This window comes from Natrix helvetica (assembly GCF_964273705.1).
Source record: "Natrix helvetica genome assembly, chromosome: 5".
NCBI lineage: Eukaryota > Metazoa > Chordata > Lepidosauria > Squamata > Natricidae > Natrix > Natrix helvetica.
In genome coordinates, this window is record NC_138551.1 from 55643433 (window position 1) to 55715521 (window position 72089).

At 39.9% G+C, this 72089-nt stretch overlaps 1 protein-coding gene across 5 annotated transcripts; it reads right to left on the bottom strand.

Annotated features, from left to right (window-relative positions):
- Nucleotides 1–5662: 5662 nt before the first annotated feature.
- On the bottom strand, nucleotides 5663–50896 carry XPNPEP1 (X-prolyl aminopeptidase 1). Of its 5 annotated transcripts, none has more exons than XM_081956461.1 (22): nucleotides 50602–50896; nucleotides 44262–44361; nucleotides 39963–40153; nucleotides 39280–39400; nucleotides 38292–38355; nucleotides 35595–35699; nucleotides 34826–34918; nucleotides 34163–34306; nucleotides 33750–33845; nucleotides 32861–32942; nucleotides 31922–32132; nucleotides 30518–30607; nucleotides 30240–30290; nucleotides 29208–29266; nucleotides 27278–27355; nucleotides 24545–24616; nucleotides 14569–14629; nucleotides 12876–12945; nucleotides 11059–11232; nucleotides 10403–10479; nucleotides 9360–9458; nucleotides 5663–7296 (listed from the first exon to the last, which is right to left on the bottom strand). In XM_081956461.1, exons 4-22 carry the CDS (start codon nucleotides 39394–39396, stop codon nucleotides 7168–7170), a joined length of 1872 nt encoding a protein of 623 aa, XP_081812587.1. In that variant the 5' UTR covers nucleotides 39397–39400; nucleotides 39963–40153; nucleotides 44262–44361; nucleotides 50602–50896; the 3' UTR covers nucleotides 5663–7167. The 5 variants fall into 5 exon arrangements, with proteins under 5 accessions (XP_081812587.1, XP_081812588.1, XP_081812584.1 ...); XM_081956462.1 differs by lacking the exon at nucleotides 50602–50896 and adding an exon at nucleotides 50319–50594; XM_081956458.1 differs by lacking the exon at nucleotides 39963–40153 and having other exon boundaries at nucleotides 50602–50895.
- Between the last annotated feature and the right edge of the window lie 21193 nt (nucleotides 50897–72089).

The window sequence follows — 72089 nt, forward strand, 5'->3', positions numbered from 1 at the left end:
TAATAGAATAGCTCAGAGCTGAACGAGATATTTTGAATTGGCCCATTTTATGAATTGAGTTGGCATAATGTAGCTCATTTCAGCCAATACTATTTCAGTTTTTTTTTCCTTTACCTGCTTCACGTGCATGGAGAGAGTCACTTGGGTGAATCCTGTTTAGTGCCCTAATTGCTTCTCTGTCTCAGAGGCTAACAAGGCACCCAAAACATAACTGCAATCAGATAGCAGCAAAAAATCAAAAGCAATCTCTGGAAACCCTCTGGATCCATTAGTAACCCAACATTATTAGCTCTTTGGACCAATTATGAGTTGTTAACCGTTTTGTCACAAGAAAGTGATATGTTTATTAAAATGTATGTACCAATTGAGATATCCCCAGAACTAGATATTTCATCTATTCTAAGGTAAAATACACGATCTAGTAGCGTAAGCCAGCAATATAACTCACACAAATGTTGAGCTGGTACTAGATTGTGATTGTCATGGTGACCATGAAATCTTGGACTGCCTCCAATCCTAGAGACTGGAAGATAAAATCACTCAGTACCAACACTCTGGGTGAATTTATCCCTATGAAAATGTTCAAGTAAGGGATCATGATCAGTTATGATCATGACTGATACATGACAAAACTTGTCTGGACAAATTTCCATAAAATATATTTGCCCCTTCTCAACTACCTAGATTTCAATGACACCTGGCAAATCTGCCCTCCAACTTTGTGGTTCAGTTTATTTCCAGGAGGAAAAGAATTGTAGACATAGCTATAGTGATTCCTTACTGTGTGTATACCATTGGAATAAAACTCATTGGCGAATGAATATGTTCACTGGACTGTTACAGTACTCCATATACAATGGGTTATTATTGTTATTGTTAATATAACTGCCTAGGGTGATGCTTCACACACAATCCCTGATCCACTATAACTATTTAAGAATGTTGGCTGCTGAAATTCCTGTATACAATTATCTCTATTTTTCAGGATGAACTGCCAAAGATTTTAATGGGATATTGTTTTAAATGCACCAGTTACCACTCAATGTGCGATGTTAAGATTTAAACAGGCACTCTGACTAGACCATTACAGAAAGTACTAAATCAGTAATTCATCCTTCACAATTGGGTTTCATGAAAGTGTTTCAAGCCTCAGGCACCATTAAACTTTTAATGGCGATATTAGCGTTATATGCTGACACACATAACACAGCTGTTTTGGCATCATTAGATGCAGAAAAATCATTAGAAGCAGATGGTATGAATCAAGTTTCTGGTGAAAATGATAAAGAACCTATAGAATTTTATTTCTTGGATTGAAATTTATTATTACAATCCCTCTGTTTGTGTAATTTGGAAAGGGACTATTTCTCCTGGAATTAAAATGCAGCATGGAACACACAAGCAGGTATCTGATTTCTTTTATTATTTCATTTCATTTCTTTTATTATTTCATTTCATTCATTCTGGAACTCTGATAATATCCTAGGAATACATGGACATTGTTGCTATTGTTAGTATGTAACAATAGTATATTACCTTGTTTCTATGTAATATACTTCTATAATATAATTACATTATTTAAATAATTCTCAGAACAGATTCTCTAAATTCATTGAGACTGTACAGCTTCAAAGGGTATATACTTGGTATAGCGTTTACTGAAATAAGTCTTAATATTATGTCCATTGGAAAAACCATATCTAAGGATGCAGATAATTATCAGGATATTTGGTGTCCAAAATATATGATTCCAATTCCTAAAAAACATTCTGCTCATTAAGCTATGCGCCAAAATTAAAGGAACATTAAGAGATGGATGAAAATAACCCTAAGTTTGTGGTGAAAAATAAACAATTAGTGATGCAAATGAATATTGCATCAAAATTAATAGGTATTTTGACCCCAAAATTAATTACAGTACCATTTAGTTTTTTAAAATACATTGATAGGCTGTCTTTTTTTAATGGAAATGATACATGATTTCGCTTTCAAACCTATGGCTTTCAGAAGACAACGTTAGGTTTAATTTTCCTGATTGTAAAGAATATCATGTGTTAATTTCAGTGATGTATTAAAATGAAAAGACATAACTTACCATTATGAGTTCAACTGAAGAGTTATTATTTGGTATCCTTAAAGTACTGGCAAGTTTTTTGTTCCAAATATAGTAGGAATTTACTACTATAATTTACTATAGCAACCTTTATTTTTCTGGCACTGAACACAAGTTGACATATCTAAAGCACATTAAAAGGAAAATTAGTCTTTGAATTTAACACACATGAACAATTGATGCTAAGGAATAATCTTGATATTTTTTAAAAAAGTTGGAAAACTTGGGGTGAGGACTGAAATATAGGACTAGTAATCTTAGTCAAGTTTTAAATCATGACACCTTTAAAATATTTGAACCATTATTAATGGGTATAACTTAATAAAGCTAAATTTTAAATTGGAATTTGTATTATTATTATTAAGAGCCTTTGGCACTGATCTCTATGATATTGGCAGAATTGGGCATATTTGTGAAGCCTTTAATAAGACTGACAGTTTATTCCTATCAAAACATTTTAAAACTCCTTTTCTAATGTTCTGCTTTATTTTTCATTTTCTTTTTCTTTTTTCCCCCTTTTTTCAGTTAGTTTTTTAGGTTTGGCCTTATGTGCTTTGAATTGTAATATTTTTGTAAAATTCAACAAAACCTAAAAATGAGAGAGAGAGCAAGAATGAAGATTGTATTGCAAAACAAATACATAAAATAATAATGAAGGGTCAAGCAGAAGACAAATACTGAGAAAATTATGGTTGGTTGGAGTTGAAGATATCCTAAAATGAGAAAAAAGAAAAAGCTGAAAGTTTCAATATGGTAACAAAGGCAATGTGTCAAGTATTTATTAGAAACAAAGATAGTTTGTGAGCATAAAAGATTACAAAGAAGTATTATGAATGTTTTATTAGCTATATTTAGTTATGTTCCTTTTTTCTTTTTTATCTCTTAACTTTAATTTTTATCGCTTAAAATTTATTTCTCTTCTTTTTTTCTTTGTATAATATTGCTTACGCCAAAAGAGAATAGTATGATTTCTATATACATACAGAACACTCTTCATTCAAGAGAAATTCAGAATTTGTCAGGTCTTTTCAGAGTTTTGAAAGTCCCCCTAAAAGAAACAATCAGGCAAATGGATTTTCATCTCAACTTGTTATCAATTTATGCATTGTTATCTTAGCATGGATCAGATGTAATAATGTTAATTTGGAACAAAAGAAGAAAACAAAAGTGCTTTTTCAATCTTAGCAACTTGAAGGAGGCTTATTTTAATTCTTGTATTAAATTTGTTTCTAAGTCATTAAAATAGCAAGTTAATTAAAATGTCAAACAGTTCAATTCCTTTGAAATTTTCTAATGCATTTCCCTCTTACAGCTATTGTAATTTCAATTATAACCTGAAATCTCCCAAACATGTTGTACTTATTTAAAACTCTTTTCTGCTTATCAAAATGAGTGGCTGTTTCTGGTCTCTGAGATACAGTACATGTAAGGTATTGCCACTGCGGAATAACCAATTCTTCTGACATGGGGGTCACCTTATTTTTTACATTAAAAGAATGATTTACAGATCCAGTAAGGTGGGGATAACTTTTACCTCCAACCAAACCCTGGCTTGAAACGCCCTGCATTTTGTTCACTTGTTTCCTTCAAGGGAGATGTTTCCAATAAAAATTATTGTTATGAGTCCAATTATATTTTTCATGCAATATGATTGAACTCCTCTTATCAAGATATATTTACTCAGATAACATTCATTGCTTTCATACTCTAAAACCAACTTCAGATTCTATCATTCTTTTGTCTTGAAAAGAGATACTTAATAAATCTATGTAGTCCCTTTCAAAACCACTATAATTCCTTTCTGCTTAAAATCATTCATATGTATTTAATGATCCTCTGGGAACATTAAGATCACCCAGAACAGGGCTGGGACAAGATAAAGCAGAACCAACAGGTAGATTAGTCCGACTTCTGGTTTTGTTTAATTGTGACTCAAGCATTTGCCTTCATACTCTTCGTCTGTAGCCTTGCTTTAAGACAATGCTTGCTTTGTTCAGGTATATTGTCATATTGCCTGGTGAAAGAAGGGTTGACTCAGTGGCATGAGACCAAACATGTAGGCTTACAGCAGGTGAAGATATGATGTTGTCATCAGCAGGCCCATGAAAACCTGCAAAGAGGGACTTTGCTTCAAGGATTTCTGCAAAGTATCCCTTTGAAGCTGTCCCACTGGAACAATATGCCCTCTTGGGTTGTGTTTTTCACAGCCTTGACTGATACCTCTAATAAGCAGTTTTTGCACATGTGCTGTGCATACACAGATGCCATTTTTTTCAAGTGGAAATAGCAGAAGCAATGGAAGAAGCTTGTGTGTATATTCAGACTATGTGCAAAAAAGACTATTTGTCCATCGCTAATGCTATCAGGCTGTCAGATGATGTAAAACAAGTCAACAACACATTCACGTTCATGCATTCCCTCCATGCTTACTAGTCGCATTGCTTCAGTGATGCAAGATGCTTTTTTAAAGAAACTACTGCCAACTACACAAAATGCTTGGTGATTAGTGCATCAAGCTGTGAAGATCTCTCTGAGCTTCATTAGACATGTGCTTTTTACAGCTTACCTTTTTTAGTGGAACAGTGAAGAAAATGTGGAAGAATTTTCCCAACAACATGAATTATTTTGAGAAAAGTAGGAAAGCAGCACAAGAAATAAATGAAATCACCTTTTAATGGTGCTTTTCTACTGTTAATGTGTGCCAGATTTTTCACCATCCTTTTTTGCAACAGCATATGTTTTTGATATATTAAGATAAAGAGATACAGGGATACAAACTCTTTTGTGAATTTTAAAATTTATATTGCTCTTTGTTGGCTTACCTCATTTTTTATTATTTGTTTGTTAAATTAGTTTGCCACTCATCTCACTGCACAGCAATTCATGCTTTGCTTTGAATGCATCGCGATTGGAATCAGATCAGGGAAGGTCATTTTGGCCATTGAAGCCAAACCACTGCTCAGTAAAGGAATCTAAATTATTCCTTCCTCAGTAAAGGAATCCTTGACTAAGGATTGGTTAGTGAAGGGAACTTAGTAAAGATCTAGTGAAGGGGAATTTGTCATTTCTAAGAATTAGTACCACTACATGTTAGGAAATTTTTCCTATGGGTTAAAATGGAGTCTAGTAACCTACATAGAAATACTTGAAAAATATTATGCAGAAGAAAATCAAGTCATGTTCTCCATTATTCATATTCTACATCCTTGATGGATAGAGAACATTTCTTTTTCTTCTGTATAATATTTTTCAAGTATTTCTAGAATATTATGGTGTCCTATTCGAAGCGAACCCTTTCGATAGAATTTGGTTTAAAAACTTTTAATGCCCTAATCGTCCTTTTCTAAACCTGCCCCAGTTTTTCTGAATCATTTTCAAAAGTGTGATGCCTAAAACTGGCCCAATTATTTTGAGGTGGGGTATAGGAGTGCAGATTGAAGTAAAGCAACTATTTTTCTTACAATAGTCCCTTAGATGTCTCTTAAAATTCAAATACTTCATGTTAGTATTCTATAAGTCATCCTATAAGTCACCACATTAACAAACTCGTACTATTTAGAATTTGTTTTTAATTAATTGATACACTTGAATGTTAACACAGTCCTCCACAGAAAAGTGTGCTTTAAAACATGCACAAATTGTACTAGTGACCCTTCCCCGATCTAGGACACATAAAAAGTGATAACTTTTATCATTTCCAGTATACCCAATAGAAATAGACAATCTGAGGTTTCTCTCTGGAACTATTTCTGCAGATCCAGGATGCTCTTAGTGCACAGAATTGCATATATAGTAGCCCAAAATAACATGTACTAGGTTTTGCCCAGCACCTTTCTCATGCTTTGAAATACCTCAAGAAAAGTATCATCTACTTTAATCAAAGGGATTCAATATTCTATGGACTCCAGGTGAGCACAAAAATGTTGGACTAAACTTTTCAATAAAGAGTCAACACCTGTAAATCCTTGGAGCATTTTGCAGACTAAAAAATAACACCCATAAAGAATTCGTTCAAACATTCAAAAGATCCTTACATTGGCTTTATACTATGTTTACTTATTACACACACTTAGAACCCAAATACATAGTCATGAGAAAATTCTGTTGTGTTATATTGCATGCTTCAGCAAGGTGGATATTGTTATCTGTGTTCAAAAAGAGTATTAGAATTTTTAATGTACTAAGAAAAAAAGGGGGGGTTGGAAATATCACCCTATTCCCAATTGGCATTAATCAATTGCAGATTGCTCCATTTATTATTTGTATCTGCTGAAAATAAATTGGTGAGTTAGTTTAGATGGCATGAGGCTATCAAGACATATTCTGCTGAGGCTACAGTCCTAAGAGTCTTGCACTTTTAAAAAAACCTGAATGCAATGGGCTTAGTTCAGAGAAGACAGGCATAGGGATACAGCCTGCATGCACTGGATGGTTTATGATCTGTGATCAATGCTCCAGAAATGCAGTGTATTGTTTGGCACTTCCTGTACTGAAGGATAAATATGCAGTGACTAGTTGCCTTTCTGAAGTGTGAGATACAGCAAAGCCAGATGCTAAAATATCTCAGGAACAGTTATGAGAAATTCTATTTTTCAAGAAACCTAAAGCAGGCACTAATTTTAGCAGATACGTGTACCTCTGATGCAATACCATTCCTCCTTAACATTTGAGAAAATTGCCACCAAAATTGCCATTCACATTATGGCAAGTTTTCTTACTTTCATTGTTTATACAAGCAGATTGATCAATCTGATCCAGAGATTAGTTTCACCGCCATGTGTTCTTTCCCACTAAAACCATTGTTTTAAGACACAGATTTCACAGCTCTGAATTTAATTTTGTTCATTATCAAAAAGAAAAGAAAAACAGAGAGAACATCACAGGGGAATAAAAATTTTCACCCTCTATCTTTCCCATTATTCCTCTTCTATTTGTCTTGATTATTATTCTTTTAAAAAATTCATGCCTTTCCCCAAATCATTATCGTAAAGCCAAAGCAGTCCTGAACATGTATTTTTTTAAAAGGAATTACATCCAAAAATAGAAATACGCCATTAGTGTGTTTGAGAGATTGGCTCTGTTTCTCTAAGGAGCCACTGAAGGGCTTCATGCCTTCCTTGTCGTTCAAGTTCTGGTCCGATCACTTCTCTGCATTTTCTGTGGTAGACATTCAGCCAGTCACACTAAAAGGAGAGAAAAAGAAAGGAACTGTCTAAAGGAAAGATTAAAAAATGGCAAGCAAGGTAAAGGGAAGGGACTTCTGCTTCATCAAAGATTTGGGTGAAAAACCAACTCTCCACAGCCCTTCTAAACAATGGTAGAGGGGGACCATACAGATCTAGGAGGCAACCTGGTATCAGAGGACAGGAACAACTGGATAGGGAATTGTGGGGGTAGGATATAATGTTAAGAAATTTGACAGAAATGTGAGACTTCATTGCATGACTCATGATTTTGCAATCTATTTGTCCAAAGATGTATGTATGCATTTGTTAGATTTCTTTTATCTGCTCCTGTGATGTCCCTCTTGGATGCCTCCTCTGACTCTTCCTTAGAGGCTGGCTTGAGGGAGCATGAACTCATTCCTGGCACGTAAGGAACAAGGTTAATTAATGACTCTGCACTGCCGGCCGACAGAGATTTACAGTGGGCTTTAGCTGGGGACAGTTTGCAGGTCAGTAAAGAGGAGTAGGAGGAACTGCCTTCTGTTGTTGATCCGAGAGCACACAGGACAGAGAAAAGACAAGACGAAAGGAGATCTGCCAGATTGGGAGAAAGCCCCGCCCCTCTTGATGGGTTGCCCCAGAAAACTATCACGGCAGGCAGAGAGAGGCGTTGCTGGGAACCTATTTGGTTGTGTATTTGTCATGCTTCCAGCTTGACTTGGTGCCTTGGACACTCTGAACTTCTCTTGCCAAGTGAGGTCTCATGTATGTACTTTAGATTTGGCCTAGTGGGTTAAAGTTTGTTTGGTGGACTTACTTGTTGGAACAACTTTCCATTGTTTATAGACTATTGGCCATTTCCTGCTGAATTAATCTTGGTGTACTTGTGGCTGGATTTATTTGGGACAGTTCTGGGGCCAGGTGAGGGAAACTGCTGGGGAATATTAATAAACTCTCCAATCATCTGCACAATTTGTTGTTGTTTTGTTCACTGGGTGCCCAATGCTCCCAGTAGTAGTAGTAATAATAGGCTTTTAGGGAGATGGATCAAGATATATTTCATTATTAAAGGTTTTTATACTTCTGGAAGAAGCTTATAATCTCTATCTTTAAAGAATGTCCTGATTACATGCTTAGAAAATCCAGGTCATTATAATAAGATATAAATGGAGCAATAACAATGTTAACTCTATCAAGGAATTGCATTCTTTTCTACTGTGTTACAGTTCATAGCTTTCACCTTGCTAAAGTCTCAGGGCTAGTGGCAAACTTTCTGTGGCTGTTTTCCATAAATAAATCTACTCACATTGCATAAGCCCTCCCCAAATATGGCTCTGCAGTTCCTTATTAACATTTCCAACTTTTTCCTGGCCTTTAGTAGGTACCGGTATTAACAGCATCTTTGCAGTTGTCTAGCACCGCCTTGGTAGTTCAACAAGTGTGCATATTGCATGATAGTTAAATTATGTTTGGTAAGTTTTATAACTTGAATCGGAGTTTGGATAAAGTATCTGGAAGCCACTACTATACAATAAAGGATAGTAACTAAAAGTACCTCGTATAACTTGTATATAAATTTAATAAATAATTTTAATCTTTGTTTTAAATTTGTTTTAAATTTGTATATCTTGTGTTTGTTTTGGGTGCTTGAAAAGTGTAGAAAGGCAGGGAAAATATATCATGTGATACCAGTAACGTAAGATGATTGAAAGAGTTTGTATGTATGCGTGCGCAACTACGCATGTTTAAAACCACCTTAAATTCACTGAGAACAGATAATGGAGTATTTATCTAATCATCTTTGAGTTGGCCAGTTTAAGGTCAGGGCTGTCTTCTTGTACAATAAATGTGATACATTATATTTTGAAATCTTGGTGAATTAGGAGATTCTCCTATCCAAACATCTTGAACTCCTTCTCCAAATACCTCTGGTGTTATTTATTTTATCATCGTTTTATAACAGAACTGACTGAGATAAGTTGGCTGTAAATAAGAAATAAATATTGTCATTTTGATTTGATTTCAAAGTTCAGAATAAAAGCTTCCAAATAAACCATAATGCATTTTAGTACCCATCTTACCTCTTTTTGAGTCAGTAGGTGAACATGTATCATTTTTGTTTGGATTGGGACAAGGGTCAATGGTTCAAACGTCAAACTTCCTCTGTTGCTGAAGTTATACTGTGAAAAAGAAAATGCTACTTAGTCATAGTCCTCTTCACATCAAGAGGAACAGATATATGTATGCATAATTGCCAGACAGTCTCTGTTCTAAAGAAATAAACCTTAAAACAAACTTTAACAAAGTTCCCTACTTGTTAAAAAATTGCCAACCAAGGAATCTAGCATGGAAGTATGTAGGCACAGTGAAATGAATATTTCTGTTCTGATCCAATGTAAAATGTATGGGTTTTGTCAGCAATTAGGTAAGATGAATAGTCAAACTCTGTGAATTGGTGAGCATACTGGGTCATGTTAGGGTGCTCTCACAAAATGGTGATCATGCCAGTTTCAAAACCAGTTTTGATATTGTTTTTTATGACCTGCTTCAGCCTCAGTTCAGCTTACTTTGCATGTTCTTTTAATGCATGGGACTATAGATGGCTACCATTTTTTATCTCCTAAGCCAACCTATGGCAATTGCTCATTAATTTTCTCAAATAAAAAGATTCAAACCTAATAGGCATCAAAGGAGATGTTCAAATGCAATTGGTTTCCGAAGCCTCCATGCTGTGCCTTCCAGAGGGAAGAACACATGTAAGTAGGATACATTTAAAAATCAGGTTGTGTTCTGAGCCATATGCTGGGAACTATATACTGTTAAATTAAAGCAGTGCCCCCCTCCTCCCCTCCAACCTTTAAGGCACTAGGGACCGGTTCTCTGGAGAGAGCTTTTTCCGGGGACCAGACAGGACGTGGTTTTTGTCTGCATCCCATGAATGGGGCTTCGCTTGTTTGTGCAGCCTGGTTTCTGGCATTCCACAGACTGGTGTTGTTCGAGGGACCAGGGGTTGGGGACTCCTGCATTAAAGAGCTTGCTTATTTTGGATTAAACTTGTAAATATATTATCAGGGAGGCATTGCACATAAAAATCATATCCTGGAGATGCTGAAGTATCCATCACCTTTGTTTTAGCCGGAACAACAATGACAACATTTTCAATCCGGATCCCAAAAGAGCCATCTTCATAATAACCAGGTTCTAGGGAGACACAATTAAGGGGAAAAAAACATTTAGAATAAAATTCTCACAAATAAAAGCAAAACTCTCACGAATAAGAAATGCTCAAGAATTTATTAGCCGACAGCTCCTCAAATTTCATATAGTTAATTTTTTTAAAAATTGTGCTATGTCTAGTGAATACAGCATCACGTCAGGCCTCGGTGGATACAAGATGGGTAGATAAATCAACGGTAACTCTCTGTCATCTAATCTAAGAAAACATTTTTGAGATGACCCTTGTTAGAAACTGAATAATTGACGTTATAGAACTATTTTAGAGATTATTGAGATACAGCATGTAGAAAAAAGTCTGAATACTTGAAGACACTTTAAAAATACAAGATAGTCTGATAATTGCATTATTTAGGCTTATTTTTTGAGGAAATATCACTGCATTCTTGTCTTTCCCTATAAAATATGTGGAACAAAACAGTATGTAAGGGTTAAACATTCTTATACAAATATTCCAAGACTAAAAACAAAACAAAAAAAAGCAAAATAATTTGCCCAAAGAGATCTATACGTGTTTTCATATAACGATCAACAGGGATATGTTACCATCAGAAACAATCATTCCAGCTTCCAGAGGTTCATCTGCAAATGTTTTGTAGCTAATGCCACATGGACCTTCATGGACATTGAGGAAGGCACCAACTCCATGACCTGTACCATGCAAGTAATCTAAGCCATGATCCCACAATGCAGAGCGAGCAAAGGAATCCAGGAGATGACCTATATACCAAAACAGAAGTTAGCAAGATAGAAATATAACAACTCCAAACTATCCTTTTTTCTAGTAATATTTTAACTCTAATCAAGATCGTAATAGCAAATGGTTTGGGGAACATTTTGTTTCTCCTCTGGGACCTGCTTATTTGGCCATTATGTCTACTGATTTTTCCATAAATTAATTCTCTAAAGCAATGATGGCAAACCTTTATCGCGTCGGGTGGCAAAAACACATACACATGCACTATTGCGCGCACTTGGGTGCCCGCTCCCATAAGTTGATGCCCCCCTGTGCCATGCCCCCTGTGCATGCATGTGTACACGACTTTCTTGGAGCCTGGGAAGGACGAAAATGCCCTCCCTGCCACCCAGACGTACTCCGGAGGCCAGAAACGGACCATTTTCCGACTTCTGGTGAGCCCGGTAGGTTCATTTTTTGCCCTCCCCAGGCTCCAGAGACTTTCTAGGAACCTGGGGAGGGCAAATAATGGCCCAACAAGCAAACCGGAAGAATTCCGAGTTGCCTGTTGGACCGTTTTTTGCCCTCCGGAGGCTTCAGGAGGCTTCCTGAAACCTCCAGAAGGTGAAAAACAGCCCAATGCTCAAACTGGAAGTTCATTCCTGAACTTCCGGTTTGCGTGTTGGGTGGTTTTTCGCCTCCGGAGGCTTTAGGGAAGCCCCCGGAGGGCAAAAAACAGCTGAAAATCAAGGCCGAAAATCAGGTGACCAGCATGTGCATGTGCACTGGAGCTGACAGGGCAATGCTTTGTGTGCCCTCAGAAATGGCTCTGCATGCCACCTGTGGCATGTGTGCCATAGGTTCGCCATCACGACTCTAAAGTAATTAGTGATGATCTAATGATTTTTTCCTAGATTAATTATCTGAACAGAAAATAAATTCGTGATACTCTGAATTTAGTACCACAGATTTTTAAAAATGGCTATACCATGTCACAAATTATTTTTAGTTTAAAGAATTGAATTAGGAAAACTTGCCAGAATAGCATGATCCAGAGAAGAAACTAAATATTGTGGAATCTTGGAAGTTCCAATCCCACAATAAGGATTGCACATTGGTACAAAATAATGAAGAAAAAAGTTTACTTCATTAAAATTTCAACTATAACATACTGAAAGTACAACATACAACATACACTTCAGCTAAAAGCTTCTGTAACAATCTGGTGAGGTGTTATTGTTTGTAAAGCCTAGTTCATATTTTAATACAGTCAATCAATTCTGACATAGAGTAAATATTGGCTAATACAAAGAGTGAGTGCACCATGCAACACAACAGGAGACTCAATGTCACCAAGTGAATCATTGAGAGCTGAGCTACTCAAAGCCACTCAGGATGTACACTAAACTCTACTAACACAGTCTACACCAGAGGTCTTCAAACTTGGCAACTTTACATTTTGATGACGTCAACTCTCAGAATTCTTCATCCAGCTCTGCTGGCTGGAGAATTCTGCGAGCTGAAGTCCACAAGTCTTTAAGTTGCCAAGTTTGGGGACCCCTGGTTTCAATCTCTTGGACTCAATGTCCTAAATATGTCCTTCCAATTCCGATTATTGAAAATGACATCACCACAGCTGCTCTGATCACTTTAATAGAAGATAGTGGAAAACATTTTTAACCCCAACCTTTGGTTCCATTGGGAAATATGGCTGCGCTGACTGCTATGTGGCCCTTTAGGACATAGGTAAAACACTCCTGCAAAGGAAGAAAACACAGTAAACAAAGCAAATAAAAACAAATGTCTAGTCATTTGTGGCCTGGACCATTTGTATAAATTTCTGGACTGATATCTGTCAACATATTTGACATATGGATAACAAGGAGGAGTATAATCCACAAATCTCTTTAAAACTAATAGAGATAGAGGTTGTAGGCTAGAAGATCCAGCTTTCATACAATCAGTCTTTACAAGACGTGCCATAAATGTTCTCCTTGGATCTGCTATATATTGGAATTAAGAATTTCTGTCATTGACCAGAAGAAAATTATTAAGCTATGCTAATACACTGCACATGCTTCTCAATTTTAGAGATGTGAGGAATAATGCATTGGTTTGCGAAGTAGGTGACTAATGCCAAAGTACCTTCAAGTAATTTGAGGATGCAGAGAGAATGAATGAGGTACTAATTGCAAAGAATGAATGGATTGGGAGGAAAGGCAGTCATGACTAAGGCAGTCATGATTAGTTGGAGTTGATGAGTTCTTCAAAAAAGAGAAATGAGAAGTTTAAGAAGCTATATGGATAAGGAGAAAGCAAGTAGCTAAAAAGATAGAGATATAATAAATTAAGTGTGTATAATCTACTTTTAGATGTATTTCTTCTTGTTACCTTCCTTCAATTTTCTTTACTGACTACGCACTCTTTTTCTTGATTTGTACAATATTGCTTACACCAAAGAATAGCATTTTATGTATTAACTTAAAAATAAATTTAAAAATAGGATAGCTTTATTTAATTAGAAAAATGAAGCCCTATCTAACTTGCTGCATGTCTTCAAAGTAGGTGCAAAAATAATTGGCTTAAAAATATTGAAAAGGACAAAAAAAAACTGGAAACAAGTTGATGCATGTTGATGATTTTGTTTTTGGATCATTATTTTTTTCCCAACACCGGACTCTAGTTACATGGTTGAAAAAATATGATTTTTTCTTCATTTTCTTTCTTTTTTCTTCATCTTCAGTCATTTGTCCAAATATTTGAATTAACTTCAGAAGAAATCATGGACCAATTACACTGACAAGATCAATAAGATGAAACTGATCAAAAAAAAGGTAAATTGCAACTACCTAGGATAAAAACTATGTACAGCTTATATTCAGTGATGCTACAGAAGGTAGAATAATAAACACACCAGCTGGGGATCTGTAACTCTACCAATCAACTATATATACAGACAAAGGTGGGACAGTGCAGAAATGCTGGAACAGGATGCACTTGTACATATGATTTGGAAAAACTTACAGTACACTTTGAAGATACATGATATACAAACTAGAGGACTTGGGAGTGCACAAAATGCCAACTCTTTATATGGAGTTACTTGTTTGCTGTTTCCCTAGTTTAATGGTTTCCACTCTCAGATATCTTTCAAAGAATCACTCCTTCCTTATGGAAGCTGCCGTCCATGAGGGTGAATGGCCCTAAAGTTGGATATATTACCTATAACATTTAAGGGACAATTCATATCATCAGATTTGATTTTCAGATAGTTCCATACATTAAATGAATGCAATCTAGCAAACGATGTAACCTAGAATGTTTACTGATTAAAGGCTGCTGGAGAAAGGCAATTAGAGGAGAAAAATATTTTTGTATACCTTCTCATACATCGATGGGGTACCAAAATGCATAGTCCTTGTCACATCTGTAGTTCCATCCCTTCAAAAAAAGAGCAAAAAGAACTTCTAAAAAAGATGTTTCCAATATTATAAAATGAAAACCCAGGTTCAAACTCTAATAACTAATAGCCCAGTGAAGGAAGAATGTATTTTGTGGATGTTTTCAAACAGTTTTGTAGAATGAATAGATTCCAGAAGAATAGCCCCTGCTTGCCCTAATCACTTATAAGAGGCCTTTTCATTACTGAGAAGTGAATGGATGACAGCAGGCTCAGGCTCAACCCCTCCAAGACAGAGTGGCTGTGGTTCCCGGCTTCCCGATTCAATCAGCATATTCCATCGCTGACCATCGGGGATGAGCAATTAGCCCCGGTGGAAGGGGCGCGCAACTTGGGCGTCCTCCTTGACGATCGGCTGACCTTAGAAGATCACGTGGCGACCGTGGCAAGGGGGGCGTTCCTCCAGGTTCGCCTCGTGCGCCAGTTGCGGCCCCTTTTGGACCGGGAGGCCTTGCGCACAGTCACTCACGCGCTGGTGACGTCCCGCCTGGACTACTGTAACGCTCTCTACATGGGGCTCCCCTTGAGGTGCGCCCGGAGACTGCAGTTGGTCCAGAATGCAGCCGCGCGGGTTATTATGGGGAGATCGAGATTCTCCCATATAACACCTATCCTGCGCGAGCTGCACTGGCTTCCTGTGGCCTACCGGGTGCGCTTCAAGGTACTGATTACCATCTTCAAAGCGCTCCATGGCACAGGGCCTAGTTACCTGCGGGATCGCGTCCTGCCCCATACATCCCTGCGACCCACTCGCTCACACAGGGAGGGGCTACTCCGGGTGCCGTCCTCTAGAGAGTGCCTGGGGACGGTGCCCAGGAGTAGGGCCTTCTCTGTGGTGGGCCCTACCCTTTGGAATGACCTCCCCCCAGACATCCGGACAACAACCGATCTTCGCTCCTTCCGTATGAAGCTGAAGACCTACCTGTTTTGTCAAGCCGGCCTGGCATAACGTTACTATCTTGCCACCCCAGGTCATTTTACAATGGGAAATTTTGTTTTTAATATTTTTGGGGTTTTAAACTTTGTAAGTATGCTTATTTATGGACTTATTTTTACCTCCTCTGCACGATTTTATGGTGCTATCTTGATTATTGCTCTGTACGTCGCCCCGAGTCCCTGTGGGGAGAGGGGGCGACTAATAAGTTCAATAAAATAAATAATAAATAAATAAATAAGTACTTCTATACAATGAAATTATCTCACAGAGACACTGAAAAACCATTGACTCTCCTTCAGCATTTTAGAGTTTGAATAAGATTATTCATAAAGGAACTCTGTGCATCAGCCTTCCTCTGGAAACTAAAATGTAGAATTTGTCTACCAAATGGCAGAATGAACAAATAATCAATAGATACTGTCATGCTGATATCATGCTTCTTTTTTTCTACTTTGCATTACTGTTATTAACTTAATTTATTTTTTCATATGGCTATGTTCCTACCTTTAATGAAGCACAATTTGTTTTAATTGGGCTTTGTTACCTGTCATGCAACCCGGATCAGACAACATGCTAAACTGTATAACAGGCATTACAAACAACAATGAATGGGTTTTTGAAACATACAAAGCCAAAAGAAACAAATAGCATTATGGCTTGGCATAATATGCAAATCTAGTCAATATCCTTGAATCATTTCGATTTATAACTTGGAATCTGCCTGGCAGACCTTCAAGGCAGCATAAAATATAAACACAGAAGGTGGAATAGCAAGATAGAAAAAAAATAACTGCAGCAGTATTGATTTTCAGCACATATTAACAGATGATCTTCAAAGTCCTAAACTACAATGTTTCTTCAGGATTCTGAGATGCCCTACAGGTTTACAAATATTTCAGCTACATGATGATACAAATTAATTTTAAACACATTTTAAAAGCGTAATACTACAAACTTCCAAAAATGTGGTTTCTTCCATTCATGTCTGTTGTGGCCCAGCAGGAGCCGTTGGAGTTGCCACCAGACTCCGACAGCGAGGTGTCCTCTGAGTCGGCTCAAGAGGAGGTGGGGGACCCTGGAAAGGGTTCCGACGCTGAGCAGGGCACAGAGAGGCTGGTTGGCCACCAGGGGGCGCCTGAGGCATGGAGCAGTGGTGAAAGCCAAAGGAAGGGGGCTCCTGATGTCATGCCTTGGAGCAGTGGGGAGGAGTCACAGGACAGTGAGTCAGACATTAGCAGTGAGCTATTAGATGCTCGTTACCGACGTGCTACCCGGTGTAAGGAGCAATTGAGCAATTACAGGAGATAATGGCTCTCAGCTGCTGATCATTAGACTCCTCTCCAGACTATAAAGGGACTGCTTGTGGACACACCCTTTGCAGGAATCAACTGATCATTGGAGTTGGAGAAGCTCAGATCTGTGTTGTACTTTGGCAGGCTGGATTACTGTCAATCTGTTCCCTGGACCTTGGCTGCTAAAGCGATTATCTGGAGCTTGGTAGCTGGATTGCTGCCAAGGGGTGTCGCTGTAGCTGGATTGCTGCCCAGAGTGCTATCTTGACCTTGGCAGGCTGGATTGCTGCCAAGGTGGAACCTGTATGTCAATAAACATCTTTGAAGAGACTTTGTGTCGGAGTGTCTTGGTATACAAGAGGAGGGGGTCAGAACAGATTGATTCCTGCCCCAAACAAAACTCCATTAAGTTGCAATGGAGCACCTACAGGCTGAGACGGCCCAGTTGGCTCAACTGATTGCTTTGCTGGCTGGTCAGGTCTCTCAGCTTCAGGGGCTTGCAAACCCCCCCCCCCAGCCAAGGAGGAAATGTCCAGTGGCTACACCAGACAAGTTTGATGGCAAACAAGCTATGTTTGCAGCGTTCTTGGGCCAATGCCAGCTGTTTATCAGCTTGAGAGCGGAGGACTTTCCCACCGACCGGACGAAGGTGGGATTTATCATCAGCTTGCTCTCAGGCACAGCAGCGATGTGGGCCACTCCATTGCTCTCTCAACCGAGCCCCCTGCTGGACGATTTTCAGGGTTTTTGTAACCATCTCCGGCTGATGTTTGAAGATCCCATTAAGGGGGAAACAGCCACCAGACTCCTGAAAGAGTTGCACCAAGGGTGTGGTTCTTTGCAGGATTATGTCAGCGAATTCCGGCTGCTTAGTCAGGACTCTGCTTGGAATGAGCCAGCCCTTATGGAAACTTTCCAGGACGGCCTATCAGATGGCCTGCAGGACGAGCTTGTGAGGGTGGACAGGCCTCCAACGTTCGACGCGTTGGTTCATTTGTGCCTCCGGATAGACGCCCGGCTGCAGAGGCGGAGGCCTCGCCGCGTGTCCCAGGAGACCAAAAGGATGCTGGTCCCTCACGAGACTGCAGTTACACGGGAGGAGCCCATGGAGTTGGGTGCCGCCAAACCCCGCTTGTTGTGCACTGAGATGGACAGACGGCGTGCAGGGGGGTTGTGTTTCTACTGTGGGGATTTTGGACACTTGGCTTTGGTTTGCCCCAAAAAGGGTAGGGGGGCTGTGCGGACTGCGGCCTCCCCTCAGCAACGTGTCGGGAAATGGGCGAGGCCCACTCTGAGGGAGACTTCGGGTCGGGCACAGGCCGGAACAGAGGCGGAGGGGCCTCCACGACATCTGATTCTTGCAGCGCACATTCTCTTGTCGGGTAGTCCGCAGGGAATTCCAGCCCATGCCTTGGTCGATTCCGGGGCTACCACGAACTTTATGGATGCAGCGTTTGTCACGAAATATCACATCCCTCTGTGCCCGGTGGACCCTCCGATGCGAGTGGAGACCATTGACGGTCGGGTGCTTCTGTCTGGGCCCATCAAGAACGCCACGCAGCCTTTGTGCCTGATCCTCGGGAAGCATGAGGAGGCCATCCAATTTTACGTGGCTTCGGGTCTGCATTTCCCCGTGGTGTTGGGCCTGGCTTGGCTGCGGGCGCACGATCCCCAGATCCACTGGTCGCAGAACCGCATCTCGTTCCTGTCCTTGCAATGCGTGGACCACACCCGTCATGTTTGCGCGGCTCAGGTGCCCAGTTCGGCCGAGGTGACAGTGCCGCCGGATTTAGTGGAGTTCGCGGACGTGTTTAGCGAACAGGAGGCGGACCAACTGCCACCGCACCGGCCTTACGACTGTCCCATTGACCTGGTACCTGATGCGAAACTCCCGACGGGCCGCCTATACTCCATGTCTGAACCGGAGTTGGCCGCATTGCGGGACTTCATTGACAAGAACCTTGCCCGGGGTTTTATCCGGCCTTCGTCTTCGCCCTTGTCTGCCCCGGTTTTGTTCGTCAAAAAGAAGACCAGGGATCTAAGACTTTGTTGCGATTACCGGCGCTTGAACGCCATCACGATCCGTAATCGCTACCCGTTGCCTCTGATTCCCGAGTTGTTGGAGCGGCTCCGGGAGGCCGCGGTGTTTACAAAACTGGACTTACGTGGAGCTTACAATCTGGTCCGACTCAGGGCGGGGGACGAATGGAAGACAGCCTTTGGTACCTGATATGGACATTTCGAGTATACGGTCATGCCGTTCGGGTTGACCAATGCCTCAGCTGTCTTCCAACATTTTATGAACGATATCTTTCGGGACCTTTTGGATCAGTTTGTTGTCATCTACCTAGACGACATCTTGATCTACTCTACGTCTCGGAAGGATCATCAACAGCACTTGCGTCAGGTCTTGCAGCACCTTCGAAAGCATCGCTTATTTGCCAAGCTGGAGAAGTGTCAGTTCTGGCAGACCACCATCGAGTTCCTGGGGCACCGTATATCCCCTGAAGGAATTGCGATGGAGCCAGGCAAGGTGGAGGCATTACGAAGTTGGCAATCTCCTCGACGGATGAAAGACGTTCAGAGACTCCTCGGGTTTGCCAACTACTACCGGTCCTTCATCCCCGGCTTTGCTTTCTTGACCGCGCCCCTCACTCGGCTCCTGCAAAAGAAAGTGCCGTTTCACTGGGGGTCCACGGAACAACATGCGTTCGTGGCCTTGAAGCGCGCTTTTACAAAGGAGCCGATCTTGAAACACCCTGATCCCCATTGCCCCTTTGTAGTCGAGGCGGATGCGTCCGACATCGCGGTGGGGGCGGTGTTATTGCAGGCTCACGCCCCTGATGGCATCCTTTTCCCTTGCGCCTATTACTCTCGGAAACTCAATCCTTCCGAGCGCAATTATACCATCTGGGAGAAGGAGTTGCTGGCTATCAAGGCGGCGTTCGAAGCCTGGCGACATCACCTGGAGGGGGCCAGGCATCAGGTCGAAGTCCGGACAGACCATCGGAATCTGGAGTTTTTGACAACAGCGCGGAAGCTCAATCAACGCCAGATCCGGTGGTCTCTGTTTTTTGCCCGGTTCCACTTCAAGGTCACGTATATCCCCAGTGCCTTGAACCAGAGGGCGGATGCCCTGTCTAGAAAGCCGGAGTACTCAGACCCTGCTGATTCACTGCCCCCCCGGACGGTCCTACCCGTCGAGTCCTTCGCTGCAATCCAGGAACCCGTGGATTTACGGTCGTTGATACGGAATGCGCAGCGAAACGACGAGTGGGTGGAACAACGGCGGGCAGAGGTAGGGCCGACATCCCTGTGGACCTTTGACGAGGACCTTTTGAGGTATCGGGATCGGCTCTACGTGCCTGCAGGACCGCTCCGTGGATTGGTTCTCTCCCAGTGTCATGACACTCCGGCAGCGGGACACTTTGGCCTGTTCAAAACTTTGCACCTGGTTTCCCGTACGTTTTGGTGGCCTCGCCTGCGACACAACGTGCAGACGTACGTCACGTCGTGTGTGCAATGTCGACAGGCCAAATCAGCGACGGGAGCTCCTCCAGGCTTGCTACAGCCATTGCCGACCCCGGACAGACCCTGGGGAGCTGTGTCCATGGACTTCTTGATGGAACTGCCTCCGTCGTCCGGTTTCACTACGGTCCTAGTGGTGGTGGACATGCTCACCAAGATGGCACATTTCATCCCCTGCCGGAGATTGCCGACAGCCCGCGCCACCGCCCGCATGTTCATCCAGCACGTGTTCCGGCTGCACGGCCTACCTGACTGGGTCGTCTCTGATCGTGGTACACAATTCACGGCCCAGTTCTGGAAAGGGCTGATGGCCGCTCTTGACGTTCAAGTTTGTCTGTCCTCGGCGCACCATCCCGAAACCGATGGAGGGACGGAGAAGGTGATTGGGATTCTGGAACAATATCTGCGCTGCTTCGTGAACCAGCAGCAGAACAATTGGGCGGAGTACCTCGCCGTGGTGGAGTTTGCGTTCAACAACTCGCAGCACTCCTCCACACGGACGACGCCTTTCATGGCGAACGTCGGGTACCACTCTCGTTTTTTCCCTCTCACCCCCGTGGACTCTCCGGTCCCTGCAGCGCAGGATTTCCTCTCTGAGCTTCAGGCGGTTCACCAGATGGTGCGCCGCTACTTGAATCAGGCGAAGGAGGATTACAAGCGGGTGGCGGACAGGTCTCGCCGTGCGGTGCCGGAATTAGCCGTGGGTGATCGCGTGTGGTTGTCCACGCGGCATCTTCCGTCCCACCGGCCTACGAGGAAGTTGGACCACCGGTATCTGGGGCCGTTCCCTGTGGAGGCCGTTATCAATCCGGTGGCCTATCGCCTGACCCTCCCGCGCTCGATGCAAGTACACCCGGTGTTCCATCGCTCGCTCCTGATCCCTGAGCGGTCGGATTGTCCTCTCCGACGTCCCTCTTCGCCCCTGCCGTCGTCGCCTGAGGTGCACGCATGGCCATCGCACAGAGTGACCCGGATCCGTGACTCGAGATGGCTCAAGGGTCGGTTCCAGTATTTGGTCGACTGGGCGGATGAGGACTCGGACGGGGGGACCTGGACCGATGCGACGGCTGTGCATGCTCCAGCTTTGGTGCAGGCCTATCATGGACGATTTCCCTCCCGACCGCATCCCGAGCGTCAGGCCCGGGGGAAGGGCCCTGCGGTGAGGGATAGTGTTGTGGCCCAGCAGGAGCCGTTGGAGTTGCCTCCAGACTCCGACAGCGAGGTGTCCTCTGAGTCGGCTCAAGAGGAGGTGGGGACCCTGGAAAGGGTTCCGACGCTGAGCAGAGCGCAGAGAGGCTGGTTGGCCACCAGGGGGCGCCTGAGGCATGGAGCAGTGGTGAAAGCCAAAGGAAGGGGGCTCCTGATGTCATGCCTTGGAGCAGTGGGGAGGAGTCACAGGACAGTGAGTCAGACATCAGCAGTGAGCTATTAGATGCTCGTTACCGACGTGCTACCCGGTGTAAGGAGCAATTGAGCAATTACAGGAGATAATGGCTCTCAGCTGCTGATCATTAGACTCCTCTCCAGACTATAAAGGGACTGCTTGTGGACACACCCTTTGCAGGAATCAACTGATCATTGGAGTTGGAGAAGCTCAGATCTGTGTCGTACTTTGGCAGGCTGGATTGCTGCTAAAGGTTTTACCTGGATTACTGTCAATCTGTTCCCTGGACCTTGGCTGCTAAAGTGATTATCTGGAGCTTGGTAGCTGGATTGCTGCCAAGGGGTGTCGCTGTAGCTGGATTGCTGCCCAGAGTGCTATCTTGACCTTGGCAGGCTGGATTGCTGCCAAGGTGGAACCTGTATGTCAATAAACATCTTTGAAGAGACTTTGTGTCGGAGTGTCTTGGTATACAAGAGGAGGGGGTCAGAACACATGTCTATGATTCCTCAGAAGCTTTTACTAATCTCATATGTTCTGTATGCCCTGAACAGCAGTTCTAAGATTGGCACTCTGCAGACTCAATGTGGATTCTGAGGACTGTTAGCAACCTATTTGGGAAGTAAGATGCTGGAAAGGCTGTTTTATAGGTTATACACAGTTCAGCAGAAAATATGTGGACTTAAATTATTTCAGTCCATTTACCACTTAATTAACATTGATGGACTACAGAGTGAAGTAAGATTTTTTTTCCCAAGTTGGTTATATTCAGAGTTCCAGGCACTCTGCCCCGCTCAGGTCATGACTTGATCTGAAAAGTCCTTCCATTAACTTTGCAACCACAGCTAGTTCAGTTCTGCTGTCTTTAAAGCTTGGAAAATATTATGGATGGATAACTCATTATTCTCAAGTGGCTGCTTCTCTTTGTAAATCTGAAGGAACCAATAATTAGGCTGCCTGAGAAGAGAAAGATACCATTGTATGTCTTATCAAAGAACATTCACACAGTTCCCATTCAAAGGCCTGCTAAGAATGTTGGCAAGCAAAAGTGCCAAAATTCTGAAGAAACAATTTTCTCCTGAAGATCAGGTTAGGCCTGCAACATTCTTCAATATTGACTAAAACAGTTTAAATCTCTATTAAATCTTTCCAAAATACTCCGAATCACAATAGAGCTGGACGGGACCTTGGAGGTCTTCTAGTCCAAGCCCCTGCTCAAGCAGGAGCATTTCAGGAAAGTGACTGTCTTCTTAAAAACCTTCAGCAATGAAGCATCCACAACATCTGAAGGCAAGCTAAGAGAGTATGCTACAATTCAAGTCATCCCCAGCCACATCCTCTCATTCTGCTATGAGCTCAGTTAAGCAGCCCTGGGAATGTTGTTCTCTTACCATCTCAGTTTCTCATATGCAATAACAAAAAGATTACTTTTTTGCAGGATTAAAGCTAGAAGACTGGTGTTAAATACACTGAATGCCAAAATGCTACAAATGTTAAGCATTCTTACTGAGCCATAGGGCACAGTGCTTAGAATGCAGGATTGCAGGCTAATTTTGTCAACTGCCAGCAGTTCAATCCTGAAAATTTACTCAAGGTTGACTCATTCTTCCATCCTTCTGAGGTCAGTAAAATATGGACCTAGATTGTTGGAGCAATATGTTGACAGTAAACTGCTTAAAGAGGGATGTGGGCTTTTTAAAAAATATATTTTTATTTTTTACCATATGGCACATGTTATCCAGGGATCACCGTGGTGGCTGGCTGCCTCTGTGAAAGGATTTTTTTGGGCGATGTTATTTTTACCCCCAGGATGCCTGAGTGTGCGTAGGCAATCAGGAGAGGCTCCTTTCTTGTCCCTACATGGTGTATTCATTCACGAGAACGGAGCCACCAATTTCAGTGGTACACAGGCCCAGCGTATTACTGTGTGACCCACCGCAGCCCCCGGAGAGGGCTGTAAAACACAGTGAAGCGGTATTTAAGTAGGTGCTATTGCTATTCTAGCCTTTAATAAATCTTTAACAAATGTATATTTCTCCATCAAACTAACACCATTACAACTTCGATGTGTTATCCTAGGAACTAGGGTCCTCTGAATGGCAACATCTAGAGAGGAAACAAATCCTTTTTCAAACTTGAACCATCATAAGGAAAGCAAAGGTAAAATAAAAACAAAATTCAATTTAATAAGGCTGCCACAGGCTTCAATAAAAAATTATCTTCTCTCCGAAGTTTGATTAAGTCTTTCATTAATCGCCTTACTCTATCTCTTAAGCATCCCTTAAGCTACACTTAAGCAAATAATGTTATTCTGATATTTTGCCCGCTGCAATGTTTTATTATTCTTTATTTGCAGGAAACATATGTTCAGAGAAAAATAGTCTCTGATATTGCATCAATTTAGCAATATTCTAGTATGGCAAACATCAACATTTGCATTCTGACAAAAACTATAATAAAATATTAATTGCCCAGCCATTGGAGTTCAAGCGCAGCATCCATACAAAGAAGTCATAATGGAATAGAAGGTGAAATAAATGAATTGCTAGTTTCAAAAAAAAACCTTTCCCAACCTTGTCAGAATAACAATAATTGTACTTATTATTATTTTTTCACTATGGTTCTTTAGAACAAATCTGAGACGATTTAAAGAGTTTATTCCTATGTAATGTAGATAAGAAAAGGGAGTTATTGTCCCAGGTTTATTGGTTTGAAATAGAAATAGAAGCATAAGCTGCAGGAATAATAACCCACTTACTTGTATTGAGCACCAGAATCCAAGAGATAGATCTCATTCAATGACAAAGTTCTATTTGTTTCAGGAGAAGGCCTATTCAATAATAATAATACAAATTTAATGTGTCAACATCCTGTTTCAGGAATGCAGTTTATGAAGCTATTGCTTACATTATACAGTTAGATGATTAACTTTGCCATGCATGAATAATGTTTAACAATAACACATTCGGTTCGTCTGTTACATATAATAGTCTAGGTATCTATGAAGTTCATGTTTAACCAAGACCTGAATGGCTTGGACGGGCTGTTCTCTCTCAGAAACCTGGTGTTAACCAAAAACTCAGGACAGAGGTGGTACAGTAGCTATTATCATCCAGTACCCACTTGCTTCGTTGAGGAAGAAACTTGTCCTGCTGATGTTAATTAAGATAGTGGTTAGCATCATCCTTAAGAAGCCATCACTGAACTCAACCACATTGGAAACTTCCATCCTGTCTACAATTTTTTCTTTTGGGGAAAGATAGTTGATAAAATCATTGGCATACATCACGAGATCCCAGAGGAAGTAAATTATCTGAAGCCTTTTAGTCAGGTTTCAGATCTTGCTTATTAAACAACATTGATTGCTCTTGTGGATAACATCTGGCAGGAGCAGGATGGATCTGGTACATCTATCTTATTCTCCTTCATCTCTTCCCTCTGTGTGAGGTACCTCAGAGTTCAGTTGTATGTCTACTTCACTATATAAAGTTTTTGGAAGGTTATCTAATGTCTCAGGTGAACTATGATCAGTATGCTGATGATACCCAGCTGTCCATTTCTACCATAGACAACCAAATGAGGTTATGGATGCATTGTCTTGGTGTCTGCAAACTGAGGGGGCCAAATGGAGAACTGCAGGCTTTTAGGTCAACCCTTAACAAGACTGAGTGACATTGAATTTGAGGGAGCTTAGATCTGGTGATTTTCCACTTGCTCCACCCCAAATGGAAAAGGTCACAATTTGGAATTCCTCCTTGACTTGTTCTTAGAGGAACACATGGAAACTGTGGCTAGGAGAGTTTTAGCACTTTTTCTTTGGCACTAATTACATCATTTTCTGACCTAAGAGGCACTAGTCAATCGATCATGGCTTGGTCACTTCCTGAATAAATTTGTCAGTCTCCCAGGTAAACCAAACAAGAAATATAATCAGGTGACCTAATTCCATTTTATTCTCAGGCCACATTAATAGACTTTTACAAGTCTTAAAATTCAAATGCCTGTCATCACTTTTAACAGTCTGATATATTAGGACTGATCCTTTTAAAGTTTCTTTCTTTACCCATTAAGCATTGAGAACTCCTCACCCTTTTATCTGATCAATTCCTGGGCAGTGTCTTATCAGCTGGTCCCTTAAAAACATTCCCATATATCATTACAGAATTATTGCAAGGCTGTCCACATGTGGCTGTTCTTGAACAACATCTGGAAGCTTCAGCTGGTTTAGAATGCATTGGCATGGGCAGCTATGGGCTCACTTTGATGTATTTATTTTATACGTCCTGTACTGCAATGCATTGACTCCCAATATGCTTCTGGATCAACTCAAGGTGGTATCATCATCTATAAAGTCTTTTGCAGCATGGAGCCAGATTATTAGTACAATGTTTGTTTGTAAATTTATTAGCTACATGGTAAATCTCTCTGTTCCTTTCTACCAATCCCCTTCAATCAGGCAGGAGATTCTGTAGGTTTCATCTATTGAAAGAATATCATCTTGTGGGACCCAGAAAGTGAGATTCTTCTGTCAAGGCACTTGCCCTTTGGAACATCTTATCTTCCAAGATTAGATTAGCCCTGACCCTGTCAGCTTTCCAAAGAGCTTTAAAGATTTGGGTTTGTTCCCGGGCACTGGAATTTAGATTAGCTGGACCCTGTGGGATGTTCATAGTTTATCAGATGTGTTGTTTTTTTTAATCTCAACACTTATAGATTTTTTATATTTTTTATTTAGTTGTTATTTTATGTATGACTTAATTCCTTGGATTGAACTATCATGTAATACATACTTTCAAAAAATAGATAAGTATGGAGGAAGCTGCGTAGCTGTGGCAATTCCTTTTCCTTTATCTTTAACCATCATTTAAATCTGTTTTAGTTTCTATTCTAAAGCAAGTACTCCGACCAAGGCTCAGTTGTTCACTGAAGCTATTTTTAAGACTTCTTTTAAAAGGGCAGTTTTCCAAATTTTAAGTCATGCAGTCCTTGGCAACAGGGATAAGCCTCTGCTCACATTTTGTACTTCTATGGCAACCATCACAAGGATTCCATTTTGACAGTTTCCCAGTAATAATTTTGAACACACAAATAGCCAGAAGAGAAAGCAACAAAATCTTAAAAGCCAGCTTCTACTTCTGGCTGGTCGTGGCGCAAGGCAGATTCTTCTTTGTTGCTTCTCCCACAAACAGGTATAGAGAGAGCCCAAAGCAGTATGAAGATTCCAATTCTATAATCCCCACATAAATTAAACACCCAGAAGCCTAGAATAATGCTACCGCCAATGGAGATTATCATTTCAGGTCTAAGAAGCCTAAAATGACATAAGGACAATATTTGATGAGTTGGAATGCAAGAAAAAGGTTTGCTTGTCGCAATCAAATAGTAACCAATTTATCACTTAATTTGAATTAAGCTGCTAGATACTATAATGCTAGATATCTTTTTGGTTACACAATCAGCAGTTAAGTGCAAGGACTTTTATTGCTCTTACTTGTAGTGAATGATAGCACCATTTGGGCCTGTACTTGAAATGGTAGCAAAGCTCAAGTCAACAAAGTTCTCTTGCTGCCTGAAAAAGACAAACATTTCATGAAAAAAAAAAAACCAAATCACAGGAAAAATCCTCAGATTCTTCCTAGCAATATTTCCTTCAGTTGCCTCTTCTCTTTTGGTCTTTTGCCATTCTCCCTTAGCTGGGTAGGATTTGAAATGCTAGGAACTATTATAAGGAAAAGGTACACAACTCTGAATACTAAGAAACAGAGGCCAACCAAAGTCATCATCTTTCCCTAGTCCAGTTCAGTGAGGTGATGTAGATTCTGGAGATGTGGAACCTAACCACTTAGTCATGCAAGCCTTGTTCAGCTTACTCTATAAGAGTGGTTCTCAACCTGTGGTCCCCAGACCCCTGGGAGGGACCATGATATTTTCACAGAGGATCTGTGAAGGATTGAAGAAATGTTATGATTTAAATCTTAAGTCTTGGGGGGTCCGTGGCCATGATCCGTGACCACAAAAGGTATTTAAAGGGGATCCGTGGTGAAAAAAAGATTAAGAATCTCTGCTCTAGATTAATAATAGGTAGGAAATCAACCAAAATTTGGAAAGCTGAAAGGAAGCTGGAATTAGACTAATGATCCTGTTAGGCTCTCCATCCACTAACAATAAACAATAGCACTAGCAAAAACACTTAGACTTATATACTGTTTCACAGTGCTTTACAGCCCTCTCTAAGTGGTTTACAGATTCAGCATATTGCCCCCAACAATCTGAATCCTCATTTTACCCACCTCGGAAGGATGGAAGGCTGAGTCAACCTTGAGTCTGGTGAGATTTGAACTGCCAAATTGCAGGCAGGCAGCAGGCAGGAGAAATAGCCTGCAGTACTGCACTCTAACCACTGCACCACCTGTTCTGACCTAGGCTTCCTGATACAGTAAAAAGCACACGCTTAGTCCCCAAAGCCGTCTTTTTATTTCAAAGGCTGTGAATTATGTTCATTCACAGCCTGTAATGAGTCCCAAATAGTTGTAAAGAGTCCTACAGTAGGCTGCCAAAGTCTTTCGGGATAAGGCTGATAAGCACCTATCTTTATCTTCCTGGAAACGCTGCCTAAGACTTACTTGGCAGTTAGGTTGGCAAGGCCACATGGAGCAAAAAGTCAAAACAGAGCTTCAGAAGGTAAACTGACCAGCATGAACCAAGTTGCTTCCTGCAAAGGCTCACGTACCTTTGCTACTCCTTTTTGTCCTATGGGAGGGGCCAATCATTTCCAAGCCTTACTCCCCAGTTGTCCCTTCTGTCTTAACTGTTCTTGCCTTCTGGCAGCTCTGCGCATGCGCGCATTGGGAACAGGGGCAGCCTGTTCCTCTGCCTCGCTGATGTCTGACTGGAGGCTCTGGAGACAGCACATAACTCCCAGATAGTCCTGGCTCCCTCTCGGCTCTGACACAGAGCCCTCATCCGAGCCTATCCCAGACTCCAGGACTGATCCTGTTCCTCCCCAACCTCCTCGCTGTCCGACTGTGCTGCCAGCTCTGCAGGCTGCTGGCAGACCACAACACCACCGTGGTTCATTAAATGTTAGCTGGAGTGCTTCCGAATAGGTTATATATTCAAGTTTATTAATTTTGTCTTAAAAGTACGGGAGGGTTGAATTTACAGTCCTCAAAACATTGCAATTTCTAAAATTGAAAATGGCTAAAATTTTGAAAGACAGCCAAATGGTATAATATATCTGCTCTCACATGAAAGCTCATGAGATTCCGTGGCTGATTTTTAAAAAGAACAATTTCACTTTTTTGGCATATGCAAATGTTTTCATTTTTAGCATGTGGAATCATCTAACAGTCCCTGTCATCTCTACAGTTTGCTGAATCTGGACTGCAGTAACCCATCCCACGTTAGTCTTTTTTTCTTACCTACGAAATTCCTCTGCTTTATCTGCTGCTATGATTTCTGTAATGTTGCCCTTCGGAACCTGGCAAGCATCAGACAAAGTTGTATTAAATCAATAAAATAGAATAGCCTCAGTCAGACTTTTTACAATTTTCTGCATACCTACATTTTTTTCTGATATGCCATTGTTAGCTTCCCTCCATTACATACTAGCATTCAATAGGTGGACTGATAATTACAAAATGTCTATGCATCAAGTTATGAAGAATATATGTCAATAACATAATCAGAAACATTCCGTATTGGAGATGAAATAGAAATTTCATAGGTTGCTCTCATGGAGAACTTGTGGTAGGGTCTGGAGGAAGGACTATTTTTATCTTACTGAACTTTCACTACTACTAGTAGTAGTAGAGCAGCTTTCAACACACTATTGATCACGCTATCCTTTGGCACTACCTATGAGAGTTGGAAGTTGGAAGCACCATTTCACAGTCCTTCTACTCTTTCCTGAATTGCAAATTCAGTTGGTGATGAAAGGAGGGGAGAGGACAGTTCCTTGTTCATTTCCTTGTGTCCCAGAGTTTGGTATTTTCTCAACTCTTAACATCTACCTAGCTAGATATAAAGACTGGAAGTGTCACCCAGCAGTTCACAGTGAGGTAGCATCAATTTGTAGATGATATCCCGTACCTTCACTCTGTGCCAAACGGAAGATAACAGAACACACAATGCCTGGAGGCCTTCAGGATATGAATGGGGAGAAAGAGGCATGGCCTCAACCCAAACAAGACAGAGTGGCTACTTATTAAGAAACTTACTGATTGCAGGATAATAGGTTGTGCTTCTCCAGAGAATGTAGGCCCATAATTTGATGGCCCTTCTGGACTCATATTACCCCTCTGTTCAGGACCCACGTTAGTTATTAACCATAAAGGCCTGCATGGCTCAAGGTTGGCTATATTTTTCCTAGATCCATGATGCTGTTATGCTATTCATGTAAGTGTTCACTCCAAGTAATACCCCTCTCATAACAAAAGTCTGTAAAACTGTACCTCCTTCTCCAGCCAATTAAATAGCTCACACAATGCAACAGCATCTTTGATCTGTCATTAAAAGAAGAAATAAAAGTTAAAAATGTAGGAGAATTTGGAAGAATCCATCCAGTGTTTCTCCGAAAATAAAACAGGCTCTTATTTTCTTTTGACTTCCGAAATAAGCACTTGGCCTTATTATTTTTGAGGTGCAGGAGGCGGCGAGTGTGGTCACCTCATGGCTGCTGCTGTGTTACAATATTTTGGGGGAGGGCTTACTTTCTGTGCAGATCACTTACATGAGCCTTCCTCATGCCTTCAGCTTCCGCCACATTCTTTACAGCTTTTGCTATGCAGATGGGGGTGTAGGGAGTGAGGTAGCGGTGATCCTGAAACATGGACAAAACAAAAAAGCAGAGTTTGGTCAGGACTCTAAGTACCTGATGGTCCAGGTGTGGCATGGCATGGTCACTACAATAAACTACATTTTCTTCAACATCATATCTGTGCTTAGATCATAATCTGCTAATTTACTCATTTCAGACTCTATCTGTTTTGTATTTATATCCTTCTTGACCAGAACTCAGAGCATCAAAACGCTAAAGGACAAGAAAGGTTGGAGCTATTAAAGTATTTTGGGTCATGTTTGTCCCATGTGTGAGATATTATTGTAAACAGCAGAATAAACAGCAATAATAAGGCTCGAAATTGAGAGACATAATCAGGGAATAAATTTTTAATCAAAAATTTAAATTCCCAAGGTCAGAAGAACTGCAAAATAGGCTGCTGAAGGAACTTCCTAATGACCTCGCCAAACCTTTATGTATCATCTGCAAAAAATACTAGAGAACTGGCAGGCGACTAAAGGAGGACAAATTTTGTCCCTGTGTTCAATTGGAGGAGGGGGGACCTCTAAGGTAATTGCCAGACACCAGCGTGGATTAATCAAGAAAATAGTCTCTGATATTGCATCAATTTAGCAATATTCTAGTATGGCAAACATCAACATTTGCATTCTGAAAAAAACAAGCTATACAAAGAAGAAGTCATAATGGAATAGAAGATGAAATAAATGAATTGCTAGTTTCAAAAAAAAAACCTTTCCCAGCCTTTGTCAGAATAACAGACTACCAGATCAATCTTATCTTGTTTCTTTTTTCTAAAAAGTGAGAAACTTTGTTGAACATCTACAAATATAAATTAATTTTAGGAGGTCACTGAATGCAACTTTCCATGATGTTCTGATTAGCATTTAAGAGAGAGTCCTGATTTAAGAAATCAAGTGCATCAAAAATACGGAAATTGATAGGAGTATTTGTAAAAAGGGTTTTGGAAGACTGATTGCAAACTGAATCTGAGTCAGTGATGGGATATAGCAACAAAAACAGACAAATGCAATTTTAGACTGCTGAGTTTCCTTTCTATCAGAATTATAAAATAAATATCCAGAATTATAAAATAAATATCCAAATATCCACACACAGTGTGTGTGTGTGTGTGTGTGTGTGTCTTTCCCTCCCCCTCTCCTTCCCTCTCCCCCCCCCCTTTAGATGCTGATAATCTAATCTGCCTGTCTTTTTCTAATTCAACATATTTCTTGAATAAATTCTTTAAACGTACTGGTCATTTCATCTATCCAGAAACCACTAGCAGCTTCCGAGATCTTGGCTTCGGACATAAATTGCCTGTTAGTATGTACACACCTTGGGAATGGCCTGAGTTAGGGCATAGCTGGCTTTATCACTGAGCCAAACTTTCTCATGTGGAGAGAGAGTTTCACAAATTGATTTCAGAACATTTAGGATGGAATCGTACGGCAGCACTTGTACATGCAATTCGGGGTCCTGAGCAGAATCCAGGGACAGATGCTCTCTCACATTTGTGTCTACCAAGCGATTACCATCGATAAATAACCTAAAAGAGAAGAGTGGGAAATGAAACAAAAGATGACAAAGTGCCCCTTTAATAAAGGCGAGACAACTGTGTCTTTACATTTATGGAGGGTCACTGGGAAAGTCTTAATGCTCTTGATGTCATTAAGCTCATTAAGATAAATTACTACAATGTCCTTAAGATAATACTTCTCAGAAAAATAAATTTAAGAAATATTACATATGGATGATATCCAAATCATACTCTGTACAGTTTAAGAGTTATAAAACTCTGGTACAATACATAATATTCTGTTCAACTCTCCCTAAAGCACTTTAACAATATAAAGGTGTATGATAATTTTAATGCAATGTTTCTACATAAACAATGTTTGAGTAAAAAATGATGAAATCTATGAGGTGCTGGATAATAGCAATAACAGACTTATATACTGCTTCACATGCTTTATAGCCTTCTCTAAGTGGTTTATAGAGTCAGCATATTGCCTCCAACAATCTGGGTCCTCATTTTACTGACCTCGGAAGGATGGAAGGCTGAGCCAGAATCGAACTCCTGGCTGTGGGCAGTTTATTGCATTCTAACCACAATAAAGTAGTTTAAAGATCTTTAAAGGCATCATATATTATATCTATTGATGCTGGTTTGGAAATACATATGTGTTAATACAAACACTTTGTTTTAAAGATTGTATGTACATTAAAAAAGGCCAAGTATTAGTACAAAACAAGTAAAAAAGCTATACTTCTTACCTGATAGTGTCTATCCCTATGATAGCATAAGCAAAAAATACTGGATTGTATTCCACATCAGACCCTCTAAGATTAAAAAGCCCTATATCACAATAAAAAGACAGCTTTAGAGCCTTAATTAACATCCAAACAACCTTTTAACCAACATCCTCATCCAGATAAAAATTTCTGCATCCTTTCATCGTTTCTGCCACAAGATGGCATTATTACGCTGCACTGGAAACTGCTTTCAAGCTGTACAGAAAATTAGACTCAAATGACAACATATTTAGTTTTGACCTGGCCTTCTTTCTGGATCCTGATTTATAGCAGCCCACCCAAAACCTGACCACAGCTTTAGCCCTAGAAAAGGCGCTTTTGCTTAAGGCAGACATGCAGCTTTGCAGTTAGTGCTATGCATGGAAGTCTTGGAAGAGTGGCAGCTCCAAGAAAGTACCCATTATCTTCAAGGGCTAGGACTTTTTCACCCATCTAATGCTGAGATGCTTAACATTACTGGGAACACCAGCCTCCTTTTCTTCATTTCCTTTCTTGTTAATTGCATTGATCAGCTAACTCCTCTGATCTCTGTATTTCAGAAGCATTGCTACTGACTAGCAAGATTTCCATACTGTGCTGAATCCCAGCGTGGTTCATTAGATCTGGGATTATGATGTTACGGAAAGTCAGCTGTGCGATTTATAAATGTTGCTTTAGGCTCACTATATCTTATAAGTCTAGCCTATTATGCTTTTTTTTCCCCCAACAAGCTGTGAGTAGCAAACCATAATCTAAGAAAAAAATAGAGTAATACTTCGAACATATTGCTGGATGTATTTTTACTGCCAATGCCCCGAAATCACTCAAGATAGCAATAAAATAATGTTGAATGGCCCACACTGATACTCACAAGCCACGTCATCCAAAGCTGTCACAACAAACCAGAGAGCCTTTCTCTCAGTCATTTTGCCCCGCAGGACTGTAATCTTTTCTGTCCAACTGATCCCTGCAACAGCAATTCAAATTAGAGCTCAGCCAAACTGGGATTCAGACAAGTGCACAACCAAGGACTTCCTTGCTGCAAATGGGCAGCATTACCTCTATGAGTTAGCAAATATTGAAGTCACAATAGTAGTTTCAAAATCTCATGCCAGCCCTTCCCATTTCCTGTGCCTCTGGTCAAGATCAAAGTTAAAAAGGAGCCTGCTGACGTGATGCCTGCCAGATGCTGGCTTTTTTTAAAAAATCAGAAAATTTGTAGGGTATCGTGTTAGAAAACCATGTTCAGTGCTGTATCCACAAGCATATTTGCGTTCCTCTTACCTGTGAAGCTAAGATCTAGTGTCATCAGAGGCTTACAAGGTCGTGGTTGCCGATCTGCCCATATGGCATCAATCAAATTATCTTTGACTGGCACAAGAACATGGCCAGCACATTTCAGAACTTTGTTCATTCTCTTCCACTGGTCTGAAAGAGGCAGAGAGAAACAATCTGTTACATAATGCATTCCTGATATGCATATACATAATCTCCATGTAACACTGCTGTTGCGCAAGCTGCATTGTTGCCAGTTTTCTTTTGGGCCCAATTCAAGATATCAGTTATCACCTGGAAAGACTTCCATGGCATGAGACCAGGCTACCTGAGGAACCATCTCAAACCAATAGGTCTGTCCCACCCCACTCGCTCCAGCAGATCGGGCATGTTGCAGACCCCATCTTGCCAGGTAACTGTAGCCTGCCATCCATCATCCTAAAGAAAAGTTATTAATACTTTATATAGGACCCGGATTGTGGGGGAAAATATGCTGACTCCGTAAACCACTTAAAGAGTGCTGTAAAGCACGTATATATGTCTATGTTCTATTGCTATTGCTATATACCACTAGCTGTACACCGAACAAAGTTGATTGGTGAGTAGTATATTGGGGTAAGGTGTGAAAATTTAACCCTTTACACTAAGATGAAAGCACTGGATCAAACTCACCAGCAGGAATAATAGAAGGATCCACTCCAACTTTGGAACCTTGAGGAAGTACACTTACAAGCCAGTCCTCTTGAGCAGGAGTGTCTTTCAGTCCTAGTGAAAGGAAATCCCAAAAGACAAGATTGCAAACATTAAAGCAAGGCCAATCCAAACCAAAAATGAACTGGATAGGATAATCATCTTGTTCCCTACATGGAAATCACTGCTTTCTCTTGGATGAATAAAGGCAACCTGAGAAAGTAAAACACAAGCCCTATTTCTGTAACACTCACATGAATTAGGAGTGTCAACATTCTGTGTAAAATAGTATGATGATGAATATTCGTTTTACTTTCTTTATTCTGATTTCTGCCTGTAGTTTACTTAGCATGGCAAAACCAGGAATTACACAGTGTCAACTAATAACAAATGCAACTCCTTCACTGAAGAACTTAGGTTTACATAATGTAGTGTTTCAAACAAAGCAGGTATTCATGAGATGTATTGGCCTTAAGGCCTTCACTGGTTTTGTAGTATGTCAGAGAATAACTTTAGAAAAAGCAGGCAGAACTAAGTTAAAAGTCTAATTTCACTTACATGAATTTTATGTAATGTGTTTCATCCTTAATAATTATTCCCTTTTTTCATATTACAGATTAGAGTTTGATATACTACAGTTTGATGGCATGCCAATAGACGTTTCTCAACATAACCCTGTGGGATTCTCCTCAGCTAAAATAATTTTCTGGGTAAGATGAAATAAAACCCTGGTTTGGGTTCACACACACACCCATCTTCATGAGTGTCCAATTGGAATCCATTTGTTGGGATGCCTGAAGGAAATAGCGTCCATCTGTCCACATGGCTGCATATTGCTCTGTTATAATGGCAGTTCCTGTCAGAAAGCGGAGAAGATAGAAGAATTGAAACTACAGAGACAATGGCAGACTTTGCTCTCCCTTAATAAATCCAAGAAAAGAAAATATTCATCAGATGTTAACATTAAAGCACCTCAAGCCCAGGTGGAGTTTTGGAGTTCTTGCTGGAAAAAAACCTTAAGAAGGAGGAAGATACTTATTTTTGCCTGCTAAGCCAAACCCCTGATGACACCAACCAAGAATGCCCTGCGGCATTAAAAAAAGAAATAGTTGAAATCATTTTTTTTCTAAACCAATGGAATATTGAGTAGACGAAATAAGAAATGCTGATCCTGTAAAACAAAATTCTTTGGCCAACGCAAAAGAAAAGGTTGGAAATAAAAGATAATTAAAAGTACCTAAATGGTCACTGGAGATCAAACCATTAAAATATGTCACTTCAGCAAAGTAAGGAAAATGCCAATTGGAGCATTGTGAGAGGCAATTTGCTCTATAATTAAACGATGGGAATCTATTGGATGATTTGATTTCTTATAATTAGAGGTCCACCAGAGCTATATATACCTGACTTGTTAATTTGTTAATCTTATTTTGCTTAGCAGGCAAACAGGAAGCTATAGAAAAGGTGACTTGACAATGTTAGCACTGCATGTTAATCAGCGGCACAGCTTGAAACTAAACCCAGTTCTTAAGACTACAGTGCAATGCTTGAAGCTACAGGAAATGTTGCTAAACAGAACATGCTGTTCTGATGCAAGGCACACACACATGCACACAAATAGAGAGAGGGAGAGGCAGGGAGAGAGAGAGGCAGGGAGAGAGAGACACAGAGACAGAGAGAAAGAATTAGTGTTCAATGCTCAGTGATTTCAGATGCAGAAAACGTTCTTTAGGGAAACTAAACTTGGCTAACTGATACTGTTTACTGCAAATCCCTGAGTACAAGTATCCTATTTTCATAAGCCTTGGAGAGAGAGAAAGGAAAGCTGCAAGTACTCTATGAAATAGCTAACAGGATTTTTGTTTTATTGGAGAGTCATCTAAGGGTCAGTAAAAGCTCCTTACTTCTCTGGTATTACATCACCAGTCCAGCTGGTGTGTATGCTGAAAGGGGAAGCAACAATTCAAACCTTTCAAATCTTTTTCTGCACAGCATGTAAACTGCAAAACCAAACAGTTCTTCAGAAATGAGCTGATCATTTCTCTCTTGCATACATACAAATGATGATCAATAGTGTTATAATTTCACCTCCCCAATATACACAGGGGGAAAGGGGGAAGGAAAGGTCTCTAACTATATCTAAGTCTGAAGTCTGATGTGTATGTACCCATTCTGGATAGACATGGATAGAATTGCACAATCTCATTCACACGTATTTAGAAGTAATCCCAGTTAGGATTACTTTGAACAAATATACATAGAATTTATACTTGAACACAAGAAAAAAGAAAGCAGGATTGTTGGGGATGCATATGAATGTGGCCTGGAAGATCTGATTGTAATATATCCAGATATGCAATGGGTGCACAATCTGAAGTCCAGAAGTTATATCCTTTAGGACATCTGGCCTACTTGGTCCAACTTGCGAAAAACAAGAGTAATCTAGAAAGATTTTGATCTGTTTCTTTTCTGATTATCTATTTTCTATCAGGAATCAAAAAGAAAAAAAGGAATGAGTTTGTGTATGGGTAGAAACAAAGAAAATATGTGGTCCTACAGACAATCCTACTTATGGGATGTCCATCATGAAGAGTCAGAAGGGAATAAACTCCCCATCTTTCACCTTGTTCTTGTCCACAGCCTGTTTCATCTTTGACCCATGGCCTTAACAGGTTACCTATTATATGTGGTCCACAATAGGTCATCATATTCTTCAAGCAGGAAGCTCACATGTGATATTCAAGAAGGCTCTCTATTTACTTTAATCACTGAATATGGAATTGATACAACATCAAAGTCTCTGAAAGAACTTTAAATAGTCAACTAGTATGGGTAGTTTTCTATGACCAGACGACATTGTATTAAAGATAAAATAAAAATAACAAAAATTAAACCAACTATCAGATTTGATGTGCAACGTAACTTTTTTTCCCCAGTGAGGACATGGAATTGCCAAATGTTAAAAACAGATGACTGGAATGTTCACTTAATGCATCTGAAGTATCTATATCACTCCACACATAACTAAATACAACGTCAATGCCTCCGTGCATACCAGTGGCAGTCTAAATAACATTTATGTATTTTAGTCTATTCCGTTGAGTATAGAACAGTTTATCCAGAGAGCATGTAAACTCTTGATTTTCTCTCTTAAAAACTGAAACTAACACCAAAAGAAATATAAAACATCGGGGATCATATTCATTTTTTAATGCCAAGTGATATTTTGGGGACCGTATTTTACAGGTATCTATCTGAACATCTATATACTGTATAAAAACAAACAAAGGAAAGGATATTCAAAAGAAAAGAAAAGAAGTTCTCTCTATAATTTAGTGAGAAAAACAAAGATTCCCATTAAGGGCCCCTTTAATTGGAAGAGAGATTTGGCACTGGATGCTACAGAGCTACCAATTTTAATAGACTGGACATAATTCTAGAAACTTACCTGCAGAACCATTAAATCCACAAATGAACTCCCTACGGCAGTCACAGGGTGCAATGTATTCACTCTGAGGAAGGTAAAAATAAAAAGCAAAACGAATGATGATCAAAGGGACGCATATAAATTATCCTTGTTTCCTGCTGTAATTCTTTCAGTCTTGAAAGATCTTTGCACATTCCTCATCAGATGTCTTTGTATCGTTAAGAATATGGTTGAACAACACCAAAAAGAATACAGTACTTCCATTGGGTAATCCTAGATCTGTCTCCAACTTTCCCTTTTTCTTTCAATGTCAATTAAGTAGCATTAACAGTTGATCCCTATATGGTAATCAATCTTAATTATGACGACTGAAACCTATTTGTATTATTTTTAAAAAGTTACTTCTACTAACAGTGATTTCATATGTAGAGTTCCTTAGGTTGCTAGTCCTGGGAAACCTTAACTTGCTTTCCCTTGACAATGGATCTGGAGTGGCCACAGAGTTCATTGCTGTCATGATAACTATAAACCTGATCCAATATATTGCGTTCTGCTTTCCATTGAAAAACTGTTTGTCGAGAAGAAGGCTGTCAAACTCATGGCTCAGAGGATGGATGCGTCATGCACTGGCCACGCCCACGCCTGGCTTAGCGAAGGGGGAAAAGTCCCAATACATCACGTGATGCCCCCATGACAGCAAGAATTTGACACCCCTGGTCTACAAGAACAATGTAACTGTATGCAGCGAGGAAGATTCTGCAAGATTGTATACCAATCGTGTGATACTTGAGATTGCATGGAAGCTTCACATTTAAATCTTTATATCAAAAGACTGCCTCACTGAAATTATATCTTGGTAATTATCACTGATATCACAGCACGAATTGCAATTGGGAACTCTGTTCATTGCAGTCTGTTTGGTGAGAGTCAGTTTTTTCTATTATCTGAATTACTTTAGTGGGTTTTTTTTGTCTGAATGGCATTTCTCAAGCAGAAGACAATACAATACCTGATGAGCATCTCCGGAGGGCACAATGTAGGCTTGAATGGGTTCAGAAACATATTTGGAATTTTTCATCACTTGCCGAAGCTGCTTCAGCAGTTCTGTAGTTATTTTCGGAAACATGGTCCTATTAGAAAAACAACAAGTTAAGAGCCCTGCTGATTTTGTACTGAAGATTTAAAATTCCAGAAAATTATCAAGTAGAATTTTTCAATTGAAATTGTTTGAATCTATATTTATAGCCCTTCCCAACCTTGCACAGTACAGAACTGCTGAAATAGCAGCCTATGGAATTACCACTCACTGAGGTCTTGACTTGCCTTTGAAAAGACTGTGAGTGTGTGTGTGTGTGTGTGTGTGTGTGTGTGTGTGTGTGCGCACATGCCTTTGAGTCAATCTTGACTCCAGGTGTCAGCAGTTTTGAAAAGTCCCTGCAGTTTTCCTGGCAAGATTTCAGAAGTGGTTTGGCACTGTTGCATTCTTAGGGCTGATGGAAGTGACTGGCCCAAAGTTACCTGTCTGGCCTTGCCTCTAAGGCAAGATTAGAACTCAGGGTGTCCTAGTATATAGAGTCGTGTCTTAACCACCAAAGCAATCCAGTCTCTATGAAAAGACTAGCGGACAAGAGAGAAAGAGAGCTCTTAGAAACACATTCTATATATTTGGGTCACAATAGAAAGGTCATCAACCTTTTCCAATCAGTAGAATTCTTCGAGTTTTAGTCTTTCACTGAATGCCCAGTCAGAGAAACACTGGAGTGGTTGATCATGGACCAAAGCTGGTTGCACAATTACTTCCTTGATAAACTCTCATGGATCTTACGTTAATCATCTTGAATTATTTGGCAGAGGATAGCTGAAAGAGGGCAGTCTGGAAGAAGCTGTATGTAAGGAAACATTTGGAATTAAAAATCAGCAGATGCTTTGAGACATGAGAGAAGAGCAAGGACACAGAAAAGGAAGGAAATAATACACAAGCTGTTGCTGTTTTCAGTTATAAGGAAAGTTCTGAGAGTCATCCCCTCTTCCACCTTACTACATTTCCTTGCCAGGAATAAATAGCAGGCTCTACAATTGTTCAAGGATTGTTTTCCATAGTATGGGTAAATACTTGTCTCTTCTGAAAGTTTGAATCTAGCTATGTTAGCCATATTACATTACACAATCGCTTCCAAATTCAAGAAAGCATAGATTAGTAGTTAATCTGCTGAACTAGGACCAGGGAGACTCAAGTTTAAATCTGCTTTTAGACACAAGATTTAGCAGGCAACCTTGGGATAGATTCTTAGACTGATTTCTTAGACTAATGTACCTCAAAAAATTATTGACCCTGTGGCATACACTAGTCCTCGAGCTGTTCAGCAGTTCCAATATGGAACATGCAAATCACAGAAGTGAGTACACCCCCTCACATTTTATAAATATTTAAGTATATCTTTTCATGTGACAACACTGAAGAAATGACACTTGGCTATAATGCAAAGTAGTGAGTATACAGCTTGTATAACAGTGTAAATGTGCTGTCCCCTCAAAATAACGCAACACATAGCCATTAATGTCTAATCTACTGGCAACAAAAGTGAGTACACCCCTAAGTGATAATGTCCAAATGGGGCCCAAAGTGTCAATATTTTGTGTGGCCACCATTATTTTCCAGCACTGCCTTAACCTTCTTGGGCATAGAGTTCACTAGAGCTTCACAGATTGCCACTGGAGTCCTCTTCCACTCCTCCATGATGACGTCACGGAGCTGGTGGATGTTAGAGACCTTGTGCACCTACAACCTCCGTTTCAGGATGCCCCACAGATGCTCAATAGGGTTTAGATCTGGAGACATGCATGGCCAGTCCATCACTTTACCTTCAGCTTCTTTAGCAAGGCAGTAGTCGTTTTGGAGATGTGTTTGGGGTCGTTATCATATTGGAATACTGCCCTGGGGCCCAGTCTCTGAAGAGAGGGGACCATGCTCTGCTTCACTGTGTCATAGTACATGTTGGCATTCATGGTTCCCTCAATAAACTGTAGCTCCCAGTGCCGGCAGCACTCATACAGCCCGAGACCATGACATTCCCATCACCATGCTTGACTGTAGGCAAGACACACTTGTCTTTGTACTTCTCACCAGGTTGCCACCACACACACTTGACACCACTTCTGTGATATATTTTATATAGACAGACAGACAGACAGCAGGGAGGCAGGCAGGCAGACAGACAGATAGGATGATAGGAAGATAAACAGATAAGCAGATACATAGGCAGGCAGGCAGGCTGATCAGTTGACCATTATTGTGGAACAGAACTCCATATACTGGTAGTAGTATGTCATTCCTATGCCGCACTGAAATGATACACTCAACATTATATGCACCTAATATTATACCACACAATCCTACTTAACACTTTATACTACAAAGTCTTACAATAAACTATTTCCAATAACCTCATCTAGATATTTGAGATCTAATCCCAGAGAAAAAGAATAAAACAGAAAAAACAATGAAGCTGTATTATTACTTGCCATCTTTGTTTTCTCACAGACAAAACAGAGTTAAGATCTAGCTCTTTGAAAGGATTTCTTTCAGACTTTTCAGACATCAGGTACACCTTTTGTTCAAATACCATAATTATTTTCACCATTTGGCTATGTTACATAAAACAGTATGGTGCAAGGTATTTTCAACCTTCAACTGATCACTGATGCTGAAAAAATGTTCCTTATAAGACTATTTTGACTAATGTTCTGGTTTGTCCTCACACAATTCTAGCACATATATTTGGAGGCTCTAACATCAGCTGTGCATTCTCAAATGTCTCCACTTCCTAAATGGCATAGATTTCACTGGACAATCAAGTCAAATGTTTGCTACATTAAATACCATTGACATATTTTAAGATTAACATCTTAGTATCTGAACAATTAATTTGGCAGATGGTTGATACGCCTTCAAAAAGCAGAAGACAGGGAAATCTGACATATACAACATACTCACACACTAATTGTCTCTGTATAAACTTTTGCAAGTCACTGTGTTTCACTTACCATAGTATATTAACTAGAAGGCATTTTTCCTAATTCAATAATTTTTTTATCATGTCCAGATAATTCTAAGACAACATTTCTGTCCCTTGGAAAACTATGATGTTATAAAGTATATTTCCAATTGGTGGGATGGTGTTATTCTAATAATGGGGGGGAAAACCTGCCACCCCAAATTAATTCTTCTTCAGACCATCTAAACAATATTTTTCATTAGCTGGTTCTCCACAAATGTAGAAGTTTCAATTTCAACGCCCAGAATTCCAGGTGTCATCAGCATATCATCTCAACAGATTTGATAAAGGAAGGTAGAAAAGTCTGAATTAGCATCTTGCATATTTAGGTTTTCCAAATTCAGTAACAGCCACCATTAAATCCACTTTTTCCTGCATTCCCTTTCAGGATTCTATTTGTTATTCCTACACAAGTTATGGTGCCTAGACACGCATTAGATTAACTGAAAGCAATTGCTGCTCGACAGAAATTCCACTGCTGATAAATCTGATCGCAAATCCCCATTCCACTATGTACCATGGCCACTGATCAACTAATGAAGCAGAAACTGCCTCTAGCAGGCAAGAATCAATTTAAAACATGGCATCTACTCTACTGTAACCAAGCTTTTTCTAGCACACTGCCAATAAAGACTGAAATATAATTTAAAAATTAAGGTACTAGCTTTTGCTGAAATGAAGAATCTAATCCTTCCCCCATCTTCAGAATAATAGCTCTGCTGGCGGGGGGAGAAGGGGTAATACCAAGAAAACTCAGATCACAAAAATGAGTAAGAAAATCTGCTTGATATAAATTGACTGAAAATTTGAAGATAAAAGTTTATATGCTGACAAAATATTATTATGTAGTATTAAACTAATCTATGTACAAATGAAAACTATGAGTACGGGGGGGGGGGGGGGGGGGGACACTTCCTACATATTGCAACTGGCAAAATTTGTAACCTATTCCACTACCCTTTTTCCTTGATATATTTTTTTAAAAATCAATAAAATCTTGTTTAAAAAAAAAAGAATAATACTTTAATTTAGCAACGTTGTGAAAAATGCGATAGCAAATAAGTCAGGCATAGCAAATAATCCAGTCCTAGATTCCTATTTATACGAAGTAGGCACATGACATAAAAGAAAGGAGACTAATGTTTCAATATCCTTCAGATATCTAGTATAATTCTAACCAGTTTGCCCACATTATATATTCTTTTTTATCAAATTAGCCTACTTTAGAACACACCTTATGACAATTCCAGTCCTAGATTCCTATTTATACGAAGTAGGCGCATGACATAAAAGAAAGGAGACTAGACGGTACTTACCTACTTACTTACTTAATATTATTTTACATCTTTGAAAATTATACCCTTAGACTTTTATCTCATGTTCCTGTTCATGTTCCTTGGGCTTATAAGACATTATCCCATTTTTCTGCCAAACGAAACAAGCACAACGTTTCTCACAGATAGTTAGTGCCATTTTGGGAAGGAACAAAGGAAGGAAGGAAGGAAGGAAGGAAGGAAGGAAGGAAGGAAGGAAGGAAGGAAGGAAGGAAGGAAGGAGGGACCTACTGGTTACCTTTCTTTTAGGTCATGCGCCTACTACCTAATCTGCATCTTGAGAGGACCACATTGACTTCAAATGATGTACCTCCATGGCCTCTGCCGTAACACTATGCAATTTCTAGCAAAAGGGCTGTCCTTTTTACTTCCTTTTCATTTCTTTGGGGCGGGTCAATAAGCTAAATGTCTACATTCTGAAGCATACAGATGATCTCATTTCATTCTATACACATTGCAACCAGGCAGTACATTTGATATTAAAGTAACAAACAATAATACAAACAATGAAGTCAAATAAAAATGAAATTAAGTATTTGTATCTCTATAAAATAAACCTTGGCAAGCATTATCCAACATCATCTATATGGCCTATATTTTACCTGTCCCAGGTAGTTATTCTTCTGAAACCCAAATTTCCCAGCCTTGGATAGTGAAATCACTTCTGTGTTCTGTTCTTGCTTTTCATTAACTCAGCAATGCCTGACAAAGCAAAGGGCAAAACTTCAAAGGTAAGCAGACTTTGGCCACAATAACGTCTTTCTTCTCATAATGGATAATTGCAGATAATGACTGTTTCAAAAATAGACTGTACCAGTTCACAATAGCAGAACAGAAGGCAGTGTGACATTGGGAGGGGGAGGGGGAATAGCCCGGACTTCAGTCTAGATTATTCAGCCAGAAAGCCCAAGCCCATGTCAAACTCTTAACATATTTCACAGGATTAGATTGTTCAGAAGGTAATAACCAATGAACTCCAATCAGTTGTCCAAAGCTATAGGCATATACCCCAGCCTTGGATCAACTGTCATAATTCCGACCAACAAATCAGAATGGTAGCATGCTAAAAGCCTAAAACTCATATAGAAAAAAAGAAAAAAATGAAAGAACATTGTGTATTCTGTAAGAAGACATTGTGAGCTATTCACAAGGGGAAAAAGATACAGAAAAGTACTTATTCATTAACTTTTGCTCCAGGAACAAGTTAATACCCTTGATATGCTACCAGTAGGAAGAATTCCATAAAAGGAGTATTTTTTTCCCCAGGGTCTCCATTTGAACCCATGCCTCTCATTGCTACTGCAACTACATGATTCTTTTTCCCCCTATAGTACAACCCCTGCTTTCTTACTGCAGCTCAATCCATCATCTCCTCCCAAGGAACTTGGCACAGCCTACCACCTAATACTTGCAGCCTCCAGGAAGTTTCCTTAATTTGGACACTTCCTACACAATAATTCCATACTTCTTTGTGAGTGTCCACTTTGCCTCTCCTTGGAATGGGGATAATGAGTATGAAAAAGAAAAAAAGGCCACCAGTAGTCAAGGGAAGACAGGATACTGGAGGATACTTGGCATTCCAGACATCATCTTATTTCATCCCTATTTTTATTATTCCCTCGCTCTGCTCATTTTTGTAGTGAAATAAAGTTTTCAGTGAAGCAAAGGAGAAAAAAACCTCCAATTGTTTCTGAAGAAAAAAGTGATACTGAAGAAAGAAGAGGGAAGAGGCAAATCTAAGAGAGGTAGAGCTGCCACCAATGGAAAACCACTGGACCTCAGAGAAAATGTGACAATAATGGATTTGCAGTGGTGCCTCTGAGGCCAGAATGGGACAATTTGCCACAGCCAATTCACCATGGCTAACTTGCTGAAGGATAACTCACCATGGGCAAACTTGCAACAGGACAATTTAACAATTTCAATTTAATTATTTGAAACAAATAAAAAATATTTTAATTTTTGTCATTCACATTTCATTTCTGTCCCTCCTTTTGCATCCTTTCTTTAATGCTTCCCTTCTACCATTTCTTTGATATTAGTGTAACTCTTGTTCTGCAGCGAGTTGGCTATGGCAAGTTGGCTGTGTTGAGTTGGCCGTGGAAAGTTGGCCATGGTGAGTTGGTCATTGCAAATTGTCATAGATTATTCTGTGGCAGCACCTAAACCAAAGATAAGCAGCTTAGTTACTGAAGATTTTGTCAAGACAGACAATATGATTGGAATAGAATAAGGAAGTACCAAACCTAGATATGTGCACCAATTTTGCATGTAAGGTGCTTTAGTCTAACATCTGAATTACTATGCTGCGTGGGTTTTAGTTAATTGAGCATCATTCCAACACTGCTTTTCAATTTCAAACAGTATATGAAATATAATTAAATCAAGATAACAAGATCATACATTCAGTTAAATCATGATATGTCAATTAATTGTCTCTTTGATTTTCAAGTTTGTTTCCAAAAACTAATGCTTGAAAGGTAAGAGACAAAACAAGAGAATTATTTAAGTTTTCAGAAACTGTCACTGAAACTTGGCTTGTTATTTCGGCAAAACTTTCTTTAAAATGCCATTAGAAAGATGAACTCTTTGTTATATATGGAGAATAATGAAAGGAGAGAAATACCAACTCTACTTTAGAAAGTACTGTCATTTAATCCTTTCGGTAGCACAATTAAAACCAATGAAGAGACCCAAGGCTATGAATGTTTCGTCAGAAATATTGCATATTAAATGTTTTTTTCTTAGGGCACAGTTTATGTTTTCCATTGGAAAGATAAGGGTTTACATTGACTAATTAATCATTTAAAATTGTACAAGTTTCTGATTTTTCTATTATGAAAAGTATGTTGAGCTGAAGCGTAGAAGTATGGATTTAAAGTAAATCAAACAGGAGGGGGGGTCATGTTTGTTTGGGATTGAGGAAAAGAAATTTTAATTAATGCTAGAGCAGATAATTTTTCAGTTGTCTTTCAGATACTAGACTAAAAACCAGAAGACTATGAGTTCAATACAATACAATACAATAGTAGAGTTGGAAGGGACCTTGGAGGTCTTCTAGTCCAACCCCCTGCCTAGGCAGGAAACCCTATACCGTTTCAGACAAATGGCTATCCAACATCTTCTTAAAGACTTCCAGTGTTGGGGCATTCACAACTTCTGGAGGCAAGCTGTTCCACTGATTAATTGTTCTCACTGTCAGGAAGTTTCTCCTCAGTTCTAAGTTGCTTCTCTCCTTGATTAGTTTCCACCCATTGCTTCTTGTTCTGTCCTCAGGTGCCTTGGAGAATAGCTTGACTCCCTCTTCTCTGTGACAACCCCTGAGATATTGGAACACTGCTATCATGTCTCCCCTAGTCCTTCTTTCTCTTAAGCTAAACATACCCAGTTCCTGCAACCGTTCTTCATATGTTTTAGTCTCCAGTCCCCTAATCATCTTTGCACTCTTTGCATCTCTGCACTCTTTCTAGAGTCTCCACATCTTTTTTACATCGTGGCGACCAGAACTGAATGCAGTATTCCAAGTGTGGCCTCACCAAGGCATTATAAAGCGGCATCAACACTTCACGTAAGGGAGTTCAACCCTCTCTTAGGCTTGAAAACCGGCTGGGTGACTTTAGGCCAGTCACTCTTTGTCAGACCTGTCCATTTCACAGGGTTATAGTGTGATGTTTATTATTTGTTTCAGCTCCTGTTTTGTTTTGCTTATTTTGTTGCTTATTAGATTATTTTAGCTTGAGCTATCTGTCCAATTTAGTAGTTTTTAGCTGTTTTTCATATGTTTTCTAGTTTTGTATGCCACCCAGAGTATACTGGAGTGGGGAAGTTAATAAATTTAATTATATTCATCACAGTCAGCAAAATATTTAGAATGGATTGGATATTTTTATTTACCTATCAAGTAGATAGGTAAATAAAAAAAATAAACAAATGTTGTTTGACTATGTTAAAGGTATTGTCACAGGATGCAAGTTGTTCCTAGAAAGTGTGTAACTGATTATTGCAACATCAGGGGAGAGTAGAGTACAAAGACAAAGAATTGGAGAAGAACCCAAAATATGGAGATCTGACAAACCAAGTTGAAAAATGTCACTTAGAAACTCTGTGCATAGACAAAATTTTCATTTGTCAATCACAAAAGACTAGCTGCTTGAATCCACATATACACTAAACTAATATAATATGAAATACTACATTATTTGAAAGAACTCGATTCGTATGAAGGCAAATGCCAGCTAAAAACCTGGCAGGTATGACTTAGATTGTTGTGTATATAATAAATCAAATCCCAGATCCTTGGGAAGGACTCAATAGGTGGCTAAAATGCCATATCCAGTCTAAACATCTGGCTAACTGTATAACCATCCATAATAATAGGTAAGTTATATCCTTAAAAAAGGTAAGATATAATACAAGTAATCCTTGACTTATAACCACAATTGAGACTGGGACTTTTTTTGATAAGTAATGCAGTGGTTAAGTGAATCACTTGCCCAATATAATTACCTTTTTTGTTTCGGTCTTTAAACAAATCAAGTAGTCATTAAGTGAATCAAGTTTCCCTTATTGACTTTGCTGGTGAGAAGCCCCTTGGGAAAGTTGTAAATGATGATCATGTGACCCTGGGATGCTGCAACCATCGTCAATGCATGTCAATTTCCCTTTTGATCATGTAACACAGGGATGCTGTGACAGTCATAAGTGTGAGAACTGATTGTAAGTCAATTCTTTCAGTGATATTGTAAATTCAAAAGTTAAATAAATGGTTGTAACTCAAGAACTACCTGTAATATTAATAAGGCTTAACAACTATTGATATGAAAAAGTCTGGACAGGGGTATGGCAATACCTGGAGGCAGCAGAAGAGAAGAGAAAGAACTGAAGAAAATCAAAAACAATTAAGAGCTCAATGGTGGGTTTCAGGCAGCATGCCCTGGTATGGACGTACCGGTTCCTCCTGGGAGCACCGGGTATGGTTCTGATACGCTGCTCCGGAGGGCCCGCCCGCCCTCGTTCCTTACCTGTATTTGAAGATAACGGGCCATCTGCGCAATTCGCATGCAGCGTATGGCACCTGTGCAATGCTCCGCCAAGCAGGTGGAGCATTGCGGAGACTCGCAGGAGGTAAGGACGCTGCACACGTTCATGTGATGGTTGCCAGGCCCCGTTGCACCGTACTGGTTGCAATGGGATCCAGAACCCACCACTGGAAGGGCTGTAAATAAAAGTAGTGACTTTTGCAAAAGAAAGCAAAGATAGTACCAAAAGGAATAGGCGCTTTCGATGCAATCTCAAAACATCTGGAGCAGCACTTGAACACTGGAAAAATCATCATCAGTCAATTGCAAAATTCAGTTTTACTTGGAACAGCTTACATCCTGTGATGATAGCTTTAAACATCATCAAACAACAACATCTGCCTCTCCCACGTCCTTGGAAAAGACTTGATAGGTGGATAAAAATGCTACGAAATGCTAAATCCTAACATCTGACTGTATGAACCACCATAATAATAATAACAGCAACAAACAACAACAACAACCACATGAGAAATCTTTTACAAAATCTTTCTGGATTATTCAAAAATAGTGAAATTAATCAGTGCAACAACCTACCTTCAGAAGTTATGCTCCAACACTAGAGGTTTTTAAGAAGACAACCATTTATCTGAAATAGTATATGGTTTCCTGCTTGACCAGGGCATTGGATTAGAAGACCTCCAAGGTCCCTTCTAACTCTGTTATTCGATTATTCTGTTATTAGTCTGATAGTATTGCCACCAATATATTTGTTACTTTTATCTGTTATTTATGTTTAACAGTGGATTCACTTTCCTAACAACTCAGTAGTGGTTCAAGAACATCTCATTTAACTCTGATTCTACCAAAAATGTCTAAGACTGCTTCAGATAACTTGGTTTGTATACTATATTATACCAATCTGCAAACAAGGAATGTCCAAACCTGGGGCCCACAAAGTTTTGCAAAATCTTTGCAAATGTTGATATCAAACTGAAGGGAAACGGCTTAGATATATGAATGATTATGTTTATTACATCTAATTTATCTGATCCAAATTAAATTTGGATGAAATCATAGCCATGTTTCTTCTACTTATCTTGGCTCCACTTTTTTTGCATGGGTCAAAAATAGTGGGGGTGGGGGAGTAATGAAACATGTGTCATAATGATGCAAAAAATACAATTTATCTTCCTGCATCAGATGTCAGGATGCAAGGACATAATGGCAGTTTTGGATCATGATGTGCGTGGGTAAACTTGTCCCAAAGGTGCTTTTTCAAGAGAACTTTCTGGTTTTTCTTTGAAGACCTTTGGCTCTTGAAAAAAGCACCTTTCCGACATAACAAAGTTGTGAAGCTAGCCTCCTGGAAAACAACTGGAACTGTACATTTACCTTTGGCCTAGAAAGTACTGTGGGTCCTCACCACCGCATCTTTGAACAGTTGGCATTCAAAGGCAGCCTTTTCTGGAAGCTGAAGCTAGCCAGCAAGGTGAGAAGTACTTGAGAAATTCATTTTTTTCCATGAGAAACATCCAATCAAAAATGTTATTTGAGCAGGCAAGGCCCCCCCCCCCCTTGAAGTTTCTGGAATTTATTTTTGAATGAAACAGACACACAGAATTAGAGAAAGCTATTCACCTATGTGCATTTCTAGATGCCTTGGAAGAAATTGAGACACTACATTGATTAAAACGCTTCCGTTTTTTCGGTGAATTCCTGACATCTTAGCTGTTTTGTTCCAGTCGCTCCAAATTACTTTCATTTATACAACCCCTGCACTCCCATCTGGTTTAGCGTTGTTGGAGCCTCATTCCCAGGTCGCCAGGAACCCCATCGTGTGCTTTCTTCGCCAGCTCGCCAACGATTCCCATCCCGTTTGGGAAAACAGCATCGCTCTCGCCTCAACCTCTGAATTTCTCACCTGATACTTTGCAGGAAGGGGGCTCTGCTGTCAGCGGTTCCGGAAACTGCCGCTGCACAACTGACGTCTCGGACCTCGTGAACACCGGAGGGAGGAGCGAAGATTCCCAGCGCTCACCGTCTTTCTTCCTCCCTTCCTCGGCGGGAGGAGTTCCCGTTGTTCCCATTCAGGTTTTCCCCGGAAGGGCTGGCTCCTCCGGCGGAACGTTAAGATCCACAGGTGCCAGGCCGCTTCGTTCGCTCCTCCTGCAGAGCTGAGCACTTTTCTTTGCTTCCCCCCCCCCCCCCTTTAAGAAAGCTGCGGAATTACATATTCACGTTTAAAACAAAGCGAGCGATCCCGGATGATCAGTTGGGATCCGGAAGAAAAGGATCCAAAGCCAGATACATGTCAGCTGGAAAATGTGTGGACGTAGCCTTTGTAATTTTTAAAAGCAAAGCTTTTGCTACTCACTACTGTTTGGTCAGCAAAGCAGGATCATACGAACCATCGTTTAACATATTGTGTTAATCCGCCCACGTTTCCGCCAAATGTGTTCTGTAGGCAGAGATTTAAATGGCAGCGCATTTCTTTTTTGCTGTTTCCCATGCTGAACGTCTATTTGTTGTGCTAAATTGGCAAGGTGGAGTCCCCCTGGAGAATACTCAACGGGGTGTCTTCCAAATGTATTGGATCAGAACTCCCATCATCCACACAAGCTTCTTTTCCCAGCAAGTTATCCCCAGTTAGCATAGGATTTACTCCGTAGTCTTAAGAAATCTGGGAAACATCAGGTTGCTGTAATATTTCTGAAACTGTGCCTCTCATATAATATTCTTTGGTTCTGTATGTTGAATTTATATCTATTTTAAAAAAAAAAACATTTGAGAGGCAAAGCATTCATATTTAATCAGTCATTCCAAGTATGGTTAATTCAACTCTACTTGAACAATAATATAATCAGTTTCCTGGTTTCTAACCTGCTGCTTGAACCACTAGATCGAACTGGTTCTTTTTCCTGCAAAGCCACCAAGTGTTCAGTTACTCAAGCTGTAATCATCTCTCATCTGGACTAATGCAATGCACTCAACGTAGGGCTAGCCTTGAAATCCATTCAGAAAGCTTCAGCTACTGCAAAGTGTGGCAGCCAGAGCAGTCTTTGGGGCACTAAGGATAGTTCATATTCCATTGCTGCTCTGCAAACTTCACTGGCTTCCAGTCTGCCTCCAGTGATTAGAATGCAATCCTGCAGCTAATTCTGCTGACTATTGCCTGCCCGCAGTTTGGCAGTTCGAGTCTCACCGGCTCAAGGTTGACTCAGCCTTCCATCCTTCCAAGGTCGGTAAAACGAGGACCCAGATTGTTGGGAGGTAATATGCTGACTCTGTAAACTGCTTAGAGAGGGCTGTAAAGATTGTAAAGCGGTATATAAGTCTAAGTACTATTGCTATGGCTTTCAAAGCCCTTAATGGCTATTTAATTAACTCTCTCATCCCACTAGGACAAGCCCATCCTTGTTCTGGCAGAGAGGGCCTTTTATGGATCTAATCAGTTAAAGAACTCCCAACTATCGGGTTCCAGAAGAAAAGACTTCTCAGTTTCAGCACCCGCCCTTGGGTTAACTGCCTCCACCCTCCTATCCTTTAAGAACCTGTAGCCCTGGCTCTGCCGGTTGGCCTGGAGACCAAATGGGAATGCCCCATGCTTGGAGGTGGCTGCTGGATTCAGGGCAGACTCCACTCCCTTCCCCTTGCTTTAGGCTTTCCACCTGTCCATCTTTTTGTTATTGTATTTATGAATTCTCATTTTTTTATTCATTTTAATTTTTTGTTTGCACTTCATTTTTATTTATTATTGTTGTAAGCCACCCAAAGTAGCCCTACAGCAAGTTAGTTGACAAATTCTACAAATAAATAAATTATCAAGAAGCTCACTATGTAAATATGCTAGATCAATGATGGCGAACCTTTTCAGCACCTAGTGCCCAAACTGGAATGCACATGTGTGCACTGGAGCACAAGAAACCTGAAGACCAGCTGGCCGGTGCACGTGTGTGTACCGGCCAGCTGGTGTTCGGGTTTCCGGAACGTGCATGCGCTGGAAACCCAAGACCAGCTGGTCGGCTCATGCAATGCAGACCAGCCAGCTGATCTTTGGGTTTCCGGCACTCTAGCGCACACAAAGAGCAGCTGGCAAAGGTGCACGTGCCACAAAGAGGACTTTGCATGCCACCTCTGGCACTCGTGCCATAGGTTTGCCATCACGGTGCTAGATAATGTCTCAAAGGCTTTCTGCCTGTTTTGCTAACACACTAAAAGTATTTTACATTTAGTGTACACTTGTGATGTGTGAATTGAAAAGAACTGTTAGATGCCGTCAAAAAATTATTCTTCTCTCTTTGTTGCTATATAGTGGTTTCTTGATTTACTCTGACCTAGATAACATTATAAACACAGTTTATATCTTATAATTGGCATGATCGCAAAGCATGCCTAGCCAAGCATGGTCCTATCTTTCTACTGTTTTTGGTGGGGTGGGGGGTTTCTTTGTACTGGAATCTTTCCAGCTTTGCTAGAAACTTGCTTAGTTCAGCAACCCATGGGACAAATATATATTTCCATTGGAGAAGATTCTTACCTCATCACATCTTTTTGCTTTGGGATTCAGTTAACATTACAACAGCTGTTTTCTTCCCCACTTCCCCAATTGAATTGCAGAGGTTTGAAATATGTACATATATATTAATGATTCAAAAGTTATCTTTCTGCATCTTTCTCTCACATTGGTTCTCATCTTACCAAACAGATACAGATCGAGATCCTGAGCACAACACATCAGACCTGTTTTGTGTTTCTCAAACTTGCTCTGCAACTATACAAACTGTGTATGAAACAGAAATATCTAATGAGAGATGTAAGGACTGCTGGTCATAAATTTAAAATACCATTGGAAATGAACAGTTATTAACAACCTCTGAAATACAGTTTAGTATTCTTGTGCTGTAAAGGAAAGATGCATGTCTCCAAATATAATAGGAAGCCCATATAATAGGAGACAAATCTAATCTCATCTCACTACTTTAGTTTATACAGTGTAAACTGTGCTAGTATATTGTAGTTTGGTTTGGATTTATTGGGATTCATGAACTTGTCTTTATGACTTGTAAACAATGTTTTATGGTGGGGCAATAGTCCAGACAACTGTGGCTTATTGTCAGACATGAAGAATCAGGCCACACAATACGTTCCAGTTAAGCTGATTTACTGCTCATGCCTATGCAAGAATCTAGCCAATTAATGGTCAGTATTAAATTGGTATTAGATAAGAGTTAATGGAATTCAAGAAGAGTTTGTGAGAGCTTAATGACTCCAGGCCAATTCCTCTCTTGACTTCACCTCCAGGATCTGCTCTGCTTCTCCTAAACTTACTCAGACATGCAAATCTAGCAAATGTGTTGCCCAAGGTATTTAGAACCCATCTCCTCATCCAATTATGGTATATTTCTAAAAAAAAGGGGTGAGGTCTACCACAGACCTCACCCCATTCCTAAGAGGTCTGTAAGGGGGCGTGCATAAATGCACCAGTGTGCCTGCCGTCCCTGTCCTACAGTTTATTTATTTGTACTCATTTCTTATGTACTGTATATGCTTTACCTGTTATACGTATATGTGCATGTTATATTTATACTTTTTTTTCATACATGCTTGACAAACCAAATAAATAAAATAAAGAATTGCTTTGGACCTTTCATGAGCATACCAATTCTCTACTATTCCTTAAAAAGGGGTCTGTCTTTTCCAGACCTCCACACCAGCCTGGAAAAAATGCCAACTGCATGATTACCTTAACTAGTAAACTTCTTAAGTAACTGTACTGATTGCAGGCTTCTTCAAAAGCCTTGTAAAAAAATCTATTTTATTGAACAGAAGAGGAGCACCATCCTTTTATGAGGATCCAAACAATTTTTCAGACACTGTTCTACTAATTAAATCATTACTGTGCTGTCTCTTATTTTAATTTTCTGAGGATTCTTCCAAAGCACAGATAGTACTCAACTTACAACAGTTCATGTAGTGACCATTCCAAGTTAGAACACTGAATAAAATTATTTATGATCTTTTTTCACACTTATGACAATTGTAGCATTCCCATGGTCATGTGATTTACATTTAGATGCTTGATGTCTGGTTTATATTTATGACAGTTTCAGTGTCCAGGGGTCATGTGTTCTCCTTTTGCAACCTTCTGACAAGCAGCCAATGAGATTCATTTAACTACCGTATTACTAATTTAACAACTGCAGTGATTCACCTAACAAATGTGGCAAGAAAAGTCATATAACAGAGCAAAACTCACTTAACAAATTTCTCAGTAACATACATTCTGGGCTCAACTGTGGTTGTAAATCGAGGACTACCTATATATGCTGGGCAGAAAAGAATTCTGGGAAATAAGGGTGATGCTCAAAACTGGCCTTATTTTTCCATGTCATATTTTAAATCAGTGATTTTTCAAATTCAGCAACTTTTAAGATGTGTGGGCTTTAACTCCCTGAGTTCCACAGCTACCACCAAAAATGGATCAAGAGCCATGAGTGGCATCACAGAATAACACCCAGAGCTACTATAACAATGAATTTCTAGTGCCCCCATTGTGCTCCCAGACTGAAACTGCAGAATAACTCTGTGTCTATAGCTGAACTATACAAAAGTACATCTTTGAACTTTAAGAATTACCTATTATTATTTTCAGGGCTTTCTTCCCCATGCCACTTTCCTACTCAAGGCGAAAATTCTAGAAATAATTCAGTCCACAGGATAAATTAAATTCCCTTAAACTCCTATAAACAGAAGCAAGTTGAGTTTTGTCTTTGATATTTCTTATTAAATGAAGCAGAATGTTTCCATTTGTTAATTATTGTTAATAACATTAATAGCGATGGATACACTGCAGCATTTACAATTATTTCTGAATAGGAGTAAATGTGTGTTCATGTTAGAATAGTTTGAACAGTAGTATCCTATCCCTGCAAATATTTAAAGGTGTTTCAGAGAGACTTTCAATATTTGCTGAGAAGCTTAAAAGATTAAAGGTGTGGCATAGGCTTACAGGCCATAGTGAGGATGCAGGCAAGATAAAAATAGAACGATACAGCCCTTAAGCATGAATAAGGAAATAATACTTAATCACAAGCAACTGTGAATGATGGACGTGCTTTGTGTGCTTTGAATAATATGGCTTTCTTTCAGCAAAACATAAGAACTGGAAGGAAAAGTAGTTTCCCAACCAAAGAGAAGCAGATTGTTTCTTTGAAAATAAGCAAAGAGTTGCAATGCCGTAGCTGTTAACTAGGGAGTAAATCTCATTAAAATCTGAAGTCTGTAAATATTCACACTTAGTCAATGGCAAATTATTATGGTTATGATTTTTATAAATCATAAAAATGAGACTACAAAAAAAGTTCTAAAAAGCAAACACTGAATAATCTCTGCCAGCAAACTGACCAAAGCTCTTTTTCTAGAGAAAAACAATGGGTGGGTAGAAATGTTATGAAATGAGTCAGAGAAAAGGAAAAACTTCTCCTCCTGCTGCCTTCTCTTCTCTAAATCCTCTTCCAAAGCTGTTTTTTTTCCACTGGGAAAAGCAACCATCTGGTTTTTGTCACATGCATATGTGAATGATGTGCAGTTCCGCCTCATATATCAACATTGCATTAAGATTGTCACTTGAAATAAATTTAGCCTAACCTTCTCCTCCTCCCACAGTGTTTCACTTGGTAGCTCCTCATTATTTCCATCTTTTAGACATTTTGCCCATGATTTTTATTTCTTACAAAATATGAGATCTCCACATTTCAGGGAAATGTGGAACATAGCTGAGTGAATAGGAATTTGATTGCATCAGAGCTTCTAACTTATGAAAGGCTTGTAACAAGCCAATATATTTAACAGATAACTCATGGTACATCTCAAAGCTATATCATTTCCTCAGTGCATCTGTATTGTTCTTTGGAATGCTTCTAGTACATCAAAGCTTTTGAAAGAAAGCTATTTGTCTCCTTTTGTCTAAAGACATTTAAAGTTATACATCGAGATACAATAATGTGGTTTCCGTGGTGCAGTTTGTGGGGGTTTTATATAGTTCTTCAACCAACATAGTTATCAATTGTTTTTTTGCTGAATAACTTTTCAGTGAAATAAAATATCTATTTTAATAAACTACTTCTGCAATAAAGTGTTTAATGGAATTTCACACCAAGCATAAGAATCTAGAATTCATTTAAATATTCATTATTTGGTAACAAATTGTATGAGGCAAACATGTTGCTTCACTTAAGATAATGAAAATTGAAACTGAATAAAGAGGTTGCTTTTATTCTGCTTCAAAAACTGAAATATCAGAAATGGTTTTTGGATTTTTTGACAGGTAATGAGCATTTGAAATGTTACCTATATGCTATTGATACTTTTGCAAAAAATTTCCTCATTCAAGAAATAGTAGATACAGAGATTTTTTTTTCTTCTGTTCAATCGTGTCTGATTCTCAGAGACTGCCTGGACAAGTCTCTCCTGTTTTCTTTGGCAAGGTTTTTCTAGGTCTTCAAATATGGATGGAACAAATGAGTTGCAAAACCAAATTAATAAACATCTAAACAATAAAGTTTAGACAATTATCTGCTAACTCATCAGCAAACTATGACTGGCAAAGAGATAGGATTTTTAAAAAACAAAAATCGGTAGCATCCTCCACTACAACAAATTTAATATCAAGAAAAATAGACAGCATACAACTATCTTTGAAGGCAAAAGTGTGGCAAATTTATGTTCTTTCATTGTTCAAATAGTACACAGGAACCGAGCTATTATTGATATGAAGATCATTTGGCACAATGTGTATGTAAAAGAAAAAGAACAGAAACTGAAAGAAAGAAAAGAAGGGCTGTATAGCAGGATTAAATAACAGTGACTTGATTGGTTTGATCTCTGAGGCAAGAGTGTTCAAAAGTAAAAAAAAAAAAGAAAAAAGAAATGAATTTGTTTTACAGCTGAAACAACTGATGTACAGTATACTTAGAGAACAGTGCAGCATTCCTACCCATTTAAAATCATCACATTGAGAAACTAGCCAACATTCAGTAAAATGCTGGTCTCATATTTTTACGTTGAAAGATAATTTTGATTTTTAGGCATGGAAAAATAATTAATCCAAGTAATTAAAAATGTTTTATACAGCTTGTGAATTATAACATTTTTTCTTTTTTTTACTGTTAACTGTTTTAATCTTTTATGGATGATAGCACCAATTCAATAGATTGGCCAGTGTTTTACAGAATAGAAAAGGCTGGATTTAACTTTGTAGAGCAGCAAAAAAAAAAAAAAAAAGTAGAAAGGGCAGGTCACAGCGATCTGATCAAATGGGCCGACATTACAGAAGAAAGTCTTGTTAAAACTTTCATTGCTTTCCAAAGGCAGAACAAAATGAAACAATAAAAATAGGCCCTGTGTTCTTGGGAGAAATCAATAGGAAATACCAGTTCCAAACAGCTAATAGAAATAATATGACAGATTAATCCCTAGTTAAATCATGTCCCAATTTTCAAGACTGATTTATATATAGAATAATCATATATTATAATAAATAATTATAAATATATTATAAATAATATATATCACTTGCCATGTTTCCACTAGCCTACAGGGAAATGAAACAATAAGTTGGTAGAGTTTTGAAAATAATCAGGATACACTTTTAACTGCATTAATAAACCTCTTGGATTCAAAGATTATATACGCTACAGTATATTCCTTGTAATGTGATTCAAAATGAGCAAAGTTAACATGAATGATTAGCATGGATATAAACGAGGACTTTCTCTGTGATTAATGTTCCTTCTAAGAATCTACTCATGCAATATTTGAATAAAGCATGGAAAATACTTTAAATGCCTGAGAGTGGAATGAGATTTTAAGTAAACCTGGAATTATTTTATGCTAAATTCTGTGCTTTTAGAAACTATGATAAGCCTAAAAGCTTACGCAACTAATATAACATTAAATAATTAATTCATCAATCACATTTCATGATTTAGAATGCAAATATTATTTTAGAGCCACTTGATCTGAGCTATATCTGCATGCTCATTTTTAAATTGTATGTTTATATTGTATGTTCGTGTATACCCTGATGTGCGTGTACCATTTGAAGCTGGGGAAATGAAATTGTACTTTTCCTATCTCATTTGGATTGTATTTTTTTCCCTAAAAAGCAGGATGTGATATCAGAAGATAATAATGTCCGGCATTGCAAAGGATGTTACCCTTTTGTTATCCTACCCATATCAGGAAATAAACAATTCCTTATCAGTACTCTTAAATGTCACACCTTTGTGACCCTTTTAAAAAGTATGTTCTAATCCCATCCCTCTTACTATTGCAGCTCGCTTCCAAACTACCACCCTCTAAAATCAATACAGATGGGGGGAAAGTTCTCAAATGTTTTTGGAAGCTTCCTAGTGAGGGAAATGACTAACAGGATTTATCCTGCAGTAAGGCTGTATCTTATATATCTGTACGTTTTGTTATTTAGCGGAAGCTAGAGAATTTAACATCCTCAGAGTCTTTATTGATATGTAGTTTTCTAAAGCAGTATTTAAGCAGATCTTAAGTTTTGCAACTAATTAATATTAGTAACAATTTCAGTTTAGCAACTGAAAGCTAAACTGGCCATAGGGTTTAAAACGCCGTACCACCACCCCGCACTCCTCCTGTGCATCTGCGTGAGACCCCCACCCTCCCGTGCATGTGTGTGCATTTCCCACATGTGGCAGAGACCCAAAAATCAGCTGGCCAGCGGGAGGCAGGTGCACATGTGGTGTGGAGCTAAGCAGTCTTTTTTTTCCTTCTGCTCATAGCTTTGCTTCTTGGTAGAGTTAAGTATTGTATTGCTTCTAATTCAGAACCATACTGCATAAATGGGGAAAGGTCTCAGATTTGGCAGTGCTTTTGACAAATGAAAAGCCAATATCATTTGCACCATAAACAGGCTTTTATTTTAGAATTTAAGTAAAGGCAGTACACTTCTCTCAGTCAGATACCTCTAATATTATTTAAGAGTGCATTCAATAATTTCCCGTCTCCTTTTATACTAAGGTAATTAAGATCTTTTTAAATGATATGAAGTGCTTCTTCCCAGGTTTCTTTTTACCTGGGCTAAGTTGCCAATGAGCTCAGTTGACAGGTGACTCACCTGCTTATCTTCAGCTTGCTTATGTCTGCTGGCTTCTATTTTGTTCTCAGCCTTCCTATAATCTCTCACATTTAAAATTATCTGATTTCAAGTAATTACTTAATTCCAAGGATATCACTACACTTGTTCTTTCTACCTGTCTAAAATCACTTGTACATTGCTCAGTTCTAATTCATGATCTGCATTCAGTAATTGAGCCAATTGATTCTAGTGCTGCTGTAATGCAGAATTACATTAGAGGTAATTTTCTATAAGTATAGTGAAACTGCAGATCTTCAGACAAGACTTTTTTTCTTCCCTGGTGAGAACTTTTATTGTATCCCACTATTTGAACCCAGGTCTCAAACCACGCACTGCATGATTTCAGCAGCCACATTTTGCAAGTCTTTTAAGTACAAGCACTTTTGGATGTGTGTTCATTGTCAATTACTCCTATCTTCACACAAACATTAGGAAGTTAGAGAGGGATGTAATAAAGCACTGTGAAGTGGTGTAGAAAGTTAGCACCCACCCAGGGGTGGATTCAAGAAGGCACCGCTGCTGGTTTGCTTGTGGGTGCGCTGCACGCACACGTGCAGTGCAATAAAATTGTTCTGCGCATGTGCAGAAGCAAAAAACAAGATGGCGACGCCTACAGTTTGGCCTGGAGAACCAGTTCGGGGGCATGGCAGGCCTGGGTCGTTGCCAGCTCCAGTGACCCAGGCTGCCAAACCACTACTGGTTCGGCCAAACTGATCTGAACCGGTAGGAACCCACCACTGCACACACCCCTCTCTAAGAAGAATGAAATATTCTAGGAAATATTTAAAAGGTAGAAGATTTCTCCTAAAAGAGAAATAAAAAGTCTTAAAGGAAACAGAAGCAAAAGACCCCAGCTCCCAGCCCCCAGCAGATATATTGGTGCCAGCTTATCTACAAGACAAAAGATTGGGCCAGTCTATCTACAAAACAAAAGACTTTAGCTTCAGGATGATGGGATTATCCTTCGGGGCAAAGCCATTCAGCCACAATAGGAAATTGCCCTTCATTGCACCACCCAGCAAGATTCAACCAAGCCTGGGACACAGACAGCCTACAAAGTTAGGTAAGACCCCCACCCCTTGAGAGCCTGACCGCCAATAGTATACATTTCTTGCACAGGAACAGGAAGCTCAGAGGCAAGGCCCAAGAGAGGGTATTAATATATATATTTATGTTTTTGGAAAAGTTTATATATATATATAAAAATAAAAATATGGGTTTCTGTCTGGATGGTTTTCTGTGATGAGCCGAATGACAGAAAGAGGGAGTAGTGAGCTCCCTCCCATATTTGGGCATACCAGGGGTTGTAACACAAATACATACACAACCAGGGGTTGTAACACAAATACATACCTATTTCCCTGGCTTAGCTGAGAAAGGAGGAGAGCCTGTGTCTTAGTGGCAATTACATCGGCCTAATATGCAATACAGCCCTGGTTCGAATCCCAGTAAGGGTATGGCTAGCTGATGAGAGCTAAATAGCTTGAAATGGATCCATACTAGTCTCCCTTTATTTATTTATCAGCACAAATACAACACAAATATAAAAAGGCAACATTAAAAATAAAAATATGGTTTTCTGTCTGGATGGTTTTCTGTGATGACTCGAATGACAGAAAGAGGGAGTAGTGAGCTCCCTCCCATATTTGGGCATACCAGGGGTTGTAACACAAATACATACCTATTTCCCTGGCTTAGCTGATAAAGGAGGAGAGCCTGTGGCTTAGTGGCAATTACATCGACCTAATATGCAATACAGCCCTGGTTCGAATCCCAGTAAGGGTATGGCTAGCTGATGAGAGCTAAATAGCTTGAAATGGATCCATACTCGTCTCCCTTTATTTATTTATCAGCACAAATACAACACACACACACACACACACACACACATATATATATGTGTGTGTGTGTGTGTGTGTGTGTGTGTGGTGTGTGTGTGTGTATGTATTTGTGTTACAACCCCTGGTATGCCCAAATATGGGAGGGAGCTCACTACTCCCCCTTTCTGTCCTTCGGCTCATTACAGAAAACCATCCAGGCAGAAAACCATATTTTTTATTTTTAATGTTGCCTTTTTATATTTGTGTTGTATTTGTGCTGATAGTCTCCCTTTATTTATTTATCAGCACAAATACAACACACACATACACACACACACATTTGTGTTGTATAGATCCATTTCAAGCTATTTAGCTCTCATCAGCTAGCCATACCCGTACTGGGATTCGAACCAGGGCTGTATTACATATTAGGCAGTTATATTAGCCACTAAGCCACAGGCTCTCCTCCTTATCAGCTGAGCCAGGGAAATAGGTACGTATTTGTGTTACAACCCCTGGAGCTCACTACTCCCCCTTTCTGTCCTTCGGCTCATCACATAAGACCATCCAGGCAGAAAACCATATTTTTATTTTTAATGTTGCCTTTTTATATTTGTGTTGTATTTGTGCTGATAAATAAATAAAGGGAGACTAATATAGATCCATTTCAAGCTATTTAGCTCTCATCAGTTAGCCACCCTTACTGGGATTCGAACCAGGGCTGTATTACATATTAGGCAGTTATATTAGCCACTAAGCCACAGGCTCTCCTCATCAGCTGAGCCAGGGAAATAGGTATGTATTTGTGTTACAACCCCTGGTATGCCCAAATATGGGAGGGAGCTCACTACTCCCTCTTTCTGTCATTCGGCTCATCACAGAAAACCATCCAGGCAGAAAACCATATTTTTATTTTTAATGTTGCCTTTTTATATTTGTGTTGTATTTGTGCTGATAAATAAATAAAGGAAGACTAGTATTTGGGCATACCAGGGGTTGTAACACAAATACATACCTATTTCCCTGGCTCAGCTGATATATATTCCATGTGTTCAGCTACCCAGAATCGCACATGCTTGGTGGTTCTGCTTCACTATTAAACCATCCTTCTAAGCAGCCCCCATGTTTCCAGTATCTTTCTTCCCACTTGGAACTTAATCCAGATGGACATTTCTTTCAACAATTGTATATAAGGCTAAGTGCTAAGTAGGCAAAATATTGTAATAATGCAATTGCAGAGTGGTACAAAACAGGAATGTTAAAACATCAAAATGTAATGCATCCTCTATTTCTGATATGTAACTTTTTTAAAAAAATAGACTATAGAGAGTTTCCCTTTCATTTTATTTCTTTCGTTCAAGCTAAAAATAAGTTTCATAATTTTTTTTACTAAATCTTCTCAAATTACTTGCCTACAAAAACCAGGAGCAGTAATAATAATTTCAAACTAAGTCTATCTGAATAATTGTGCAGTCATTCTGCTACACACTATGGGAATCAGATTGTATATTGAAAGATGTTTTGGCTCTTAGTCTCAGAGGTCAAATACAGGAAGTTGAATCGTAGGTCACATACTGTATCTCACTAAGCCATTATTTGCTTAAGTGTGTCTCATCACATTTCGCTAGGTTCATACCACATGCTAAACTAAAACCAAACTAAACTAATCATATTATAGTTTAATGTACAGTAAAATGCAAGCCTAAGCAATGAACTTAGAGCTGATTTCATTTACTATCTTCATCTAGCAGATGAAAAGAACTGATATTGAACTATGATGAGAGAGGAAGTAAAATTCCATTTCTATTAAAGTTAAATAGGTGATACCTTGCTCAGTAGTAGTAACTGTGAAAGGGATCTTGGAGTCCTAGTGGACAACCATTTAAATATGAGCCAGAAGTGTGCAGCAGCTGCCAAAAAAGCCAACACAGTTCTAGGCTGCATCAACAGAGAGACAGAATCAAGATCACGTGAAGTGTTAATACCACTTAATGCCTTGGTAAGGCCACACTTGGAATACTGCATTCAGTTCTGGTCGCCACGATGTAAAAAAACTGGGGACTGGAGACTAAAACATATGAAGAACGGTTGCAGGAACTGGGTATGTTTAGCTTAAGAGAAAGAAGGACTAGGGGACACATGATAGCATTGTTCCAATATCTCAGAGGTTGCCACAAAGAAGAGGGAGTCAAACTATTCTCCAAAGCACCTGAGGGTAGAACAAGAAGCAATGGGTGGAAACTAATCAAGGAGAGAAGCAACTTAGAACTGAGGAGAAATTTCCTGACAGTGAGAACAATTAATGAAATGGGGGCCTGGGAGACAGTTGGGCCTGCTGATAGTATACCTGGCTCCTCGCTATACATCAGCGGCCCTGCCCGAACTCCTCAAGCTGATCGCATCGGTGGCGGTTGAGACCCCCAAACTTTTAGTGATGGGGGATTTTAACCTGCCATCGATGGGAGAAGCATCAGAGGGGGTTCGGGAGTTCATGGCTTCCATGACAGCCATGGACCTGACTCAAATGATTCAGGGCCCAACACACGAGGGAGGACACACTCTGGACCTTGTTTTTGTCTCTGGCCAGTGGCTGAGTGATCTGGGAGGAGGGGACTTAACCATCACTCCCCTGTCATGGTCAGATCACTCACTCCTTCGTCTTGACTTCCCTGGTGCTACCTCCCGCTGCGGGGAGGCGGAACCGGAAAGTTCCAGATGGTTCCGCCCCAGGCGCCTGATGGAACCTGATAAGTTCCAGACGGAGCTTGGGCCACCTCCTGTAACCTTGACCCGCCCCCGGGTAGAGGACCTGGTAGTTGCGTGGAATAATGCAACTACCGGGGCCTTGAACCGGGTGGCGCCTTTGCGGCCTCTCCGGCGGCAACGATCCACCCTAGCCCCTTGGTTTACCGAGGAGCTGAGGGTGATGAAATGCCGCAAGAGACGTCTAGAGAGTCGTTGGAGATCCTCTCGCTCCGAATTTGATCGAACACAGGCACGAGCCCATTTAAGGACGTACCTTGTGGCATTGAGAGTGGCCAAACGCCAATATTGTGCCACTCTCATTGCATCCGCGGAGAACCGCCCTGCCGCCCTGTTTCGGGTGTCCCGCTCCCTCTTGTTTCAGAGGCCGCGGGAGGCCCCCCTACAGGGCAGGGCAGAGGAATTTGGTAAATATCTGCAGGATAAAATCGCTCAAATCCGGAGAGATTGGGTTCCTGTCAGTGATCCAATGGAGACGTCCATGGCGAGTCTTGAGGAATCGATCTGGGAGGAGTTTGACTTGGTTGCCATCGAGGATTTGGACAGATTGCGTGGACGACTGCGACCCACCACATGTTTATTGGACCCGTGCCCCTCCTGGCTTGTACTGGCATCCTGGGAGGTTACACGAGACTGGCTCCTGGGCCTAGTGAATGCTTCGCTGAGCGAGGGGTCTCTCCCGGCCGCCTTGAAAGAGGCGGTGGTGAGACCCTTGCTCAAGAAGCCTTCCCTGGACCCTTTGGAGCTGGCCAATTATCGTCCTGTCTCCAACCTTCCCTTTCTGGCGAAGGTTGTAGAGAGTGTGGTGGCATACCAGTTTCCACGAAATCTGGAGGAAAATGATTATCTAGACCCGCGCCAGTCCGGCTTCCGCCCCGGTCACAGGCACGGAGACGGCCTTGGTCGCGTTGGTGGATGATCTCTGGAGGGCCAGAGATAGAGGTTGTTCCTCTATCCTGGTCCTATTAGACCTCTCGGCGGCTTTTGATACCATCGACCATGGTATCCTGCTGCGCCGGCTGGAGGGGTTGGGGGTCCGGGGCACCGTTTTGCGGTGGTTCGGCTCCTACCTTTCTGACCGGACGCAGCGTGTGTTGGCAGGAGAAGAGAGGTTGACCCTACGCCCCCTTACTTGTGGGGTGCCACAGGGGTCGGTCCTCTCGCCACTCCTGTTCAACACATATATGAAGCCGCTGGGTGAGATCATCCGTGGTTTCGGGGTGGGATACCATCTGTACGCTGATGATACTCAGCTGTACTTTTCCACCCCGAACCACCCCAACGAGGCCATCGAAGTGATGTCCCGGTGTGTGGAAGCCGTACGGATCTGGATGGATGACAACCGACTCAAGCTCAACCCCTCCAAGACGGAGTGGCTGTGGGTACCAGCTCCCCGGTTCAGCCAATTAATTCCATCATTGGCCATTGGGGGCATTCAACTTGCCCCCGTGGAGCGGGCGCGCAATTTGGGCGTCCTCCTGGATGCCCGGCTGTCCATGGATGACCATGTGACAGCCGTGGCAAGGGGGGCATTCCACCAGGTTCGCCTGGTGCGCCAATTGCGCCCCCTACTGGACCGGGACGCCTTACGCACAGTCACTCATGCGCTGGTGACGTCTCGCTTGGACTACTGTAACGCTCTCTACATGGGGCTTCCCTTGAAATGCACCCGGAGGCTACAGTTGGTCCAGAACGCAGCCGCGCGGGTAATTATGGGGAGTACTAGGTACTCCCATGTGACACCGTTCCTGCGCGAGCTGCACTGGCTTCCTGTGGTCTATCGGGTGCGTTTCAAGGTTTTGATAACAATCTTTAAAGTGCTCCATGGCTCAGGACCTAGTTACTTGCGGGATCGTATTCTGCCCCATACATCCCTGCGACCAATCCGCTAGCACAGAGAGGGCCTCCTCCAGGTGCCGTCCACTAGACAGTGTCGGGGGGCGGCGCCTAGGAGTAGAGCCTTCTCTGTGGCGGGCCCAGCCCTGTGGAATGACCTCCCTCCGGATATTAGGAATACCTCTGACCTCCGCTCCTTTCGTATTAAGCTTAAGACCGCCCTATTCCAAGCAGCTGGCCTGGCTCAACTTTGATCTAACCATATCGCTCCTGACGGGTTTTTAACTGGGTATTTTAATTATATTTAATTATCTAGGGGTTTTTAAATACTGTATTTTAATTGTTTTTATTTATCAGCCGACCTCCTCCTTGTGTGTGTCTCGGTATATGTCTCTGTTATATGTTTGTTTTGTCCACATATTTATTTCATATGTTTCATTGTACGCCGCCCCGAGTCCTTCGGGAGAGGGTGCAGGTAAGAAATAAATAAATATTATTATTATTATTATTATTATTATTATTATTATTATTATTATTATTATTATTATTATTATTATTATTATTAATCAGTGGAACAGCTTGCCTCCAGAAGTTGTGAATGCCCCAACACTGGAAGTCTTTAAGAAGATGTTGGATAGCTATTGGTCTGAAACGGTATAGGGTTTCCTGCCTAGGCAGGGGGTTGGACTAGAAGACCTCCAAGGTCCCTTCCAACTCTACTATTGTATTGTATTGTATTGTATTGTATTGTATTGTATTGTATTGTATTGTATTGTATTGTATTGTATTGTATTATATTGTAAATACGTTCTACAAGAGATTCAAGAGTGAAAAGTTTGTGGAGCTTCTTGTTTGTTATGGAAATCTCAAAAGTGAACAATTCAATTTACATATCAGTCCTTGCTATAATATTGCTGATCAGCTGGTACGCTCTCTGGTGGTATATTCCACCTTCAGAGCCACATATCTCCTCTATGTTCAACATATACCTTTCTCAATGAATAGTTGTTGCCTGATAATATCCAGACCAACTTCAAAGACTTTCCCTATTGACTTCCCCCGAACTATCCAAAAGTATAGTACTTTTAGACCGCCAAATATCAACTTATCCTTAGACAAAAGTACTAGTTCTTTTGCTGCCATCCATTGGAGAAACATGTTTGAGACCAGAGGTGTGGTTGGTAAATTCCTTGTTGTTGTTGTTTTTAAATCTGTCTCTCTCTCTCCTTTTTGTTCAATTTAAATAGTTTTTCCGGTGCTAACAATGAGTCCATTTTGTGTTGCCCTAAAAGTTCAAGATGGATTGTGAAATCAGAAACTTTCAAAGGTTTTCATTCAGATTTCTGCGTAGAATTCTAATTGTAAACATTGTCATCTATCAAATAACTGCAAAGTTTGCAAATGATTTCATGTCATCATTGACATTACACTAGGGGCTTAAAGCAGGGAAGTCAAACTCAATTTCATTGAGGGCCACCTCAGGGTTGTGTTTGACCTCGTAGGGCAGGGTGGCTGTGGCCAAGGTGGGTGTGGCCAGCTCAACGTCACTCATTGAGGCTCCATTTTTTGCCACGACAGTCTCCAACAGCCTTTTCTGGCAGAAGGCTGCAGGAGGCCGTCATGTCCAAATGCGGCTCTCCCGAGCTCCATTTTGACTGACAGGGCACCACGTGTCAGTCCTTTGCTGTTTTCCAGGGCAGGCCCATGGGCCAGATCTAAGCACCCCATGGGCCAGATCTGGCCCACAGGCCTTGAGTTGGATACCCCTGGCTTAAAGCCATTTGATGACTTTCATATTTTATTTTAAGCTGCTTGCATTTAAAAATTAAATTAAATTTCTGCAGATTAAAAAAAGCAGGAACTCATGAAAGAATCCTAAGTAAGTCATTTACAATAATAAACAATCCACCCTCTCTCTTATAAATGCCACACAGAGGGGTTTATGTAGATTATGTTAAATTCTCATGTGGTTTATTTGATTTGGCTTAATGTATTGCATGAATCCTGGAAATAAATCATAGACTATGTTTGGTGTGTTGTATAAACTCAACCAACTTTACTATAGTTGTTTTTTACTTTGGTTGAACTTAATAAACTATGTGGAAAAGATGAAGGCTCCTTCAAGTTAAACTTGATTTGTAGTGATTACACAGGCAGTTTCTATAGAAACACAGAAGTGGTTTGATAATTGTCTTTACTTAAGTTCTTTCTTTCATTGTTTCATTGATTGATTCTTTGGGTTACCAAGTGAAGTCCCATCCAAACCTGCTTAGCATTGAAATATCAATCAAGTTTGTCAGTTACAGCTGCCTCTCATGAGGAAAAAAATTACAAATTTAATTTGAATTTGATTTTACTACATGGATGCCCTCATAATGCTTTCTTGGTAACAAAATAGAAGTAATTTTATGCCATCTTCTTCTAATTATTTAACTTTCCAGCCCAGCCCATAACTCTATATTTCCTAGTAATCTTTGATTCCAAATTCATTTTTTCTTTCCTTCCTTCTTTCGTTCTTTCTTTCTTATCATTCATGGCAGACAAAAGCAAAAAACAATACTGGACACAAATATATGCAGACAAATTAACAGTCCAATGAAATGAGAACTTTTCTTATGGATGTTCAACTAGAAAAGCTAATGAACAATTGGTCTTATATCTTGTAACAACAGTGCTGCTATTATATGCACAAAAACAGAAGACTATAGAAACACTAATAATGGAGGAATGGCTTGTGAAGATGTCTGTGTTTGCCGAAATGGTTTAATTGACAATTAAGGAGGGAACTGCAATTATTTTTATAAAAGGCTGAAAAAAACATAAGACTTTTTGTTGAAAATAGTTAAAAATGAGTTTTCTATTTCTTTGTTTCTAACTGCTGATTTTGGGATTTATTGATTTAAAAGGGTTGTTTATGGGAAGAAGGGAACTGATGTACAATATTTCGCTCTCACAGAGAGGGACTCCTCCGGGTGCCGTCCACTAAGCAGTGCCAGAGGGCGGCGCCCAGAAGTAGGACCTTCTCTGTGATGGGCCCAGCCCTCTGGAATGACCTCCCCCCCGACATTAGGACAACTACCGATCTCCGCTCCTTCCGCAAGAAACTCAAGACCCACCTGTTCCAACTAGCCGGCCTGGCTTAAATTAAATTAGAACTATATTCTCCAATCCCCCTGGCAATTTTAAAGGGAATTTTTTTTAATTTTAGGGTATTTTAATTGTTTTAATTTTATTGTTACTGCTTTTTAACCTTATGGCTATTATTATTATTTATGAATTGTAAAAATGTTGTATGTAGTTACCTCCTCCGTGCTATATGCTTGTATATTTAATTGTACGCCGCCCCGAGTCCCTTCATGGAGAGGGAGCGACTTATAAATTGAATAAATAAATAAATAAATAAATAAATAAATATGCAAGGATGCATATTGTATATAATTGCTATAATTGTAACTGCTGCAAAAAAGATTGCAAGTCATTTATTTAGATGTTTTTCTTTACTTTTGCTCTTACCGTTTTATCTTTTTTCTTGTATATTTCTGTAATTTTTGAAATTTTTGCAAAATATTTAAATTAAAAAAATGTAAAACAAACAATCTTGTCAAGAAGGATAAACTGCTGGCATGGAGTAGAAGCTCCATTTAAAAACAAGTACTCTGTTCCTGCTTATTTTCTTTGTATGATAGCTTTTCATAAACTGTAAAAAAAAAAAACCAAAGACTTTTTATTCACCCAACTGCTTACTCCTTCTGTGAAAAAGCATTCTGTAATTTTGCTACATTTTCCAGTCCATTGCTATAATCTTTTAATACAGATTGAAATTGCAGGGGTCCTTACCATTAGATTTCTACATCTGTATTTACCGAACTAGGGAGTGGATGGGTAAAAATTGTATTTGTGTGAGTGTGCACACTTGTGTTTTAACAGACTAATATGGAATAAGTTACAACATGTGGAACTTTTTATCTTTAAGTTATGACAACATCTAGGTCCATGGAACATTATTCCCAGCTTTATTCATCAAACAAAGCAATGCTGCAACTAAAATGTGAACTTCTTGCTAATTTCCTTACCTGTTTCTGCCAGCCAATGGGAAAGATCTACATTTAATATTAGTTTTAAAAAAGTAGTGTCGCTAGTCAACAAAACCTATTCTTCGCTTCAATAGTGAGTCGTTTAGACAAACACTTCTCACAGTTGACAAAAGCTAATTTGATCTGAAAGTATTCACAACTCAGTAAGTTATATTGCATTTCCTTTAGTTGCACAAGAAAATTACAGTTCTCAGGTAACAGGCTATCCATTTGAAATGCTTAACTGGATGTAAACGCCAGAATTGCTTCCAAATAAACGTTTATGAGCTGAGTCTATAATGATTGTAATCTGTATAGCTTTAAGAATAAGATGGATTGAATAAAATAATTACTTCAGAGTAGGTACGTACAGGTGGGATGACATAGTTCAGTCAATTTCCATTTTTCAAAAAATATGTGTATATACTGTATATAGTAAAATAGTACCACCTGGATGTAAATCTGTATTATATAACTTGGAATATTTCTGATTACAGCATTTTCATCAACTTTATCAGACTAGATTATTATTTTTTATCACTCCAGTCGTTTTTTAAAATCTGGTTTCCTTTTCAGTGTTCCTTTCCAAATGATATACCAAAAGTCAGAGTCAAAATCGGAATGTCTTTCAAAACAAATAATAATGAAGCAGCCATCCCATTCATAAAATATGATTGTTAGTTCTGGGCTTCCAAAATACTGATACTTTGGCATTGCTCATCCTGTCACAAGGTGGGAATGGCAGTGTGGGGCATGTCGCAGCAGAAGAATTGTGTATTCGTTTAAAGTGTAATTACATTGTATGCTATCAGGTTTTTTTTTAGCACCCTGTCAATTAAAGGATGGGCCATGAATTGAAATAATAAAATTATGTGTTTCTTTGAGAGAGAGAGAGAGAGAGAGAGAGAGAGAGAGAGAGAGAGAGAGAGAGAGAGAGAGAGAGAGAGATCCTCAGCCAAAATACAATATTTGTTTTGTTTTGCTCTGGTTCCTTAGCAACCCTTCCATAAGATCTCACTTAAACATAGCCAACACAAAACATATACTCTTCCTAGTTTAAAACCCCTCCTTGTTTGGAAGTATGAATACATTCATGTAAAGTATGTTTATATGTCTTGAAATCTTTCTGAATTCCTATAAATTAAATAAGCCCAGTGTCCTATCTTTGTGAAAACCGTTTCAGTAAAAAAAAAAAAGTACAAACAAAATTATTTTAAGATAATCTTTTTCTATTCAATTTTTTTTTTAAACTGACTGTATCACGATGCAAAAATGTAAACATAATTAATGGAGGATATGGGAAAGAAAGGATTTGGGCCTTACAGATGTTTCTTATTCTTCCATATGCATAATACATGAAAACGTAATCGTCTTTCAAGTTTTTCTTTTGCATTCATTTTTTTTAACATTCACTATTTCCATTCTTTTATTTAAATGTTTCTTCTCTAAAAAGAGTTTAGAATAATAGTATCTTGTCCCATTTCATATAAACTGTAGAAACAGACCTCACAATTGAAAAGCAGCAACTTATATTGTTTTTAAAGCAAAAGTTCATTTATCCCATCAAGACTACTGCGATGTAATACAAATGTTTAAGGTCTAATCACATATTAAGATAGTACAAGTACATTTTTCTACATGCCCCATAATAGACTGCACCAGCAACCTTTGGAAAAACAGCATGAATTGTTCAGACCAATGAACTTTGATCACCTGAGTTGCACATGCCACTCCCTAGCTTCTGTCTTTA

What these genes read in the sequence shown, in the direction of transcription:
- XPNPEP1 (XM_081956461.1), bottom strand. Translation starts at nt 39,396, where the DNA reads ATGTTTCCGAAAATAACTACAGAACTGCTGAAGCAGCTTCGGCAAGTG. An exon ending in TTGGACACTCATGAAGATGG is followed by an intron (nt 34,919 to 35,594) that starts GTGTGTGTGTGA and finishes TCCTTTCACTAG; the next exon opens with GACTGAAAGACACTCCTGCT. An exon ending in GATTCTGGTGCTCAATACAA is followed by an intron (nt 14,630 to 24,544) that starts GTAAGTGGGTTA and finishes CTTTTTTTGAAG; the next exon opens with GGATGGAACTACAGATGTGA.